This window comes from Strongylocentrotus purpuratus, unplaced genomic scaffold (genome assembly GCF_000002235.5).
Source record: "Strongylocentrotus purpuratus isolate Spur 01 unplaced genomic scaffold, Spur_5.0 spur5_contig_851, whole genome shotgun sequence".
Classification (NCBI taxonomy): Eukaryota; Metazoa; Echinodermata; class Echinoidea; order Camarodonta; family Strongylocentrotidae; genus Strongylocentrotus; species Strongylocentrotus purpuratus.
In genome coordinates, this window is record NW_022145559.1 from 461,034 (window position 1) to 533,122 (window position 72,089).

Genomic DNA, 72,089 nt, shown 5'->3' on the forward strand with positions numbered 1-72,089 from the left:
GCAGCTCTTTTCAATCGCTCATTTACCCATCGACACTGCACCTCTGATGAACTGATTCCCACCTGCGGTGTATAATACTGGACAAGCGAACATCACACCCTTTTGCTGACATCACGTCTGCTAAAGCTATAAGTCATCTGCGTTGGATGTACTTCCATTACCTTAAAACAAGTCGCTTATCCCGACATGTAAATGCCTTCAAGGATAGTATTAGGTAGCTCAGAAAAGCGGCATAGGAAATGCCCTATTCGGTACTCGTCGATCTGGTCACTATTCGACATCGAAGTAGAAGGCCCGGCGTGAGTGCCTTCAAAGACAGTATCATGTAGCTCAGACGAGCGGCGCTGGCGATGCCCTACTCGGTACTCGTTGATCTGGTCGCTACTAGTCGATATTGAAATAGAAGGCTCGGTGTCAGTGTCATGTTTATCAGCGAAGACATCGAACCTTTTCTTCGTCAGGACTGTATAAACATTTCCTGATCGCTTATCATAACTCCCGGGTTTAACTCTTGATAAAGTTATCACTATATCTTGAAGATTTTTTTCTTCTCCTTTACCAGTTCATCATTATCGAACTTAGCTTCAAGTTCGGTAGGCCTGTCAGCTAGTTCATGAACTGACGACAAAACTCGATTGAAAAGTTCATAAAGATTTGTATTTATTTATTTATTTATAAATAAAATAATAAATACTGGGGAAAAAGTAGAAGAAAAAAAAACAGGTGAAGAAAAAAATAAAACAGTAAAAGGGCGCGATTTTTGGAAAATCCTGGATCCGCCACTGGGTCAACCCCCCCCCCCCTTTGGCAAAAAGCTAGATATGCCCCTGTTGACCACTCACAAAGGGGAATTAAAAAAATACAGGATTTGATGTACGGAACACGTTTCAAATAATTTTTTTGAGTTAGTTTTAGAGTTTGACATCCAATTGGTGATGAAAGAAAATATATTTTTCATTATTAAGGCAATTCCTATATATATAGATTATGGTCGAATGAATTTTTTTAAATTCTCATATTCAATTTTGAAGGAATCTGTCTTTCCCCAAAAGAGATCGGATAAATGAGATGAGATTTTCAACGTAGAAAAGGATAATGAGGAGTGGTCTTTGGTTCATAAAAATAATTTTAAATGCACCATTGAAACGCAGTTGCGTTTTTTAAAATTTTAAATCATTCCACAGAGCTATTGCCACAAATGACTTTTTATATAAGATATAAAGGTCTGACACTGAATTATGCAGTCTGTGTGAACGATTACCAGACTCAATTGAACATTTTATGATTATATTTTGAAGTTGTAAAGCCACTTTGGTCTGTCCTTGAAAATTATCTATCTTCAAAATTTAAAAATGAAGTTATTTTCTCGGAATTTGAAAGACTGTTTGGTTGTCCCAATGACTATCAAAATTCAATATGAATACATTTGTTCCTACTGTGTAACCAGATGCTACATATATAGCTGCAAATTTAAGAAAGAGAAACCAAATTTCCGGGGCTTATATATCTTTGATGAAAATTAAGTCTAAATCTGATTATGTAATTGCAGGTAAGCATGACAAGTTAAGGCTCCAGTAAAAAAATTGTATTTGAGTTGTAGTGGTCTTCATGATGTTTTTTTCATTTCACATTCCTGTACATGATTGTAAATAGCCAGTTGGCTTTTATGTTATCCTTGAGTACCAAATAAAAATAAATAATAAACTAGAAAATTTAATTCGTCATGAGGACGAATTAGGTGGTCTGTCTTCACTTATGATAGATTTGAGAATGGGAGAAGTTATATAGACATGTAAACAATGATGATCATGATGACCATGATGATGATCATGATAGTAAAGGTGATGATGATGATAATGATCATGTTATATGATGATAAAAACGATAATGTTAATGATGATGATGAGCATGAGCATGATCCTGACATCTGATTGAAAAAATGAGGAAATATTTAGATAGCAAATAGTCTCAGCTACAACATACTAAAATGTGGGAGAAACTGTTGAATAACAACCGAGATACTGGTCAAAACAAATTGTCATGCAGATTCATGTTTTGAAAAAAGTGACCTCCCATAGACATAACACGCAAATATGACAAATTATGCATTATCGCCTTTAATCGAATATTTAACTATGATGACGTCATCCAAATGAAAAAATAAATGGCATACTTCTGATAGAGAATTATCTCAGCTACAACATATCAAAATCTGGGAGAAAATCGATCACCGATAAGTGAGATAATCTCAATTAAACAAAGACAAAAATGACGTCATCAACAAAATACATTTGCTTGAGTTTAGATGCCAATATGATGACTTTTTTCACTTTGTACGAGTCAGGGTGGTATGAAATCATTTCTCCAACTCATGCTTTCTCCAACCATGATATCAAAATTGGGGGTCGATGGACTATCTGAAGAGCTATTTTGATTTTTAAAATGGCATGTTTTAGATCAAATTTGCATTATATTGCCAATAGCAGCACGCGCGGATTTTGAACTTTGACGCACGCTCACGGCCTTATGAAATATGAAGAGTGACTGAAATTAATGTAAATTGTCAATTACGTTAAGAGGAATCCAAATCATATAAACATTTTGAATTTGACCTCTTCCGCGCGCTGTGAGCGCGCACACCGCGCGCGGGGACACGAACGGACGGAAACATTTGAAATGCTTCAAATGACCTGATTCGTACTCTCGTTTAACAATTAAGTGATTTTGAGCAATTTTAAATTTTGATTTGACCTTTAATGACACGACCTGTTGACCCTTAACCTGAAGTATATGTGATATGAATATGAATGAACTTTGAGTACGCATCATGAAGATATGTTGGATAATGTGATTTCACAAAATCGCGCCTGGATGACGTCACGATAATTTGATGACCTTGAAAATGTTTCTGTCACGTCTCACGTGTCAAAATTGAGAGAAATTGGGTGGATGGATAGTGAGAAATCGGTTGCACAAAAAAGTGGAGAAATAAATAAAAATAAATAATAAATAAATAAATAATAATAAATAAAGAAAGAAAATTCTGACGAAATCAATAGGTGGTCTGTTGACAACAGACCACCTAAAAATTAGATGGAACTTCACCTGCGCGCAGTCGAAAATGATGCCTCCGTCATAGAGCAATTTTACAAACCAAAACAGAAGAAATTTTTCAAATTCAAATTTCAATTGTAATCCATTAACAGGTTCTCAGAATATCGTGATTACAAGCAATTTTTCATATATACATATATGACCCTTTGATCTTTGACCTCATGACCCTAAAATCTACTCAGTTCATTGGCTCTGCAAGATGTCCTGAGTTAAATAGTAATCCATCTCTCAGTTCTAATGAGAATGCGTTCACAAGCTATTTTTACATACATAATGAGCCCATGACCTTTGACCTTTGACCTCATGACCCAAGAATCTACTTAGTTCATTGGCTGTGCAAGATACATACATGATCTAAGTTTGGCAGGAATCCATTAATCTGTTCTAATGATAATGCGTTCACAAGCTAGTTTTGCATACATAATGAGCCGCATGACCTTTGACCTTGACCTCATGACCCAAAAATCTAATCAGTTCATTGGCTCTGCAAGATACATACATGACCAAAGTTTGGCAGGAATCCATCAATCGGTTCTTCAGATAACGCGATCACGAGCTGTCTTTGCATGTCTAATAAGTCCTGTGACCTTTGACCTTTGACCTCGTGACCCCAAAATCTAATCGGTTCATCGGCTCTGCAAGATACATACATGACCAAAGTTTGGCAGGAATCCATCAATCGTTTCTTCAGATAATGCGATCACTGTCTTTGCATACATAATGAGTCCTGTGACCTTTCACCTTTGACCTCGTGACCCCAAAATCTAATCAGTTCATCGGCTCTGCAAGATACATACATGACCAAAGTTTGGCAGGAATCCATCAATCGGTTCTTCAGATAACGCGATCACGAGAACGGGACGTACGGACGTACGTACGGACGGACAACCCGAAAACATAATGCCTCCGGCTACTTCGTAACGGAGGCATAAAAACAAAAAAACATTGACCACTCACTCTCTTCCAAACCCAATCCGATGATTGCTATCATTAAATTTGCTTATCTAAAGTCCTAACGAAACTAAAGAAAAAAGGGTGGAGTAAAAATAATCAAAACATTAGTTCACCTGTGCTAAAATGCTTAAAGATAAACTTGAGTTCTGGTAAAAAAAAAAGAAAATGAATTCTCACAGAATCTAACGAAACTTACACTGAATGTTCAAGGTTACAAATAAATGTCATGTGCCAAACAATTTTGGAAGAAAATGTACACTGGCTGAGTAATGAGCATAGAAAGATAAGGAAATCAGGGTAGTACTATCCCCGACACCATGTGTGTTGTCCCATATACATCTTTCTGTGTAAGTGATCGTTAGTTTACCAAGACTCATTTATTCATCATCAATTTATGATGATTTTGAAGACTCCAGAACCTTGCATTACACACCATTACTTACATGCTATATGATCAACTTTTCTGATCCATTCCACACCTTTTCTTTCACAATGCAATCGCATTACCAGAACTCAAGTTTATCTTTAACCTACCAGCGGCTTAAAACCGTAACCATGAATGCGACGCATCCAGACTCTGCAGTGTCTGATACACCTGCGCATCTAAATAAGAATGAGAGAGTTCGGGAGGGCAAACGTGAAGCTATTGTTGATGTTCACGCAGCTAGGGAAAAAAAGTAATACCATGCATTTTTTGGCCCGCATGACTAATATGTCGGTCTCGCTTTCTTTGAATGTCTCACAATTGGGTACTGGCCTGAAATAATGGAATGGCGGACATCGGTCTCGGGGACCAGACCCCTCATGAGATAGACAATGTCGCTGGTTTGTGGTTTTCTTCGGCCGTCGAGAGAACGGGATGTCCCCGGATCCCCATTAGCATCGTTTAAATTTGCAATCACAATATACTCAATATATCATTTTATACCATTTTTTCTTGCAGGTGCTAGTTGGCGGGAGTGTCAGGATACCTGCTGCAGTCATTCGTCCTCTCGATAGCGCTGTAGATGTCAACAACCATGGCGATACCTTTTTCAGGTGCTGTATTACATTTGGACTTGATTAGATCCTATCATGTGCAGTTGATGTTATTGTCTACTTAAAACTTTCGTTGTATGGTTAAAAACCCCTTCTCAGTGTTATTTAGGGTACGAGTATGCTTGTTTACTCCCTTTGAAAGTACCCCCTGTCTCAGGACTGCCAACATTTCTGAACCCCTTTTCGCGTGCTTTTCCTGCCTTGGAGACCCCCCTCCAGAACACTGCTCAATGTCAGGCGCGTAGCCACGGGGGGGGGGGGGGAGGGGGGGGGGGGGAGGGGGGGGGGGGGCACGTGCCCCTCTAAAATTTCCAAGATCGGTTGAAAATCGGTTGAAAAAACCGATCTTGGAAATTTTAGAGGGGCACGTGCCCCTCTAAAATTTCCAAGATCGGTTGAACTTTTTTAGACCCTTTTTTTTTTTACCTCGATCGATTACATGTATGTGCCCCCCCCCAACGTCGAACTCTGGCTACGCGCCTGCTCAATGTACCCCCTTTATCTATGATATTCAAGATATTTTATAACCTCCTTTAAAAAACAATTCTCACCGAGTCCAAAGAGAGAGAATGAGAAAAAAGCCCCCTTTTAATATTTTATGACCCCCTTTTTAAATTTCCCAGGAATCCAAAGATAGTAGACCATTGGCCAAGCCTGACATTTCTTCAGTTCCGTGGTCTCCCCCTGGGAAGTACATTATTTTGTTCTAAATGATCAGTAGACACATATCTAAGAACAACGGTCAAATGTTCCCATCTCCACATTTGTACACTTTTTTCACAATTTTGATATAAAGTTGCAAAATGTAGCAGACAGCCATTCTGCAATGATGATGTCATAGCTGTTCCTTAATTGTCCAATCACAGCTGGGGTACTAGAGCCCATGCAGAGTGCAATGGACCAATCACAGTCCCTGTACACTGAGTCTGTGCATGCATGCATTGTCTGCTGCCATGGAGTGAGTGCAGTGCTAGACCGAAAGCTTCAGTCTCTGATATAGACGGTGGTTCCGCTGAGATTGCATCTGGCTCCACTGACCGCCTCTATATGGGGAATGTCAACAAATGTCAGTTTTATTAAAGAAATGACCCATATCAGACGGTTATTTCAGTCTAGCGCAGTGCTTGCTACTGCAGCTATATAATCGCGCATGTTTACACGCGATTCACCGACAAAACTAAGATTGAGAGGGCCATGAAGAAGCAAGAAAGATCAGGACATGAAGTTAATTCATTGCTGTCATTTCAAAAGCATTTTTATGATTAAACAGTGAAGTTTTCATCAGGTTTTAGTCACAAGAATGTTGGCCCAGTTTGTTTACATTACAGTCCCATGCATTTGTATTTGTGTTACTGATAAGGTCTCGGTTCTCCTGAGTGGGCTTATCTCTAGAAAATCTCTTGATTTTATCCCCAAACTAATTATTCCCTTCACAAGATATACAGGCACTATACATGTAGGTAGGCTATCTTCGGGACAATCATAAGAATATACAAATAACTTTGTACGGTCTCTATTTTGAAATATTAAGCAGACACCTTCACATCCTTCACACACATCCTTCATCCTTCACATCTGATGAACATTCGTCCTCTGGAGGCTGAGAACCTACTCTTCTCTCTCGCAGAAGCCATGATAACGAACTCACTGAATCTACCCTACACCTTCCCTTCGGGAAGCAGGAAGGGAAAGCCAGAATGGAATGCTCAGGTCAGTGAGGCCTATGGTATAGCTAAGGAAGCTAGGAAGGCATGGCTGCTACCTTGTTCCAACAATGATGATCAAGCCAAGGTAGATCACATCAATGCCAAGAAGTCTTTTAGGAGGACTTTACGCCAATCTAGAGCTCAACTGAGGAACAACCTTATCACAGAAATTGAAACAGCTTCATCTAACAACAAAAAGCTGTTTTATCATATTGTGAGAATGAACCGTGGTTCTGACTCTGTCCGTCCTGATGTATATAAACTCACCTATGAAGATCAAACTTATGATGGTGACGAAATGCTACTTGGGTGGCAACTCTACTTCACAGCCCTGTCGTCTCCCAGCACTGGGACTCCCTCTGACGACTACGTGAGCGAGCAAAATCTGGAAAGTACATGTAGCCCATGTCATGATGTGGTGTCTAGTAATGGTATGCATCTCACATCATTAGACATCAACAAGGCTATTAAACTTCTCAAGATGGGCAAGGCAGCTGGCATTGACAACATTTCTCCTGAACATCTGAAGTACCTTGGAGATACCTCTCGTCACCTCATACTTACACTGTTCAACACCTTCCTGCATCACGCATACTGCCCCAAATCATTCAAAGAAGGGCTCATACTTCCTCTTCACAAAGGGAAAGGGAAAGACCCACATGACCCACGGAACTACAGAGGTATAACCTTGACATCTGTGTTATGTAAACTGCTGGAGGTATCTCTCAAACCCCATATTGAGCGCCAGCTCTAACATCAGTAACATTCCAGATGAGCTACAATTCGGATTTCACAAAGAGTATTTCTGTGCACTCACATCTCTCTCACTTGAGCTTCTGATCGAACTTAACAATGTCCACAAACTACCAAGCTACTTAGCCCTTCTTGACGCAGAAAAAGCCTTCGACACGGTCTGGCATGGAGGCCTGTTCTACAAGCTAGGGGCATCCAAGTTAGACCCTTGCATTCAGAACATGCTGGAGTCTCTGTACAATGGCATGGAAAGCAAGGTCTTCTGGAAGGGCAAGGCCAGCAACCAAATTCCCATATCTCAAGGGGTCCGGCAAGGTGGGGTTCTGTCTCCGACATTGTACACAACGTTCGTTGACTGCAATTAGGTTGCTTCCAAACCTTCAAGATTTAGCTGGAAGCAATCGGTACCCTGATGAAAGGAACTGGACTTCGCAAACTCCTTGGAACAGATAGCAGGGAACTATACTTCCACTCTTATAATGCAGCCACGGCTCCGAAAGTTGTAGAATTGTAAGCAGTTGGAAGAGGGGGCCTGGGTACGTGATCTGTGCTCACAACTACTTTTTCTGGATGCCTACACCGATTGTGATCCGACTTCCCAAATATTCGGAATAGGAAAGAAAGCAGTCTTCCAGAAGCTTGTGAAATGCAACCTCACTTTGGAATCCTGTGCTAGTACTTTCCTTCTACCAAGTCAGCCAAAGTAACTAACTTAGAGGAACTTGGTATCAAAGCAATGTCTGTCATGTTTGGTGACCGCTGTAATGACTCAGTTGCATCATTACGATACAATTTTTCTGGAAGTAAAGCCCATGTTTAGGGATGGATGGAGAGTAAGAAGAAATGGACGTCACAGACTGGGGCTGGAAATTACAGGACAAGCATCTGGTTCCACTGATGTCAAATACGGAGGCTGCACCTATAGTAATCTCCTTGAGTTGATTCATTGCGACTTCTTTACTGCTTGTAGCATGCACACATCACTATACATGCAGAGGTTACGGACTACAAGTAACAGAGTGTGTGTGTGGACCTTCCCAACTTGATGTATGCCACAATCCATATAACGAGTCACTTGATATAAGCAGAAGATGATTTTTCCTTACTAAAGTATATTCCTCATCAAAATGAAGGAACTTGAAGATCTGCATGTGTATTCGCTATAAGATGACATGAACAACACGAGGTTTTAAAGGGAGTCACGCATCAGTTTCCATGTGCAGAAGGCCATAATTTGCTGACACCAGACTTGGTGGAAATACTATTAACGGCAAAACCGCACACAGCAAACCCGTAGCTAGGCCAGTCAAGAATTCCCCCTAATCTCTCGGAGAATACTCAAGAGTAGATAGGGTGAGGGGAAAGCAAAGCAATGGTCATACAACTGAAGGCTAACCCTGGTGATTGACAACACCTGTTATTGGGTAAACACCCGAACGGTGTCGAATTCCCCATAAGAGCTGACTACTGAGTGTCTTTAAACATTTTTAATTGTATGGTAGGTATTATGTCTAGATATCATTATTAGTTGTTAGTTTGTCTTTGTCACCCCCTCGGCCCTCGGCCCCCTCCCTCAGTGTTGACAATGACCTGTCAATAGTTGAATTTACCCTTTTTCCTTTTGGGGGAGGGGGGGGGGGGAAGGGGTGACGCCATTAGGGTGAGAGAGAAACATTATACATTAATTTCCTGTTCATAAAGTGCGCCCTCTATTGAGAAATCTTAGTGGTTTTGTGGCCCTTTGGACGCCATATTGGATTTTGTGGTTTCCTAAACCACTGCTTAACGTTCGAACTTATCATAATGGATTCTATGACCCCGAAAACAGTAGCATAGACACCTCACTTATGTCTCTCGGATGGATAATAAGTGACTTATGGCCATTTTTATGTTATGGCGGCCATTTTGGACGCCATATTGGATTTTGGGGTTTCGTAGACCATCACAAACCATTCTTACTTGTCTCAATGGATTCTCTGACCCCCGAAACCATGAGATAGACACCCAAATTATGTCTCTAGGATGAATAATAAGTGATTTGTGGCCATTTTAAGGTATAGGCGGCAATCTTGGACGCCATCTTGAAAAAACAGCTTTCTGAACCTTCGATTTTGGTCTACTTTTAGTATGTTATTCCTGAGGTCAAATACTACTAGAAACCTTTGAAAAACCTTTTGTTGCAATTTGGGGGGGGGGGGGGGGTTGGGGTATTTTTTTACCATATATTGACCTGACTAGTATATTTATGACAAAATAACATGTTTTACCAAATAAAGTATCTTTTTAATTTTGTTCTCTTCGGTTGCTGACAAAAACTTAAAATTTACAAGTCAATATTGTCGTTGCTCCCTCCTCCCGGATTAAAATGTTTCAGTACGCCTGGTTTAAGGTGAACCCGCTGTGATTTACATTTCGTTTTATTTTAGTTCTTTTTTAAAATCTGTACCTACCTCTTTTTAATTTGGAAAATGTTGTTATCACTAATGATACCGCTTTGATTATCTAAAAATGAAATAACTCGCTTTGTTTAAATTATTCATTTTTGTGACATTCATGAACCTTCAGGACATCAGAACAAGGAACTGACGACAGAACATTCAGAGAAGCTGAGCGTGCAATTCGTGATGCTTCACCAGAGTTTCTCGGCCGTTCTTTACTCAGAATTGTGGTTGTATCATGGATAAATGTACCTGAAGTTGGAGGCCCAAGGGTTTGCATATATTCATTTCTCATTTCTTCAAATCAATCATGATAGAAACCATGTTAAATGAAATAAATGTTATACCAAACCTAACGCTTTAAGAATTATGAATTTGAAGTAGCTCATTAACAGTTTCTATTTTCGGAGACGTCAGCTTAGATTTAGTTTCTCCAGATTACAGTCGTGGACTCGGAATATTGTGAGACGATTCAAGGGAGGGGAGGGGAGGGGGGGGGGGGGGGTAATGGCGGCCTGAAAATGAAATAAACTTCTTTTATGGGTTTTTCCCCCTTTATTTGTTGGTGTCCAGACAAGTACGTTTCAACTACTTATTGGAACAGATGGCGAGCTGACTTACGTTATCTTTAACTATGAGAGAATCGAATGGGTTGGCTATGAAGTAAGTAATAGTGGCAGCACAAATAAAACCAAATAACAAAAAAAAAAAAAATCAATCAAACAAACAGTCTAAGAACAGATAAAAAAATTACGCATTAAATTTACAATTTTAACTTTTTTCAGAACACGTTATATACCATCTTTTCTTTGATACAAAAAACAAATGTTAATTTACATGTAATCATTCGTATATTTGCTTTCTTCCCTCATTGAAGGAAATATTAAACATCAGTCTATTGGGAAGAAAGAGATATGTTTGAATTTATCATCAACAGTAAATTAAAAAACAGATATATGCCTCCTAAAGGAGAAAATATTACTGACTGTCGATTTGATTTCTATGAAGCATAGTTTTTTATAACTGATGTCAAGTTCAAAAGAACTATTACTTTTTATAGAGCAATTTGTACGGCATTTATTAGGAAATGGTCCTGAAAGAATGTTTTGATTTTCAATAAGTTGACTTACAATTAAAGCTATATGCTTTAAGATTGCATCTGACGTTTAAAATGTATAAAATCATTATAAAAAAGTTGTCATTGCTAATTTGTACGAAATTGTGAGTTAATAGAAGATTGTATTTGTTTCAAATCTTCCTAATAACATGATGTTATTTAATAGATAACAGAAGGAATCACATCAATACTTTGTTATCATCAATATCAACACCAATACAACATCGTCATTATTATCATCATCGTACACTTGAATTGAATTGAATCACCATCATCTAACATATCTTCATCATCTTAATTATCATCATCAACACCACAACCATTATCATCATCACATTCATCATCATCAACACTATCATCACAACCATTGTCATCATCATCATCATCAATATTATCGTCATCACCATCACCACGAAAATCATCATCATTATTATTTGTATATCTTTATCAAGGCTTCGTTGGATCTTAACGAGAATGGTCACCTGCTTATTGGCGATGCTTTTTCTGATGTCGATCTGATATTAACTAGTAACTATGGAGTACCAGGAAGTTGGATATTCGAAATCTCAAAAACTATTCGTGAGATAGGGAAAGGTACATTATTTAATGTAGTCATGTTTTTATTGTAAAGTACACATTGTCGAATAAAAAGAGTTTTATTCCAAAAGGAATTCGGGTAAAATCAACGGATTTCTTTTAATTGACCACTTACACTTGTCAGTTACTACTATTAATTGTTTGGTATCTATGGTAATGGTTTGCCATACATATTTGCGCTTATCTTTAAAATGAAATTATAGCAATGAATTCTATTGTTCATAATTTTTGTAATTTACATTTTTGTAGATTAAAGTGACTCGGTAACATTGTTGAAGGTTGACAAAAAAACTGCGTAATTTGAGTATGAAATGCTACTTATTATATTCCTTGTCGCAACTGGGTAAACTCAGGTGACTTTAATTTGTGTCTAATAAAGACTCTCTGATCATCTCACAGGAAGATTTACAAAATAAAAAAAGAATTCAAATTTGGAGAGAGAGGGGGCAGACAGATGAAGTGAGAAGTAAAGCGAAGCAGATAGCAGTAGCATAGAGTGAGATGAGATTGGTATATTCTCTAGACATGCTAGGCATAGGTTGGAGATGAAAAAGCGAACCGAAATCAATTCACGAAAATATTATTACAAAGATTTGTCTATTGGGTCATTTGTCACACTTCTGGAGAAAATAACGTTTAAGTTCATTTCTGAAACTATATAAAGTAGGTCTCTCTTTCAAATCTTTGGAATTCCATAATTTGGGTTCTGAAAAAAATTGTATTAGCAAGTAGGGTTCTTAGGTTTGACAGGTGATAGGAGCCCACTAACCTGGTGGGGAAGCTGTGTAATTCGCTATTTCCCTAAATATTGTTAAAAGAATATACGGTTACTCCGTTTAACCGAGTGAAAACATAACAAAATTCAAAAATTGTAAAAAACCCAGATCACTTGTCTTTAAAATTCTATTCGATTAATAGAGTGTACCTGTTTGTGCTCGAAAGTCTGAATGACTTATGATACATCAAGCTTTTTTCTGAATGAGTAATAAGATTCTCTCCAATTACGAGACTGCACAGTTGTCCCAGGCTAGATTTCAATAATTCAAATAAGAAAGAATAAGAGCAGAGTATAAATTCCATAATATTTTTGACGGGGAAAAAATTACTTAACTTTGTTTTCTATGTACCAATATTTCCGGAAATTATTTTACAGATGTTATCAATATGTAGGTTCCATGATAATTTCTCATCCAATATTGTTCCTAAGAATTTTGTTGTAGAAACCCTTTCAATAGTAGAGTTATCAAGAATAATATTTCCAGGTATATTATATTTTCTATACTACAAAGCATAATTTAGTGACGCCACATTGCCTTAAAAGGATGTCACACGAGCAGTCCACGTTCCCGTCGTGTAAATCTAAAAGTACATATTAGCAAGTCTCTTAACGAATAGTAAAAACTCCTGTATTAAGAGACAAATAAAACATGTGAACTAAGGGTTGAACAATATATCTGGTGCAATTTTCTCAAATTTAATTCCATTTTAACTAGAACTGTGCTTTTTTTTCATTTTATTGATGACATGAATAATTCTATCTCAATAATCGAAGTGAGTTATCTGTGGAGGGAATTTTTCTGACAAGATTTTTGGCAAGAAAGGTACAAATTATCTGCCTCCGTCGACTAGTGTTAACATAATTGTATGATAACAATGTATATATAATGTTATAATATTAATTGATTCCAGCGTAAACAAGCTTTTTAGTAATGTCCACAACAACGAAAGTATTATTATAGTAGGAACAAGGAATTTTAAAGCTACAAATTAATTGTCTGTTTTATAAAGTTTATTTCTCACTGTTTATTCGATAGACTTCATAAGGAAAAAGATGTTATCATCAACAACTGTGTTTCTTATTTCTTACCAACAGTTCAATGCGACCCGTCTAACCCTTGTCGCAATTTTGGAACGTGTGTGGGCGATGAATGCGATTGCGCCGATGGTTTCAGCGGAAACTTCTGTCATTTAGGTAAAAAACGAAAGTCTTTTTTTAAATTGTCAAAATTTGTCACAAATTGTGCGACCCAAGATGGGGGGGGGGGGGGGTGGGGGGTCACTCAAAGGACATATGGAGAGATAAGTTACTCTATTTACATTCTATTGGCAATCTCTACTTGGAAACAAAATTAAACAAGGGATGTATTTCACAAACGTTACATCCCGTCTCAATTGAAATGTGGGCTTGATTATTCACGAAAGTGGGGGTAGCCCGAAAACCCGACCCAACTTAAAGCACAGTGCAATAAATAAGCCCCACCCTCTCCATTCTTTAAGACTGAAAGGCCGATAAAAAAGTAGTACATGGTATTCACAAATAATTTGAAGTACTGGGTTGGACTGCTAATTAAGTAAATCGCTGAATCACTCTCTTTGTGTAAGTTCGGTGTAAAGGACGGGCACATTATGTTGAGCCATAGGGTTATATATTTTCAAATCCTTGGAAAATACAATTGTTGGGTTTTAAAGGACAGCTACATGTCCAATGTCTATCAAAACAGGAAAAAATGTTTCCTTAAAGGTAAAGGTGAGTTCTGGTTATCTGATTGCATTGTGAAAGAAAAGGTGTGGAATGGATCAGAAAAGGTTGATCATCTAGCATATAAGTATTGGTGTGCACTGCAAGGTTCTGGAGTCATCAAAATCATAATAAATTTGGCCGAGTCTTGGTAAAGCAACAAGCACTGTACACAGAAATAGGTTCACAAATGGTTTCGAGGCTAGCTTACCTTGATTTCCTTATCTTTCTATGCTCATTACTCAGCCACTGTACATGTTCTTCCAAAATTGTTTGGCACATGACATTTATTTGTAATCTTGAACATTCAGTGTAAGTTTCGTTTGATTCTGTGAGAATTCATTTTCTTTTTTTTACCGGAACTTAAGTTTATCTTTAAATTGACTCGGTAACATTACCTCAGATTCTGAAACAAACTCCTGGATTTAGCTCATGCTGCAATCATAATTAAAAACCTTTATGTCAGTCAGGAATCCCATGACTTTTACAAGCCGATCGCCTGTCTGATTATCAAGATATTTATGATTGGAAATGGAAATTTCATTTTTCGGTTTCCTAACGGTTTATATAACACAATAGTCTAATTGGGAAATGAGTATGGTGAAACCGGTCACTCAAAGATTTTTTACTTTTTTGATGCATTTTATGATCATTTGAAGCGCAATCTTTTAGGTCTTCAATATTACACCATATCACAGGCACTGATGGTGCAAACATCCCAGAACGAAAAACTAGTTGCAAATGGTCCAGTTGATTAACCGGGTAAGCCTACTGGTATCCCTGGAAATTGAAATGGGCCAACTGATCCAGTTGAAATAGACCAATTGACCGATGCCAGTTGAGTCGGTTATACAGTTGGATTTCACTGGTCTATCTGGTCCAGTTGAAGCATTTGGTAAAAATTCCAAACAGTGTTCATGGACCTCGATGGAAGACCTTAATTAGTAATTTAGGGTATAAGTATAGCACTTGTACTAATACATTTTGACAATGGCAATAACACTTCAACGCTGGTTCGTCTGTATTAACCAATCTAAAGGCATTGGTAATAAGTAGACTTAGATTTTCAATGCTTCAAAATTTGTCCATATACTTGTATTGCATTGAATTTATTTTATTCCTTGTGAATGTTTCCCTCATTCATGTTTAATTAAATGTAATGTATACAAAGTAGTGAAATGTCCTAATAATTGGCAATTCATATTTTGTAGCATTGTCGAAATGAATTGCATATAACTAAATCTAGTAATTAAGAAATATGCTGTAAATTCAGATAAATTGTTAAATAAATATAGATTTAAGCACCCTATATTCAATATGCAAATTAACTGGTGTCAACTCGTGCAACTGGAAAGATGCCAACAGTCAATCATCAACTGGTGCAATTGGAAATATGCCCACAGACCAGTTATCAACTAGTGCAACTTGAAATTTGAATAGAGTCACGGGATTATCACCACGAAACTTAAATGGTAACTGTGAAACCATTTTAAAGAGTGTTTTAAACATCCAAGAATTATTAATATTTCACACCCAAATCACGGATTTCCACCTAAGATTAATAATCAGTTTGAGTCACGAGATCATCATCACGGAAGTTATGGTAACTTTGACTACCATTTAAAAGGTACACCTAAGAATTACTAATTTTCCACACCTAGAAATTACGGATGCCCAGCTTAGATTAATAATACGTTTGAATCACGAGATCATCATCGCGGAACCTATGACAACTTTGACTACCATTTAAAAAGGTGTTTTAAGACAACTAAGAATTACTAATTTTTCACACCTAAATATCACCGATTCACTGTTTAGATAAGTAATTAGTTTGAGCTACGTGATCATCACCAGGAAAGTTATGATAACTTTGAAACCATTTAAAAAGGTGTTTTAAGACACCTAATAATTACTCATTTTTCACATCTAAAAGTCAGGTATGCCCAGCTTAGATTAAAAATCCGTTTGAACCACGGAATCATCACCAAGAAAGTTATGGTAACTTTGAAACCATTTAAAGAGGTGTGTAAGACACCTCAGAATTACTAATTTAATATAACCAGAGATTCACGGACAGAACAATAAGACGATTAGCTGGTGTAAGTAACGTGATTATTACCATCAACCTTGGATAACCTGTGAAACCAATCGATAAAGGTGCTTACAAGACTAAATAATTACTTATTTATCACAACCATCGGTTAACGGACAAAAAAAAAATCGTTGCTTGGTCAAGTGGTTATTTGGTCATCAACACTTGATTTACAGAGGTAACTCCAGTTGAGTGATAAATTGGCGGTTTTTAGGTGAGATGAAAACGTAAAATGAAGTACACATTTTAAACTTCGATAACGTTTAAATTTAGTTCAAAAGGCACTATCCTTTAATATCTCTTAAAATTCACTCCCAGAAGAGGTTATTTTTTTAGTATTCTGTTTATTTAGGTACCATGCATCTCAGATTTAACATTATTAAGCGATGCCTTTAAAACTAGTATTTAGCTCTGGTATGAGCATCGTATATCGAGATTGTTTAAACCAGTAAAATAAAAACAACTTCACGCAAACTTGCTGAAAATCATCTGAAACATGTTAGTCTGTCTAAAGAATTTATGAAATAAATCATGTTCAATTAAAATCACAACTCTCATTTGGACATTGTGTACGTGATAGGCACATGACAGGCGCGTACGCAGGGGGGGGGGGGGGGAGGGGTCCCCCTCAATGTTTTCTTATGTGTGTGTTTTGGAGGAACCCCCCCCCCCCGCGTTTTTAAAAAATTTATTTATAAAAAAAAAAAAAAAAAAAAAGTTATGGTAATGGGTGACCTAAAAAAAAAAATGTCAATCGGTGAATTTTTCAAATTTCGGGACCCCCTTCAAAAAAAGTGCTCTTATCCCTCCCCCCCCCGCTTATTCAGCGGGTGGCTTAGGCGTTGCGAAATTTTCGGCACGATTTGAAATTGTTAACCCCCCCACCCCCCCCCCCCCCCCCCCCCCCCCCCCCCCCCCCCCCCCCCCACCCCCCTTGGAAAAAATCCTGCGTACGCGCCTGGCACATGGTATCGGGCCTACTTACCTCGAGATGCTTATGCTTATTACTCAGCCCCTATACAATTTATACCAAAAACATTTGGCACATGTCATTTATTTGTTATCTTTACATCCAGTCGGTTTACTTTGCTATTCTACCTGCAGTGTTAAGCATCTCTCCTGGAAACACAAAGTCATTTAATCAAATGTCTTGTGGCCTGAAATGTTGGACCATATGGCTGTGTGAGAATGGTATAAATAGAGGGTAAGGTATTACCATGGAATTACACAAGATAGGCCAAACCTTCTCATGCCATCTTTTAGTCATTTTTATCTCCACTTAGTATTTTTGTTACGGCTTGAGAATTAACCCAAGAATTGCGATACAGTGGTTATTTCTGTGAAGAGAGACAAACGTTACGCTTTTTTGAAAAACAGCTATGTGCATAATTTTGCCTTTTTAATTCATTTTCTTTTAGCATCATATTAATTGCAATTGGTTATATTTTCTGAGTAACATGTTTTTCTGTCATCAGAAACAAAAAATCAAACATACATGTAGATACAAACTTTACAAAAAAATGTGCCCCCATTGCGCTTATAAACTTTTTCCGGAATTTCATGTAGTGTCCGTAACGGTGTCATTCCTGCTATATAAATATGTTTTCAAAGTTTTTATATAGTTTGCTACGTGTAACTACCCCCAGGGACTAGATGTGGTATAATAATATTCAGCTTAGCATAACATTTTTTTGGTGTAATTTAATAAATAGCATTAATAGTGTCCGTAACGTATGTAGTGTCCGTAACATAACTTACACAAGTGTATGATGGTGTAAAAATACAGCTTGATAACTAAATACTACTAATTTGTAATTTAAATTTGATTTGATACAGTTGCTCTTCTCAATGAATTAAAAAAAAAAATCTTTTCCCCTGGAAGGTTTTCTCCTGGATAGGATATTTCACAAATAAATAAGTTTCCATGAATTTAATTTAAATGATTTAAACAAAAATGACTTACGAGTAATTTAATGTCAATATTTTATTTCAACAATATTAGTTAGATGTAATAAAGTATAAAATTAAATGCATCCTTGTGTTTTAGTTTCATTATCGAGGGTAGAAAAGAGTAGGAGCCAGTGTTACGGACCCTACAGAAGGAATAATACCAAGGCCTGCAAGCCAATCTGTACCTCTTTTTTGGGGTAACAGTGTTCTAAAATAATTTTAACAACGTAAAAACTGTCTATGACATCAAATATTCATGATGCATGAGAAAATACATTGTTTTAATCATTTAATTGCCTACCTACAAAATGTATAAGTCACTACATTGTAGCTTATGCCTACACACAAATAAACACTTGCGCACGAACCAGTACGCGTATGACTAGTGTCTCGTGAGGACTATGGGAAAATACCTTCTTTTGAGGACACCCCCTTTGAGGGGATTTAAATATAACTTATGAAATATCTCATCTTCTATTAGTCTAAGATTTTGCTCACAATTTCTTTCGATAAATTAAGCATATTTGATGGAGAGAGAAAGAGGCAAAAAATAGACTAGGGTCAGTTTTGACTTGTTTACGACATTTGTATATACATCTGAAGATCTTATTAACACTGGTGTAATTGCTACCACCAACAACGATCACCGAAAATCTGAGGATTATTGATTAAAAGTATCATACACGATTATTGATTATACTATAATTTTAAGTAAAGATCAATTATCACTTTTTGGTTAATGCTTTGTTCCTGTTTTTCGGCGTACGTTGTCTAAGTTTTAACAAGTAAACCACTTAGTCGAAATACTCTTCATAAAGTACAGACTGTGGTCTTTTTATGATCTCAAATTTTCCAACGCCATTTTAATGACTTCCTACAAATGGGTTCTAAAAATACTGAAAATATCCTTCAGCACATACGATACGAGGACAACACATGCAGTGCAATCTTCTCCAGATGCACATTGCATCCCGCACCACAAGGACACCATGGGAACTTTCTTTTCCAAACAAATTGTTTTTCGGTCTCACTGAGCAAATCTTGTAAGGTCTAATGAGAGTAACTTCTCAAAATAATGAAGTACATTGTCTTTTCGTATTTCCAAATATCTAGGGTTTCCATGCTTATGTCTAATAAGGGGCTTACCTTGAATATGCTACATGATATACTGTCATGTACATGTACTATCCTTTTTTCCCTTCTCTCCTTCCTTTTTTTTTTTTTTATTTATTGCTCTTCTTTTCCTTATTTCTTATTGTTATCTTTTTCTTTATTCTTCTTTTTCTTTTCTTAAGTTGTTATCCTGTTTATTCTCCTCTTCCTTCTTTCCTCATGCTTTCCTTCGTTATATCATGCTTCCGTCATCTTCCCTAATTGTCTAAATAGTTATGCTTCTTTCATGTTCTTATGACTAAATTAGGCTTCTTTCAATATTTAAAAGTGAACAGAGAAGATGGAGAAGGAGAAAAGAAATACCCCAATGGGGGGGGGGGGGGGGGGGGCACCCCTGGAATTACATAGAATAAATTATTATTTTTTTTGTCAGATTTTTCTGCTTCTATTGAAAGGGTGGACTTCCCTTTGAGTCATATCCAAGAGACTTGGTAATGAGGATTTGAAAAGATACTCTCTGTTGGCCTCAAGATATGCAGCAACAAAAGTTATTTAGACAACTTATGTTATGAAACGAGCCTTCCTAGCAGTTTGATTTGTTTTTATATGTATACAGATGGGATTAAAGTTTGGAATTTGTCTTATTTACCAATGTCTGGACGAATTCCTGTTCATCATGACTTTTTAAAAAGTTTCAGGTTTTTACAAAATGGCATTTATCAGATTTGACCTAGTGTTACCTCTGATGTTTATACTGCGTCTAATTAATGGACTGAAGTGAGTGTGAATTGTTTTATTTTTCACAAATGATTTGATTTGATTTGATTTGATTTGATTTTATTTATTCATCATCAATAACATCAGTGATTAAACATTTGAATACATCGTGAATGGTACATGTTCATAAATGAATATTATAGATCATATTAAAGAAAAACCTAACAAAGTATTGATATGCTAGACATATGTCTTTTCTCATAGAATATAGAAGGTGATGAAAAGGAGCCAAATAATAGCACATGTGCTAGTCGAGTCTGGCCCCTGTTCTTAGCACACACTTGGCAAAAATAAATATATCATTATCAAAAAATAAAACCTGACAGTAGAAGTATACATGTTGAGTAATACCGTAGCACAATTTCTACACTCCAAATATAATTATGAAGAGGATATACCAGGTTAAAAATTCATAGATACATGTATCTACAGATTATTTATACAAAAAATTGCATTTTTTTGACAAAAAAAAACAACAAAAATGTAATATGGAGATTATTTACAATATATGCATGTGTACTTGCATAATTCAATCACTTATTCATCAAGTAATCGTTGAGATGTTTACGAAAAGTGTTTCTAGACCCTTTGTTTTTGATTTCATCGGGAAGTTCATTCCATAATCGGGTTCCTACACAAGTTACTGAAAATTTGCCTTGTGTTGTTTTATACAGTGGTATACGTAGATGGCCCTTTTCTCTTTTTCTTGTATTGTATCTATGCTCAATTTTATCACAATAATCCGTCAAACAGTGAGGTAAATTATTATGTACTAGGTCATACATAAATGTACATAGAGACAACTCATAGAACTTGTTAATATCTAAGATTTTCAATTCGTAAAACAATGGTGCTGAACGACTCATAAAATGGCTAAATGTGATTGTCCGTATGGCCATCTTCTGTGTATACAGTATGCAATTTAAGTGAGACTTGTAAGTGCTCCCCCACACTTCAATTCCGTATGATATATGAGGTTGAATAAAGGTTTTATACAACAACACTAGGATATTTCTAGGCACAAAATGCCGTAAGCGGAAGAGGATTCCTACTTTTTGTCTGATGCATTTATTAACCATTTGTATGTGGGGTTTCCAAGTCAAGTGTTTATCAATCTTTATCCCAACAAAGAGCGAAGAATCAACTTCTATTATTTCAGCTTCTGATATAGCCAGTTGCCCTTGAACATTAATCTGCCGTCTCTGGTTTCTTATTAGCATATAACTCGTCTTTTGTAAATTAATTGTCAGTTTATTAGCATTACACCAGTCTGAAACAATTTGAAGATTTGTGTTCACTTCAGTCATATCAATTTCTTTTTGCCCTTCAGGAAATGTATGGAATAAGTTTGAGTCATCCGCAAAGAGTCGAAAGTTAAAGTAACGTGTAGCAAATGGCATATCATTAATATAAAGTAGGAAAAGCGTTGGGCCTAGGACAGAGCCTTGCGGTACACCACATGTTAAAGGCAGCATGGGAGATGTTACATTTCCGTACTGTACAAATTGAAATCTTCTATAAAAATAGTCCTTAAACCACTGTAATGCTATTCCTCGTATTCCATAGTGTGAAAGTTTGCTGTATAAAATATCATGATTAATTGTATCAAATGCTTTCTTAAAGTCTACAAATATCGCAAGTGTGATTCTTCCCTCATCCATTGAATTCCTCAAAGTGTTAACTAAATTTATCATTGACAATTTTGTACTGTATTTTTTACGGAAGCCATACTGGTGCTCATATAATACATGATTTTTTTCAAGAAAGTCAAGAAGCCTATTATTTACAATTTTTTCAAAAACCTTCCCAAGAACAGGTAATACTGAAATAGGTCTATAATTTCCTGCTTCATCTTTAGGTCCTTTCTTATAAACAGGTGTCACTTTTGCTATTTTAAAGGCATCTGGGAATTTACCAGAGGTGAAAGACAGATTGAAAATAAATGTAAGGGGAGAAGTTACATAGTGCACAGCATCTTTTATCAGCTTGATTGGCATATTATCATACCCACTAGCTTTCTTTACATTCAAGGCTATTAAATGGTTGTTAACCTCAGTCTCAGTAACTGGTTTCCAGAAGAAAGATTTGTCTACACCATCGTCTAAAACTTTCTCTGTATTACGATTTGTGTTTGGTATGGCATTCGCCAAATTTGGACCAACATTAACAAAGAAGTCATTAAATGCATTTGCAATATCTTGTTCATTACACAGGGTTTCATTAGTACCAGTATCATTCACACACAATTTATCCACCACTGTTGGCTTAAACGAATTGTTTCCACCACTTAAAATCTCGTTTACAGTCTTCCATGTTTTGCTAGTATCACCCTTATTTTCAAGGAATATCCTACTATAGTAATTTCTCTTTGAGTTTCTGATTATTGTAGTTAACATATTCCTGTACTTCTTGTTTGTTGTTAAATAGACAGGATTGTGGTTGGTGGCAAGAACCTGTGAATACATTGTATGTTTCTTTTTTATGGAATTCATTATAGCTTTTGTAATCCAAGGTTTCTTAGGTTCGTTCTTTCTCCTTTTACCGTGTTGAGCTACAACTGGTGCATGCTCATCACACACTTTTGTCATGATTTCACAAAAACGGGAGTATGCGAGATCAGCATCATCCGCTGCATAAACTGATTCCCATGTTATATTGGCAAGCTCAGCATGGAATTTTGTAACATCATAGTTCTTGTAAGAACGAGACATTAATTTTCCTCGGCAAGACTTTTTCTTAAATTGTATATTAGACTTAAAAATGGTAAAGATCGGAAAGTGGTCTGTAACGTCAGATTCAATTATTCCTGCATGAATACTGGGAACATTCATATTGGTATATATATGATCAATCAAAGAGAAGCCATGTTGCGTTACTCTAGTAGGAAAATTAATCAATTGATGCATGCCGATACATTGCATGGAGGTGAGAAAGTTATCAGCTGCCATTTCATCGCCTAGAAGATTGATATTGAAGTCTCCAGTTAGCACACATTGACTTTTGTCTAATTTCAGATCATGTACGATACTTAACAGACTATCCTGAAACTCATGAATATCTGTATTTGGCTTGCGATAGATGACACCAATAATGATCTTCTTTTCATTAATTACTACTTCCAACCAAAGTGATTCAGCATGTGCTACTTCAAAATTTCCCAAAAGCCTGTATTTAAGGGAAGAGTGAATGTATGCACCAACACCTCCACCTCTTAAAGTATGATTGCGGCATTTCACCTCTAAAGTATAGCCTTGTATGCCCAAGATGGATGTGTCTGGTACGCTCCACACTTCAGATAAACATATTATATCAAATTTTGATTTGATACTACATTCGTATAACAGTTTTAGGTTTTCTATATTTCTATTCAAAGATCTGATATTGACATGTGTAAGAGAAAATGCATTTTCAGTTTTGGTTTGCAGAACATCATCAAAATTAACAGGAGTTAATTTGTGTGAACTAAGACACAGATTGAGTTCATTGTCCTCCATTTTAAAGTCATTTTTCTATTAATGACTTAAAATTACTCAGATGAAAAGAAAATCAAGCAATGACAAATAGCTTGAAGCGAGCGTAATCCATATCATCAAGTCCAAGATCAAAATGGCCAAGAAATTCCCCAAAGAAGTGCAAAATATTTGTGTATTAAGGTAAGGTAAGGCTTTGTGTATAGTGTCCGTGACACCAGCCACCCCCTGTTGTGTTGCTGTTCATAAATTGATAACCAAAATAGTTTTCTCCAGGATATTGTAGGGTATTAACCCTAGGGTATGGATGAACGATTTGGGGTTGATGAAACTGCTCTATTGCATACTTCATTTTTGGATCCAAGTGCGAATGGTTTTGCACCCTGATTGTGGTCATACCGAATGTAAGTTTTGTTGGATTATGTGAGAATTTATTTGTTATCATTACCAGAACTCAACCTCATCTTTATAAAGAACCATATTAATAGCTTAATAACAAGAAAGAAAAATAGCAACAGTTAATCTAAATCGAACTCTAAGTGACAACAACAAAAGTTTCATAGTTTGGTCTTTACCTTCGTACTTTCTGGTGCCACATCATTTGATAGAGCAACTATTGTTTCTAATTCTTTTCAGATGAATGTAATAACCGTTGTCTCAATGGAGCGAGCTGTGAGGAAGGCAATTGCACATGCCCAGCAGGATTTGATGGCGATATGTGTCAAGATAAGCGTAAGTATCTTTAATATTTGTTTTTGTCCTGAACGAATTCCTGTTCATGATTTGATTACACAGGATATTTGAACAACCCGTTTGCATGAACACACACGCACTTTCAATTCGTTTCAATTGGTTCCAATTGGTTTTAATTGGTCTCAATAGGTTTTAACAGAATTCAATGGGACTTTAATAGGACTTCGGATGGTTTCAATTGGTCCAGATTGACCCCATTGGACAAATTGGCTCCATTGGCCTAGGCCCATTAAACTTTAATGGGTCCCCAATTGGTTTCGATTGGTCCAGATTGGCCCCATTGGCCCCCTTGGCCTAGGCCCCATTATACTTTAATGGGTCCCCAATTGGATTCAATTGGACCAATTGGCCTTAATCTGGACTTCAATTGGTCCAATTGAAACCAATTGAAATTCCATTAAAGTCTAATAGGGCCAATTGAAATCAATAGAAACCAATAGGACCAATGCTAAATTGAAACCGATTGGACCAATAGAAACCTTTAGGACCAATACGACCAATAGGACCAATAGAAACCAACAGAAACCAATAGAAACCAACAGATCTAGGCATCTCATGAATATTCATTATCACTTTACAAGTGTTACAGAAAAATAAATTTATCATGATTTGTTAAGCAAATTATGAAAATGCACATCAATTTTGTGATTTCTATTTTCCTTCGGCAATTATTACTCTATAGATTATTTTGTCTGATCATGTAACAATTACATTCACGTTTTAGCAATAGATATATTGATTATATGATTACTAACCAAGAAACAACATGCATATTTAGTATATATATGTGTACGAGCCTGTGTCACTGTAAATGTAACTCTTGAATTCACTTCAAGTGATCTATGTGATGAAGTTAATGCAAATGAATCCCAATTCAATACCAATTGGCAATTTGGAGTACATGGAAAGTGAAACAATGGGTACCCATTAAGACCAATTGCCAATTGGTCCCCATTGGAACCAACTGTCAATTGTTCCCCATTAAAAAAAAAACCCAGTTGGTTTCAATGGGGACCAATTGCCAATTTGTTTTAATGGGTACCCATTGTTTCACTTTCCATGTACTCCAAATTGCAAATTGGGATACAATGGGGACATTCAATGGGGCTTCAATTGGATTTTCGTCCCATTCATGCCCTAATGAATTACGGCAATATTTGCAATGCTTCTGACACCTGAGATAAAATGAAAAGGGTAATGTAATTGATATTTCTTTGCTCTTTTTATAAACAATCCCTTCAATATACCAGAGACATATGTTGAGTGTGGAACTGATTCAATGACCGTCAATATAGCTGAACAGCTAGTCCCAGGTGACGCATCTGCTGTTCATTTTCGAAACCGATCCCAATCCTGCTCCGGTGTAAACAGCTCGACTAGCACTGAGATCACTCTCACTACAGGCTACGATCAATGTGGCACCACCTTTGAGGTATGACTCCTTAAATGATAACTGGTATGAATCACTCGTGTTGCCATGGCTACCAATACCATGGGCGTGTGCGGGATGCGTGAATAGGGGTTTAAAAATAATGTTTTGGGTCCCAGTAGAGCGCATCCCCTAGCGGCGTGGGGTCCAGGGGCAGAGCCTCAATATGTTTAATTTGAAGTTTGTTGGGACATGCATGACATGCTGGCATAAATGCATTTCTGTTTCTTTTCATTCAATATATTCTTTTATTCTTTAAGTACCGATTGTCAAAGTCCCGGAATCTATCCTGCTCTGCATCCCATTCTGCAGTGCTGTTGACGTTTCTGTTTTTTTTTTCTCTTCGTAAACTTAGGAAATATCATAAGACGGTGATAATGTTTTTTGACATCTTATTCCGCTACGACGGCACTTGATATTAAAATCAATTAAGAAAGTGAATTTGCTGCACAAAGAAGTCAACAATGTATTTTGTCCATTTTCACATCACATGAAACATTGATATTATGGGCAGATACGAATGTAAAAGTGATTTATTATCAATGATATACGTTTTTATTTTGATATAATTTACATGATTTACTCGCATTATGCTAATTCTATAAAACGACAACTGGAAGCATATTTAAAATCCTTCGTTTTGAGTTAGAGGCATATTAATTTTAGGTCCTATGTAATAAATCTACATTTTGTATTCTTCATCATCTGGCATAGAACGCAATTCATAATTGGTTTTGAAATTTGGAGAAACTTGGGTTTCACTTCTGTCTCAAGCTATCTATTTTGTTATCCTAACATATACATCTACTTGTCATTTGATACGCATTATACAACGTTGTTTCACGTCTCCCGGATGGTCAGTAAAGCTATGGTCACATCCCCAAGAGTAGCCTGCTCGGCGGCCGGGCGGCGAGTTTATAGCCAACTTCGTCCGGCCACCGAGCGGCAGCCGCCCGGGCACTGCTTGTTTTTGTCGAGCAGGCCACAAATCGATCGGTCGCCGCTCTGAGTTATGACCATAATTCAACGAAACTGCCTATCATGTCTTGAAGGACAGAGCGCGACTCTCAATTTATTCACTTTATAAATCGTTGGTCTCTTAGGAGCATTCGTCTTTCCTTTCCTTGGGGGGGGGGGGGGGGGGGCGTGAGAGGGGCTTCTGTCCCAAAGCCTCCGGACACCAATAATTACAACAAAATTTAACACCAGTATTTTGGTATGGGTGATTAGATGATTAGATCATGATGGTATACTTCATTATTTTAATGAAAAGTAATTCTTTCTATAACTCAGCATTGGGGATATAACCGGTGATATAGCCCGAACAGTAACTCCATGTGTCACTGATTCATGTTCATATTCAGTAATGCCATTACAGGACAGAGAGAGATACAACATTAACCTCAGCGTCATCTTAAAATCGCAAAAAGAAAGTGTTATACATTACAATGTATACATCAGTCTTTGACAAAAATCAAACTGGATACTGGGTTTCATTTGTTGTTTTCGTAACATTCATTAATTTGATATTACTTGCTGTCATTACAGGAAGATAACACAACTATAACCTTCATCAACGTAATAACTTACGCCAAGCCTGGTTCGGAAGACAGTACCATAATCACCCGTGAATATCACATGCAGGTTCGGGTTGAATGTTGCCTCAAGAAAGAGGAAGTCATAAGTGGGTCCTTCAAACCACAGCTTGGTGAGGTAGCATTTAGTGACAAGGGCTCTGGTGACTTCAATCTGAGACTGGAAAGGTTCCAGACAGATTCTTTTAATAAAACACAATCCGAAACCACTTCCGTTGTCTGGAAAGGAGATGACCTTTACTTTGGTGTGGGCCTTGAGTCGGTACCAGGTATTGGTATGTTTATTGATCGCTGCTGGGCGACAACCACTGAAGACTCGGCTGCCAACCTACTTTACTCTCTAATTTCTTCAGGGTTAGTAGAACTTTTCATGAGCCTCAAGAAATATATATCATATAGTGATGGGATAGTGGTTCATTCACTTGACTCTTAATCCAAAGGTTAGAGGTTCCAATACAAGTCCGGCGCTTAGGTCTTTTGGCAAGACATTAATCCACATTTGCCATTCTCCACCCAGGTGTTATTCGGTAACTGGTTTACTGCTTGGTTAATAATAATTTGAAGGCCCTCAGGAAAATTGGCATTGATGCTGATGAGGCTGCTCGGCTTACTTCGTTCCGTCTGGTGTTCAAGTCGGGTCGGGCTGTCGGGTTCTACAATCTTTCTTAAAAAGTAACCTCAAAATTACGAAAAGTCGTGTGCTTCATGTTGTCGGATTAAACGATATTTTGTGAAGATATCCCCCAATGGTCAGGTAATTTGAATGCAAATAATCAGAAGCTTTCAAAGATGCTCTTTGAGATACGGATACAGAATACAAAATAGTACAATGAATATTAGTGGCAACAATATTCAGTCCTGACTGATTGCCAAACAAATAAAAATAAGAGCAACACATTTTTAAAAAGATATCATCAAAAACGAGGTTTTGATCGCTAGCCTTTTTTAATGAATGCATATATCTCGTATTAAAAGCGTTAGGCCGATACATGAGTTTTCTCAGATTTGTTGTAGGTTTATCGGAAAGTGTATGGTAAACTGGAGCCAACACTTTGGCGTTAAAGGCGAGCTGTACAGGTTCAGCCAGAATGGATTAGACCACACAGCGAGTTCATCGACAGGTGGCTATCTCATTAACTCAGCTCTCAATTAACATAAGAAAAAGAGGATCATGGGGGACCAACAGGCACCGATTGGGGAAGTTTTCTATATAGAGGGAGCAAGTAGCTACCAGTAGTACAGTGTGGCTTTATAAGAGGGAAGTTTTTCACAAATGTTATACCTGACCCTTGGGGAATCACGACTGGATTTTTCACGAGACTTTTAAGTAAACCGAAGACGCAAAGAACCGATGGAACGAAATAAGCCATGTTATCGTTATGAGTACTGTAATCAAAACCATTATTATTGTTATTATTATCATTATTATTATTACTAATATTCTTCTTCTTTCATAACGAAATTGCATGACTCCCTAGCCGTTCTCTCACGGATCTGACTCCTAACTAGAGTACATTGTTTCAATTGGTTCAACAGTTGCCCAGATGAGGACACAGTTAATATGAAACATCTACCTGGATTGAATCGAGAAGGCTTTTCTTTTAAGGCATTTGCCTTCGTTGGAGATTACACTGAGGTAAAATATTTAGATGGCATGAACTTATACACCTAATTTTATTAGAATTGTGTTTTCCCATTACATGAGTATATCGCAAGAAAGATAAATTGTAGAATCTCGGCCCACAGTTAAGTCATCTCTGCCCTGTCTCTTTGGGTTCAGTAATTACCTACGTGTAAATGAATGGTAACATCGTGCAAGCCAGGTCTTGAACACTTTCACTGAGCTCTATGGTACAAGATACAGGAACTTGAATCGTATTACATTTCACGTCATTTTATTAAAGACTTTTTTTAAGCCCTTTAAATTTTTTTTAATAACAGCAGAAAATGAGAGTAACACATTTTGAGCAATATCCGGTTAGAAATAGGAAAGTTATAGCAACATGATGTTGCCTTTAGTGAAACACGAATTGTAAGGTACCTTGCCGCGAGCTCTTCTCCATTTTGCTCTATACATAGACATAAACTTTCATTTTCTTATTTATTGATGACGGAATAGATATGTTTCATAATGGGGTTTGATAAAAAAGCATATTTGTAATAATCATATTCAGGGCGAATGTATGGTTTGAAATTTCTGAAGATGAATTTAGATTCTTGACGTTTATAACATGAACCTCACAAGATACATCAAAGAGAAGCCAATTTTTTGTTGAATGCTTCTTCGTAAATTCATAACTTTCTTATCTTTAATCGTTTTTTTAGTTAAAACTTTCACTGACCCATTTCTCTCGATTTTTCTGCTTCTATTAAAACCAACCTAAAGGGATAGTTGAGTTCTGTTGCAGAGGGCGTTACACAAAATATTTTTTTGTGAGATAATGAAAAACTTGAGTGTCAAATTTGAAAGAACATATATACAATTTAAATGACAAGATCATCTTTGTTTGATCAAAATCGGTTAAAAAACGGCTGAAATATCCATTTCTAATATTTGTGGACCACCACAAATATCAGATAATTTGAACCAGCTGTTGAAAAAACGAAATAGCACATTATACGTTTTATTCCAGCCAATGCCGATGTTGGCTTTTTTGGCTTTTTCGTATTTGTTATAATACGCACAGCGAGCCGGCCCATGTATTGTTATTATTGGTATGATCGTATTGGCTAGATTTCACACATGTTGGATCTAAAAATACCTTCATAGCAATTTTAGGTCCTGAAAGGGCACTAGAAATGTCAAAAATAAGAATAAGAGCAATAACCATGCCCTTTGAAGGCATTTGCGGTCTGAAACAAGAACTCAACTATCCCTTTAAAGGGATCCGGTAACTTTGTCTCAGACTCTGAAAAAAAATCCTGGAATCAGCTCATGCTGCAATCATAATTATAAACTTTAGGTCAATCAGGAACCCCATGACTTGTACAAGCCGATCGCATATTTGATTATCAAGATATTTATGATTGGAGTTACACATTTTGAAAACCGTTTGCTAAACGGTTTTCTTAAGACTACAGTCTATTGGGGAAAACGAGTATGGTAAAACCGGTCACTCAAATATTTTTACTTTTTTTGAGGCACTTCTTGATAATTTTGAAGCGTAATTTTAGGAAAACTTTAACAGCACATTTGTTTGGATGTTTAGACAGTATCAAAAAATCTATTGTAATGCATGCATCATCATATTTTATTTTTCTCAGGTGTACATTCATTGTTCAGTGAAGGTATGTGGTGCCGCGAAGGCTCAAAAGTTTCGAGACGCAGGATGCCCCTCAGAATCTCCACCTCCCGGCCGCAAACGTCGATCTTCGTCCGTTATGTCCACTCACACCATCAGTAATGGTCCGATCCACATCGGTCGCTCAACCAGCGATATGGCTACTAATGGTATGTACTATTTTGGAACAACAACCATTTAAAAAATCTGAAATTGTAACATTTTCCTCATAGATAGCTTAGCACACTCAGTTATGATAATTCTTTACAGGACACAATAAGGATTGCAATAACTTAAAATATGCCATTAGCAGATGCTCTTTTCTATTTTCTACTTAAAGGTGGAGGGGACGGGGAGGAGGGGGACGGGAAGGAGGGTCGTTCCCTGTTTCCATGGATACGCTTGTGAATATATCTAATCCACATCCGATTGTTCTACCATATTTTATATTTTCCAATATCCACAGATTTGGCTTCCTACAACCCTCTTGCGATGCTCCTCCTTGGAATGATAGCAACATTGGTTGCTATGGCAATCCTGATGGGTGTGGTCAAGCTTGTTCGTATCTCATCCGATAACACTTACTATCAGCGAGTTCCTATTGCTGAATCCTGCGAAGGAAATGAGTAGTGAGAAAAAACATCAGCTCCAAAAAGGGCCATGGTTTGGAAAATATTCTCCATCTTTATCGATCATTGATTTGAAATCGAAACAGGACTTCCCACAAAGTCGTTTTATTCGAACATACAAAGGGGGACACTTCATATCGTTAACATCTTTCATATAAACTGTTAATAAATTATACTACAATAACACGAATTTGTCAAGAATATGGCGTCCCCAAGGCTCTGTGGTCGGCCCTCATTGCTTTAACATTTACATTCAGCCAGTGGTAGATATCTTACATAAATACTATTTCTTAAACCATATTTACGCCGACTACATCCAGATACACTGCGCATGTAATCCGAAGGTTCCCCAAACCATCAACAATACACTGCGCAAACTACAACAGTGTATGTCTGATGTTCAGTCATAGATGTTGGCTAATACACTGAACCTTAATCAGGACAAGACAGAATTCATGATTGCGGCATCTCAAAAGTACCATCAACAGTTACATCATGTCCATCTTAAGATTAACGATCATATCATCATTTCACCTTCACAATCTCTTCGCATATTAGGTGTTAGCTTTGACAAGCATATGAATATGTTTTAAATGTAGGTGTTAGCTTTGACAAGCATATGATTATGTCAAATCATGTTTTAAATGTAGGTGTTAGCTTTGATTATGAATATGTCAAATTATGTTTTAAATGTAGGTGTTAGCTTTGATTATGAATATGTCAAATTATGTTTTAAATGTAGGTGTTAGCTTTGACAAGCATATGAATATGTCAAATCATGTTTTAAATGTAGGTGTTAGCTTTGATTATGAATATGTCAAATTATGTTTTAAATGTAGGTGTTAGCTTTGACAAGCATATGAATTTGTCAAATTATGTTTTAAATGTAGGTGTTAACTTTGACAAGCATATGAATTTGTCAAATTATGTTTTAAATGTAGGTGTTAGCTTTGACACGCATATGAATATGTCAAATTATGTTTTAAATGTAGGTGTTAGCTTTGACACGCATATGAATATGTCAAATTATGTTTTAAATGTAGGTGTAAGCTTTGACAGGCATATGAATATGTTAATCATGTTTTAAATGTAGGTATTAGCTTTGACAAGCATATGAATATGTCAAACTATGTTTTAAATGTATCAAAATATGTTAATTTCTATTTACGTTACCTCAGTAGAACAAGGAAGTTCGTATATACAAAGATTCTTCAATGTAGTTTCAAGATCTCTTGTTAAGTCTCGCGTAGATTAGTGTAATTCATTTCTATATGGTATATCGCTTATGATCTTAACCCCCTTCAGCTCCCCCAACATAAAGCACCACGGCTCATTCATTGGAAACAAAAGAGAGTAAACGTCTCGCCTCCCATCACTAATCTTCACTCGCTGCGCGTTCTTGATCGTATCATACAGAAGACCCTCTCATTTACAAGTGTTTCAATAAGGCCTAAAATAAAAACTGGTTGTATTGCCCTTTGCGAACGACCCAAAGATCTGAAAATCTTCGGTCGGCATTTAAAAAAAGTTTTTTTTTGTAAACCGTTTTTTAGATTTTTTAAATATTATTAATGAATAAAAAAACAAGTATTTTGTCTGTTGGGATAAATGGGATATAAATGCATCAAATCAAATCGTTCTCAAATTCTCACTCGTCTTCTGCCCTAGTAATTCAAAATCCTACTAGCGTAAACATCTCGATCAACATAACATTGCAAACCATGGATTATTATGAGGTGAAAAAGATGATTACAGCATTAAAAACAGAGAAATATCAGCCAAAAGAGGGCGGGGAAAAAAAGGAAAAAAAGACATTAAAAACTGAAAAATATCGGCCCAAAGAGGGCGACAACAAAAAAAATTCCGACCGACCGACCCATGTTTTGGCACGCAAAGGGCAATACAACAAGTTTTTTTTTTTAGGCCTAATAGGGACAGTTAGATTTGCACATCGACATATTGGACTGCTGTACGTGTCACGTCCTTTTAAGGCACTGTAATTTCCTTTTAATGCACTAGCTGTGATGTCCTTTTAAGGCACTGTGATTTCCTTTTAATGCACTAGCTGTGATGTCCTTTTAAGGCACTGTGATTTCCTTTTAATGCACTAGCTGTGATGTCCTTTTAAGGCACTGTGATTTCCTTTTAATGCACTAGCTGTGATGTCCTTTTAAGGCACTGTGATTTCGGCATTAGCTGTGATGTCCTTTTAAGGAACTGTGATTTCCTTTTAAGGCACTAGCTGTGATGTCCTTTTAAGGCACTGTGATTTCCTTTTAATGCACTAGCTGTGATGTCCTTTTAAGGAACTGTGATTTCCTTTTAAGGCACTAGCTGTGATGTCCTTTTAAGGCACTGTGATTTCCTTTTAATGCACTAGCTGTGATGTCCTTTTAAGGCACTGTGATTTCGGCATTAGCTGTGATGTCCTTTTAAGGAACTGTGATTTCCTTTTAAGGCACTAGCTGTGATGTCCTTTTAAGGCACTGTGATTTCGGCACTAGCTGTGATGTCCTTTTAAGGAACTGTGATTTCCTTTTAAGGCACTAGCTGTGATGTCCTTTTAAGGCACTGTGATTTCCTTTTAATGCACTAGCTGTGATGTCCTTTTAAGGCACTGTGATTTCGGCATTAGCTGTGATGTCCTTTTAAGGAACTGTGATTTCCTTTTAAGGCACTAGCTGTGATGTCCTTTTAAGGCACTGTGATTTCGGCACTAGCTGTGATGTCCTTTTAAGGAACTGTGATTTCCTTTTAAGGCACTAGCTGTGATGTCCTTTTAAGGCACTGTGATTTCGGCACTAGCTGTAATGTCCTTTTAAGGAACTGTGATTTCCTTTTAAGGCACTAGCTGTGATGTCCTTTTAAGGCACTGTGATTTCGGCACTAGCTGTGATGTCCTTTTAAGGAACTGTGATTTCCTTTTAAGGCACTAGCTGTGATGTCCTTTTAAGGCACTGTGATTTCGGCACTAGCTGTGATGTCCTTTTAAGGAACTGTGATGTCCTTTTAAGGCACTGTCACGTCCTTTTAAGGCACTTCCACGTCTTTTTAAGGCTGTGATGTCTTTTAAGGCAATGCCAGTGCCTTTAAAGGATGTCACACGTAGCGGTCCACTAAGTCGACGTGCAAATCTTGCAGTCTCTAATCAGGCTAAAGCATACCCAGGTGATCCATTCCGTTCGCACACGTGCAAGTGTAATACACGATCAGTCAGTACTAAAACATTTAACGTCCCTCTACCAGTAAACAGTTTTCGTTATTGCTCCCAAAACCCCGGAACTCCTCCCCCCGTCTGCTTAAGAATTGCCATACTCTCACACTTAATGTTGGATAGTTTCTGCGCTCTATAAATGTATTATTATTATTATTTCTTTTTAGTAGTGTTTTTCTAATTTGTTCTTCTCGGTTTATAATTAATGTAAGCTTCGTATGATGTTTATTTTTGTCTGTTAGTATTTTTTTCTGTTTTTGTGCCTTGTATCTAATGAAAAGGCGCTTTACAAATGTAATATTATTATTATTATTATTATGTAATATTATTATTATTATGTAATATTATTATTATTATGTAATATTATTATTATGTAATATTATTATTATTATGTAATATTTATGAACATTTAGTTCTCTACCGACGGCAGTTATTTGAAAATCTTAACCATAAATAGTATCCAATTTCAGCTTTTGTTTTTGAGTGTATTACTACGATTATTACTATTACTACTATTACTAATCTTTATTGAAAGGGGCAGCTTTTATAAAAGAGAGTGATATAACCCAGAACAAAATAAATAAGATCATATGAGTAAAGAATCTTGTATTTATTGGTCAGTTTTGTTTTGTATCGAACTCATGATTTTAAAAAAAACCTTTGTTTCAACTAAATATTGACTTCGAACCTTGTTAAAGGGATAGCCGAGTTTTGTTTTCAAACCGCAAATGCCTTCAAAGTGCATGCTTATTGCTCTTATTCTTATCTATGACATTTCTAGTGCCTTTTTTCGGGACCTAAATTGTTATGAAGGTACTTTTAGACCCCATAATGTGTAAAATGCAGCCAATGCGATCATACCAATTCAGCTCCATTTTCAAAAAAATAATGATGACCGTCAATTAAACAATACATGGGCCGGCTGTGCGTAATATAACCAACACGACAAAGCCAACAACAACAAATCCAACATCGGCATTGTCTGAAATACAACATAAAAGGCGCTATTTCGTTTTTTCAAATTCTCGAATATTTGTGGTGGTACACAAATAGTAGACGTCGTAATACATATGGATATTTCAGCCGTCTTTGAACCGATTTTGATCAAACAAAGATGATTTCGTCGTTTGAATTGTATGTTCTTTCAAATTTGAAACTCAGTTTTTCCATTATCTCACAAAAACATATTTTGGTATAGCGCCTTCTGCAACAGAACTCAACTATCTATTTAACAAAGAGCCCACCTATACATCATAGCGAATACAAGGAGGGTAATAACATATTGTAACGTGTTTATTAAACCGAGGGATATTCTAGCTAACCAAAATCAATCATCAAACATGCTGCATCAAAAACAATCTAAACTCTCCAACAAAACTCAAGTAACTCAGGACAGTAGATAAGACAACCTCAATCGAAGAAGGACGGAACAAATTTCACTTTATTATTCAAAATTATAACATGTCTCTAAGTACAAATCAGGCATCATAACAAAATAAACCAATCAGGGGAAAGTCATGTGATGAGAGAAACCAATGAGTTGAACAGGCTAGATAGATCAAAGGTGAGAGGCAAAGAGAACGAATGAGAGAAGAGAAAGTGCATGTTGCTAGGGCAGGAAATTTTATTCACAACATGCTTGTGGTTTAAACATACATTTAAAAAGAAATTTGTTCGTATTGACTGATCTTCTATCTTACCTGATGTGATGGTACTTCTTGATGCCAGCGAGAGGGAAGAAGAACGGTGCAAGAAAGCTCTGCCAGTCGTAGCTTGGTACGATAACTGTACCATCCTCCAGTCCCACAAGTCGAGGAATGTTGTGTCCGTTGACAGAGCTCTCCTCTACAACGTCACTGATGTCCTGCAGGCTGCTGACGAAGGTCCTCTTGTATCGGTGTTTCACGAGGCCAAATGCACGATCGGGTGAAAACTTTGTGTGTCCGGATACCATGAAATGAACACCAATCTCGTCGTGCAAACCATACAGAGTTCTCCAGGCGAGATACCACATGAGCAATTTGTTCTTGTTCTGTCCTCCACAGTTATCACAGTGCAACTGCAGCACTCGCTCACCCCTCCCAAACTGATCGAAGTAGTCGTGAAGATAACTTATTACAGAGTTGGAACCTTTGCTTGAAGTCATCCCTTCATCGATGAGGTAGTTAACTTGCTTGTTTGTACCATCACATGTCACTCCAAACAAACCGCATTTCCTTGGGCATAGGAAATACATGGGGCCAGGCTGATCAGGATCGGTGGGAAAATGCATCTGTTGAGCATAGTCAAAGGAGTAGTGCATTTCCTCCCCATCTCTCCCTTCCTTGACGGCAGCTTGGGAGTCAAGAACCATGTCCCGGTATAGGTTCCTCTCAACAGCAACATGGGCAAGGTGTTCTGTCTGGGTCTGGATACGGCCGAGCTTGTCTTCCTCAGTTAGGTTGGCGCTCTGGTACACTGCAGAGTTGTTCTTCTGGCACTGCCAGCACAGGTCAATTTTGGGGCGAGATGTGATCACAAAGGGGCAGTATCTCCTCCAAACATTAAGAAATGTTGTCTGCTTTGCACTTCTATGAGGAGGAAGTCCTGTAATAAAGGGAGAAAGAGTAGAAAATAAAATTGAGCAAACTCGAAACATCAACTTCTTAATACATGTTATGAAATTTATTACTGAGAACAACTTTTTCATATCAACTGCACATTGCTTACCACTTTAGACAGATGAGTAACAGATTTCCCTTGTCTTAATAAATTATTGAAGTGTCCTGCTATCTAGAAGCCCAAATTTTTTATCAACTTTTGTTGCTGTTATATCATAAAAGGAAATACAGGCCTACTTTTCTTTACAATTAAACAATTCAATACTTTTTGCTACATGCTGATTGTTATATTGTTATTATCATAAACAGGAAATATAGGCCTACTTTTCTTTACAATTATACAATACAATACCTTTTGCCACACGCTGATCATTCTTGGAGGCAAGTTCCGTCTCATAGCTTCTCCAGACAGACGCCTTCGTCTGATTGGTCGGGAGAAGTCTTATACGGGGATCGGAGCTCTTGACGCCACTGATGCGCCCTGGAATGACGAGGCCTTGGGTGTCTGCGAAGTTTGTGATAAACGTCACAACTCTGTTGATGTCATCGCTGCAAAGAGCTGCTTTGTTCGCCTTGATGCCACCTGATGCCTTAGATGGAGGGACGACCCCTTTCTGTAGGTAGCTTTTGGTGATATTCCGAAGCTGGGTGTTACCAACACTGTGAGATAAGAGAGGAAAATAAAGAAATTATAAGATTTCATGGTTCAATGAATCAACAACCGCATTTCATTATCCAGATAACTAATTTTTTAAGATCAAAATAGACAGTTCATTTCATATAAAACAAAACAGAACCACAATTAATGGCAAATCAAATTGATGCTAAATCAAAAGGTTTCTATTATTGTAAAATACAGGAAATCAAGTTTGCGGGAATAACTGGGGCAGTAATTAAACCATGTTAAATTTCATAATATCTTTTCTCATGCTCTGCCCATTTTATGATTCCTCCAATAAGAAATTAAATGATAATCTACTTCTAGCCAATAGCATTTTAGGTGTAAAAAATCATGTCCAAATGTGCACGGCTTGGATACGAACTGGCAAGTCCTTGCAAAGTTTTTTATTAAAAGTAATATTGAATTCAACATTGATTTGTGAAATTTTTGGTTAGTAATCATTTGAGTAAAGGTGTTGCATATTTAAGCAAAGCATGTTAACAAAAGGCTTCTATTCAACAGAATGCACTTACCTGTGTAGAAACATGAAGGTCTCCCTGCACACACGCTTCCCCTCTACCATGTAGCTGACTCTTGCCCTCTGTCTATCCTTTTGTCCGGCTCTCTTAGAGCATTGGGTTGTCTCACCGCACTGGATTGTCGCGCTCACTCGCCCCATGATAAACACGAAGAAGTTCTTCACCGTTTGCTTCCGAAGACCAATCGTCAGTCCCAACTCTTTCTAACACTTCTCCAGCCAAATTAGGGACAACAAGCTGAAAATCATCATCTTCACCTTCATCCAGTTCCATATCCTCCTCTCCCTCTTCTCCAATGTCCATTTCGTCGTCAGTCTCATCGTATAACATGTCCTCGTCATTATCAGGAATTCTCTCGTCGCTGTCTTGCCCGAAGTGTTCAGTAAGCAAAGCTGTAAGGTTGGCCTGATCCCCCGCAGCTAGCCCCCGCATCATCGCTTCGTTGACCACCCGAGCTACCCGGGCATCTGCGTTGGTGCACCCCGGTACCATCCCACGGCTCTGCTCACGTACAAAACCTGGCATTGTAACGACGTTGTAGACTTTTTCGCAACTTGTCACTCTCAAATGTATAAAATATAATAATGTTCTTACTCTTGATCAACAAATTCTGGATATGTGATGTACAATCAAGCTACTCGAAGTCGTTAACGGAGAATATAAGACGGACGCAAATCTGGAACTCGGATGTGAAGGCGGATACAAACAAAATGGCGCGCCGCACTGATTGCTATAACGGACCAATCACAGCCCGCGTAGCACGACCCGTTAGCAACGACCGACCATTTCCGGACTACGATAATTTCGCTCGGGAAAAGTGATCAAATTTTGGAAGAGACCGAAGGCTGTGCGAAAAAAACTGGTCTAGAAAAACCGTTTAAAACACATCTTCTACTATGTTTTAGACTTCCAAATTTTGATACTAGGTACAGAAAAGACCACTCTTTCAGAAAATGCAAAAAAACAAAAATCTATTTTTTTCACCTAAATTGACATTTTAGCTGATTACGGAGAATCGCTGGTTGCGACTTTTTGTTGGTTTTGTGGTGCCGGGTCACATATGCACAAAAATTCCACTCTGCCTAAACCACAATCCTCCTTCATACGTGCATTGTATACGTTATTTTCATGGAGAAATACATGCAGCTTACTGATTAATGCTTAAAGTGTTCCAATCATAAACAAGTATTGTGCTCTGCATGCTAAGGGTTTTACGTTGCTTTATTTCATTCAAACTATGACCTTCAAATATTACTTCTGGAAAGTAAAGATACACCCTGAAAAGTGACGTGTAAGTAGACTACTTGACTCACGCATATGCGCTTGCATAATTTGTCTAATTTGGGTTTCTTGCGAGTGGTTTTATTCTATTCTTTCTTTTCTTCTTACTCCTTAATCTTTTGACCCATGGAATACCATATAAACATGATGGTCTGAATCCACAAAGGAGGTTTGTCGACTACAAACCTTTGTTTGAAACGTGTCGAAACGCGTTATATGACGCACATAAACCTAGGTTTGTCGAAAAACCTCCTATGTGAATTCGGGTCGATGAGGTTGACTTTATATATTCTTGCTGTACACAAATCATTATTTTAGGTAATTTGTATGGATTAACCATGTATTCATCTATACATGTAGGGCCTACTTTCTAAACACTTTATTCAGATTCAGAAACATCTATTATCTGACAAAACGAATACATCAAACTTGGTGACTTTTATATGAACATAACCTATGTTGAAGCCTTGATAGTAGAAAATGACTTGTGAAACCAGCATAGTAAGGTATTAAAACCAGCGTCCTGTCTATCATGCAGATAGCAAGCATATTAATACAGTGTTTAACACGTTTGTATCGTACAGAGACGGAATATTACAAGCATCTGTTTGGGAAGTATACAGATACATACAGGAGTATCTAGATTAATATTTATACTTTGAAGTGAACAGGTATACAGTGCGTTCCAGAAAAAAACGAAACCGCGAATTATCGATGTTTTATCATAACTTAATCGCAATTATAATTAATAAATGACACATACGTGTGAAGCTTAGATCCTCCTCTTTCTTTCGATGCAACTCATACGATCAGCCATGCATCAAGTCTTCCGTCTTCTTTGTGCATGGCTGATTGTCAACAAAACGGAGTTAAGTCTTTCGCCAACTCTGTTTGTTGCTACGGCAGGCAGTCAGTGAAAATGAACTCGTTCAATCAAATTATGAAAATGCAAGCATTAATTTAAACAAACAGAACTTTATGAGTCCTAAATGATTTTTCCTGATTGAGGTGTCATATGAAAAAGCAGAAATTGAACTTTCTAGAATACTATTTTCTCTTTGAAATTCAGATACCGCCCGCCAAAGGACTTTTTGGTTTCCTCTCTTCAAATTGTGTGTAATCGCTTATGTGTGAAATATGCATCATATGAGTTGCACCAAACGAAAGAGGAGGATCTAAGCTTTACAAATATGTGTCATTTATTATTTATAACTGTGATTAAGTTTTGATAAAACATCGATAATTCTCGGTTTCGTTTTTTCTGAGACGCACTGTATATAATGCACATAGACGATAGTCACAATAAAATCCTTGTTAAACAGGTTGATACTCCAGAGCCCTGTCTTACAAAGAGTTGCGATTGATCTATATCATCAATCACAAGTCCTCTAGTCAATCGCAAGTTTACAATCTCCTATCTATTATGTACATAGTTGCAATTTCAATTATCAATCGCAAATAAATTGCGATTAATATCAACTCTTTGTGAGACAGGGCCATATAGCTCCGTTTAGTCTCAATTGACAACGCCTCATATCGTCAGAGTCAGCAGCCTAACATGTTAGCCTATGGAATTTTATCCCCCCAAAAAATCGTTAACAATTCATTTTTTGTTTAAACGAAAAGCACATCCACCCCGACGTACGTTATCACTAGGCTAGCTCTTTCATTGGAACCCTCATGTCCCATTGACTTTTGAAAGTTCACCCACCGTTATTTGATCAAAATAGGTTGCAAGCTCGCCATTGACTATAAAACACATGTGAAACAAGTCGAACTTTGGACTCAGTTTGCCTAGCGATTGTAAGGTTTTAGGTCAAGCACACGAAGGGTAAGAAGCATGAATTATAATAGATCAGTTCTGATCGGTTCATTATGTCAGGCGCGGATCCAGGATTTCTTAGGGGGGGGGGGCCCAAATTTGAAATTATGCGAGCCAAATATTGGTACGTAACGATGACCAACAGTGACGTAATGCGGAGGGGGGGGGGGGGGGGTCGGTGCAGAGAGGGGCGAGTTTTCCCCCACCCTCCTCCACGAAACGCAGAAGCTTTGACGTTTCATTAAATTATTAGAGAAAGAAGACGATTCGTTGTACCGGTCTCGACTCAAAATCTTCGTCTGAATTTAGTTTTTCCGCTCCCGCGCAAAGCGCGAAAAATTTTACGATTTATTAAATTATTAGAGAAAGAAGACGATTCGTTGTAGAGTTCTCGACTCTTAATCCTTGTCGTAATTCAGCCCCCCCCCCCGTCCTGCGCGAAGCGCGGAAGCTTTTACGTTGTATTAAATTATTAGCGAAAGAAGACGATTCATGGTAGAGTTCTCGACTCTTAATCCTTGTCTAAATTCAGCCCCCCTCCCCCTCCTGCGCGAAGCGCCGAAGCTTTGACGCTTCATTAAACTATTAAAGAAAGAGGACGATTCGTTGTACCGTTCTCGACTCTTAATCCGCGTCTGAATTTAGTTTTTCCCCATCCCGCGCAAAGCGCGGAAAATTTTACGTTTTATTAAATTATTAGAGAAAGAAGACGATTCGTTGTAGAGTTCTCGACTCTTAATCCTCGTCTGAATTCAGGTTCCCCCTCACGAGCGAAGCGCGGAAGCTTTTACGTTTCATTAAATCATTAGAGAAAGAAGACGACTCGTTGTACCGTTCTCGACTCTTAATCCTCGTCTAAATTCAGTCCCCCCCCCCTCCCTCCCCCTCCTGCGCGAGGCGCGGAAGCTTTGAAGTTTTATTAAAACTATTAAAAAAATAATACGATTCGTTGTAGAGTTCTCGACTCTTAATCCTCATCTGAATTCAGGTCCCCCCCCCAAGCTTTTAAGTTTTATAAGATTATGAGAGAAAGAAGACGATTCGTTGTAGAGTTCTCGACTCTTAATCCTCATCTGAATTCAGGTCCCCCCCCCAAGCTTTTAAGTTTTATAAGATTATGAGAGAAAGAAGACGATTCGTTGTAGAGTTCTCGACTCTTAATCCTCGTCTGAATTCAGGTTCCCCCCCCCCTCCCGCGCGAAGCGCGGAAGCTTTTACGTTTCATTAAATCATTAGAGAAAGAAGACGATTCGTTGTACCGTTCTCGACTCTTAATCCTCGTCTGAATTCAGGTTCCCCCCCCTCCTCCTCCCGCGCGAAGCGCGGAAGCTTTTAAGTTTCATAAGATTATGAGAGAAAGAAGACGATTCGTTGTACCGTTCTCGACTCAAAATCTTCATCTGAATTTAGTTTTTCCCCTCCCGCGCGAAGCGCGGAAGCTTTGACGTTTCATTAAACTATTAAGGAAAGAATACGATTCGTTGTAGGGTTCTCGACTCTTAATCCTCGTCAGAATTCAGGTTTCCCCCCCTCCCGCGCGAAGCGCGGAAGCTTTTTTTATTTAATCATTAGAGAAAGAAGGCGATTCGTTGTACCGTTCTCGACTCTTAATCCTCGTCTGAATTCAGGTCCCCCCCAAGCTTTTAAGTTTTATAAGATTATGAGAGAAAGAAGACGATTCGTTGTAGAGTTCTCGACTCTTAATCCTCGTCTGAATTCAGGTCCCCCCCCCCTCCTCCTCCCGCGCGAAGCGCGGAAGCTTTTAAGTTTCATAAGATTATGAGAGAAAGAAGACGATTCGTTGTACCGTTCTCGACTCAAAATCTTCATCTGAATTTAGTTTTTCCCCTCCCGCGCGAAGCGCGGAAGCTTTGACGTTTCATTAAACTATTAAGGAAAGAATACGATTCGTTGTAGGGTTCTCGACTCTTAATCCTCGTCAGAATTCAGGTTTCCCCCCCTCCCGCGCGAAGCGCGGAAGCTTTTCATTTAATCATTAGAGAAAGAAGACGATTCGTTGTACCGTTCTCGACTCTTAATCCTCGTCTGAATTCAGGTCCCCCCCCCCTCCCGCGCGAAGGGTGGAAGCTTTTAAGTTTTATAAGATTATGAGAGAAAGAAGACGATTGGCTGTACAGTTCTCGAATCTTAATCCTCGTCTGAATTCAGGTTCCCCCCCCCCCCCGCGCGGAAGCTTTTAATTTTCATTAAATCAATAGAGAAAAAAGAAGATTCGTTGTACCGTTCTCGAAAATAATCCTCGTCGGAATTTAGTTCCCCCTCCAACCTCGCGCAAAACGAGGAAGCTTTTACGTTTCATAAAAGATTATTATTACCGTTCTCGCCTCTGAATCCTCGTCTGAATTCAGGTTCCCCCCTCCTGCGCAAAAGCTTTGACGTTTCATAAGATTATAAGAGAAAGAAGACGATTCACTGTACCGTTCTCGATTCTTAATCCTTGTCTGAATTCAGTCCCCCCCCCCCTCCCCTCCTGCGCGAAGCTTTGACGTTTCATTAAATTATTAGAGAGAGAAGACGATACGTTGTACCGTTCTCTATACTCTTAATCCTTGTCTGAATTTCAAAGATTTTCTTTGTCTGCTCCTTTTACTTTCTACGTCCTCTTCCGATTTGGGGGACCCCCCCCCCCCCTGGCTGGCTACGCGCCTGCGGTCAGATAAACACATTTTGATAACTTGTCCGGCTCCGGAAGCTCAGGGGTTTTAGGCGTTTAATTAAGGTCAGATGATCTTTTTTTTTTAATACCTATTATTTTGTGACACTGGCAGGTCACTATTTGGCGTGGGGTCCAGAGGGCGGATCCCCCCAAAAGCGGGGTTTTAGGCATTAAATTACCGTCAGATGAGCATCTAAGGGCCTGCCGTAGCGCCCTAGGTGGAATCCAGGGGGCAGAGCCCCGGAAGCTTAAGGGTTTTAGGCATTTAATCACGGTCAGATGAGCATATTTTGATGACTCATTTTTTAACACTGGCAGTTAACTATTCGTTCTTTCTTGCGCTCATTCTATTTTTTTTCTCTTTAATATACTTTTTCAAATAAAGTGGGGGGGGGGGGGGGGGGGGGAGGGAGCTCGAGGCTCCCGATCCCTGCCGTACCTCGGGCCCTGACATGTAGGAATCTCAAGAATCATATTTCGTGCCTGGCTGTAAATTTAGGAATTTGTCATTTTCCAACAAACACATATACAAACGTATAATTTACTAAAAAGTGAGGACAAATCTCGGAAATTATGTCATTTCAGCATTATTTGTAATCCACCGTTGTGGAATTATAAATAAACCACGTTTGAATTTGATTTCCCCAAAGCCCCCCCCCCCCATTAGTACGCCAGTATCTCCTCTTTTCCTTTTTTCTTTCCCTTTCCTTCCTTCTCTCTTATTTTTTTGATTGGAGGGGGGGGGGGGGGGGGGGTCAACAGCCTGGGAGGAAAGGCCCTTTCGGTTCCCCCGATCTCCTTCTTCCCCCTTTTCTTTTATTCTTCTTCTTCTTCTTCTTTCTTTCCCTTTCTCTCCTCTTTCTCTTTCCCTTCTTTTCCTTTCTTCTCTCTCTCTCTTTTTTTTTTTTTTTTTTTTTGCGGGGGGGGGGGGGGGGGCCAAGGCCCGCTCGGCCCCCCCCCTGGATCCGCGCCTGCATTATGTCCATTTCATCCAACTCCCTACCGGAATTTTTCCATCGAAGATAAGTAAACATTTTGCAGAGGTAAGGTAAAACATGAATATACATGATCGCCATGGACTATTCGATTATTTACAGCGGGGTGCAATTGTGCACCACATCAAACTCCCCTACTTTAAGTCAAGTATTTCATTGTAGTTTGGTAGGTTTATTTTAATAGCTGTTTAATCATCAGATATCAATGATAGTATAAAGATATGGATTTTTTTTTTTGTAAATTTATATTTAGCAAAGCAATCTCACATACAAATTCACTACCAAGTGTCGTCTAATCCGCCGATTGTCGTCTGCTATATACGTCCAGCGAGCGAAAATGAGACAACCGGAGCAATATGCGAGATGAATCATATCTCTTAAGCAATAGGATCCCATTTTAGCTATAATGTTAGAGCATATGACGTTTCACATTACTAGTGACAATACATATTTATACCAGTTTAAAGTAGTTTATATATATACAGTGTGAGTCAAAAAAAAGTTTACACCAAGAAAATTGCTAATTATTAAAAAAAAAAATCATCGATGAACATTTAATTGTTATATGTCTTATGGAAGAGTGTTTTATCCCAAATCATTTGGTACCCTTTTTGTGTGGTATGTGTTCACGCTTGGATGAACAGGAGGCATTGTTTGCGAGAGTGCAAACATCGACTTGCGCCAAAGTTGCCTATGTCATGTGTGAATAAAACAATTGGGATTTGGGTATTAATTCGGTCTTTGCAGATCCAAATAACATCCCTAACAAAATTTATCATGCCACACATATCAAATATCGAATATCAAATATCAACGAACATTTGTGCGCGCGTGTGTGGGTGGGTGTGACTTTGCCCTTTGCAAAAAATATATGCAATGCATTTCATTTGATACATTCAATCCATTCTCTCACTCCGCTAATCCCAACATAATACATACTGTAGGCATCACTTTGGCGCAAGTCGATGTTTACACTCTCACAAACAATGCCACCTGTTCGTCCAAACGTGAACACATACCACACAAAAATGGTACCAAATGATTTGGGATAAAACACTCTTTCATAAGATGTATAATAACTTACTGTTCATAGATGATTTTAAACATAATTAGCAATTTTCTAGGTGTAAACTTTTTTTTTGACTCACTCGGTATATATATATATATATAGGATTTATTGAAATAAAATAAATCACATCAAAAACTAAGAACAAACAGTTCGAAGACTGACAGCTAGCTGTCTTGGGTACAATATAACATTTTAATCAAGTATGTCTATACATAATAAACGGGCAGTAACGAACACATAAATAATTTACATTAGTTAAAATATCAAATAACAATCATTACTGAATATTGCAAAAAGGACAAAGTATAATAGAGGACTATCGAGCTGTGCAATAACTAAATCAGGCACAGACCTAGAGTCCAATAAAAAGAAAGAAGAAGCGTAACACTAGCATTAACTGTGAAAGAGAGGGAAATACAACGTCAGCTAAACAAAATTAAAGTGGCTCACGCATCCCATCCGGGAAACCTGCATAAACACGAGCTAGCCGTCCCCCATCAACTCCTTCATTCACTAGACATTCAACAACATCGAGATGGCCATTTCGTGAATTCAACTGATGTGTAATTTTTATAAGGTACCATGCATGTAATATTTCTATGTAAAATTGTGGCACATTTCAGCAGTTGATGCAGCCCTCCCAAACAAACAAATGTTGGCCCATATCTTTCCAAAATTCCTTTTGTATTATCTAAAAACATCCCAAGCCACTTTAGCCTTAAACTAAACATACGCCTTTTAACATCGACCATTCTTTTCCTCCTTCACAATAATCCTGAGTAACAATACATCGTTTTACCCTTTTAATTTAACCTTTCCAAAGAAATTTAAAAATTAAGTTTTTTTTTCAAAAAATATAGACGGTATTGTGTCAACAATCATAAAATCTATAACTTGACTAAGTGCAAGTGATTTAATAATAATCAATCTTCCAAGTAAAGTCAGGTTTCTTTTTTCCAGTTATCTAGCAGTTTTGGCAGTTATTCTAATTTATTTTGCCAATCGATCTTTAAAGCACACTGTAGATCAGGTGCGATATGATGTCCTAAGTATTTTACTGGCTCATCTGTCCAATGTAAAGCCCCCATCACACGAAACTAGTTCTCACTACGTTCTGTAAAATGTTGCAAAATGGGCTCAAACTGTGTGCGAACGGAGTTGGACATATTATCAACTGTTTACGATCTGTTTAAGAACTTCATAGAAGGGCTCGGACTGGCTAGTGCGGGAGAGTCTCTAGAACTTTGAGCCTGTTCAAAATTGCCCCCGCCCTGCAATACAGACGGAGTGACAACGTATTTAAAACGAGGAGGACATACTACAAACCAACTGATTGCCGTACTATGAACGGAATTGCCGTACTTCGATCCTACTAGGAACGTACGTGCTGTGGTCGAGCATCAATTAGCAGCAGCTAGGCCCCCGTCACACCAAACTAGTTCTCTCTACTTCCTATAAAATCGTAAAAACAGGTAATGGTCGGGGTAGAATGTGTACATAATATCTTTAATACGATCCTAGATCGTTCATAAACAGTCCTCAATACGTCCATTCCGCACCCCGTCCACAGTCAGTATACATCAAGTTTAGATCGGGTAAATTTGCCTTTTCCAAGCAGTCCAAGCCCGTCCGTTATCAATTTAAACCAGTTCTTAACTAATTCTTCCTCGTTTCCAATACGTCCAAACCATTTTAAGTAGTTCGTAACACGTTCATAATAGGACAGAAGTACGGCAATTTCGTTCTTAGTTCGTCCATCTCGTTTAAGTACGTTGCAAGGACGGGGACAATTTTGAACAGGCTCAAAGTTTTAGAGCACCCTTCCCGTCCAAGCCAGTCCGAGCCCGTCCATAAAGTTCTTTAACAGATCGTAAACAGTTGCTTCTACGTTCACTATATTCGCAACCAATGTGAGCACGTTTGGCAACATTTTACAGAACGTAGTTAGAGCTAGTTTGGTGTGATAGGCACTTCACTTGTATGTCTCGATTTGCACATCTTGAATCGTCGAACTTGAACGGGAATAAGGAATGGCAAGAACGTACCGGGGTTTTATAACCCTTGAGCCAGGACGTAATTCCACCCGCTCTAGGAGCGCGTTCGAATGCACCAAGGACGAGATGAGGACGGGCTGAACTGTCTCTAAACTTGTTAGAATGGGTTTGGTCGTATTGGGAACAAGGTAGAACTATAGTTAATAACGGTTATAAACTGACTACGGACTGACTTGAACTACCTGGAAATGGCAAATTTACGCGATCAGAACTTGATATGAACTGACTGTGGATGGGAAACAGACGAGATGGACGTATTGGGGACTGTTTATGAACGAACTAGGGTCGTATTATGGACATTATCTACAAATTTACTCCGACCACAACCCGTTTTACGATTTTCTGAGACGGTTCCAAAACGTATGAGAACTAGTTTGGTGTGTTATGGGGCTTTAGCCAAAACAATTAGACAACGACCATTGTTGACAGGATGTTCCTATCCGAATCAAGACAGTCTTTTCTCTATTTAACTGCGGTCCTGCAACTTCGCCAAAAACACTAATTCGTTCTCAAAAGAATTAATATCAGGTACATACAATAAAGTGTCATCTGCATATTGCAGCAGTTTCAGATCAATACCTCTATCATTAATATCCAGACCTTTAATTTCATTATTTTTTCTCACTTTATTTGCCATTAATTCTACGGCCATAACAAACAATAAGGCCGAGAGGGGACACCCTTGGCGTATTCCTCTCAGAACACTAAAAGCTTCAGATATCCAACCATTTACAATTACAGAACTTGCAATATATTTTGATAAAAGTTACATCAATTACATCAAAAGCTTTAGAAAAAATCTACCATCATAAGAGCACCGTTTTTACCGCTCCTTGCCATGTATACAGTAATATTTTTTAAAGTCTTTCATTGAAAGCCGACAGGCGGCCTTTTATGTAACCGTCTGGTTTTCATGAATAATTTTACGAATTATTTTTTGAAGACGGTTCGCAAGCACTGTCGCATTGATTTTGTAATCACAATTCAGCAATATGATCTGTCTCCAATTCTTCAACTCTCAGTGATCCCCTTTCTTGTTTATCAAAGTAATTATTTCTTTCCTTTGAGTATTCGACATTTTCTCATTACCATAACACTCGTTAAGAGCGACAACTAAAACATCACATATTTATCTCATTCCAGAACACCTGATAGAATTCCGCGGTTATTCCGTCAGAGCCTGACGTTTTGTTTTTCTTCATTGCGAATACAGCTTGTTTATATTCTGTGTGTGTTAATAAAACTTCATATGTTTTATTTGCATCGTCAGAAAGAGATGACATATTTTGAGAAAAAAAAATTGTCTGCAGTTTTAACATCAATATCTTCTTTACTATACAGTTTACTATACAAATCAACGGTTTCTTTCAATATTTCGTCTTGTTTTTCAATAATTCTTTTTCCATTTCCTGTCTTTATCTGATTTTTTTTTCTGCTAGCATTTCTCTTTTCTATGCTGAGAAAATTTATAGTACTACTTTCTCCCTCTTCCATCCATCTTGCCTTAGCTCTTATACCAGCTCCTTTAGATTCTACTTTATTTATATTTTCCAGCTCTTCTTTTATGACTCTATATTCGTTTTCAATATCATTATTTGCATTTTGGTTATCAATACATTTTTGTAACACATTAAGCTAAATTGCTAAAAAAAAACTTTTTTTTGATCTGCAACTTTATGTTTACAATATTTGTGTGTAAACTCACGTATCTTTATTTTTAAAAGTTCCCATTTCTTTGGGGGACTCATACTTTGAGAATTCATTGAGCTAATAACATAACACATATTGTTATGATAACAGTCAGCAAACAGAACACGGCTGGTAAGCTTCCGATAACCTGAACCCTTTCGAACATATTTTGTTTTGATTTTTAAAGACATTGCGTTGTGATCATCTTTTATTGCTAAAGGGGGTGGTTCATAAAGCTGTTCGTAAGTTATGCACGACTTTACGCCCGACTGGTGATATGTTCATGTGCTACATGTAAATGATTGAGAATCTGATTAGCACCCAAAAACATGTTCCAGTCGTGCGTAAAGTCGTGCGTAACTTACGAACAGCTTTATGACTGGTCTGATATCTGTGATTACAACTCTCCCTAAAAAACTTTTATCGACCAGCCAATAATTTAATCTTGAAGCGAGTTTGAGATATGTATTTCTCCAAATAAACTGAATAGTATTTACATTAATTTTCCTCCAGATATCGCATAATTCGTATTTCTTTAACAATCTTTATATTACTAAAGTGTAGCGGTTTCTTGTAATATGAACGGTTTGTTCTTTGAACATGTGTAGTGTCTTTCTTGACATTCAGTACACAGTTCCAGTCTCCTGCCATTACGAAATTAGATTTTTCATATTTTACACACGAATATCATACGCATGGTGGCTCAGTGGTTAGAGCGCACGCCTCATGAACGGGAGGTCGTGGGTTCGAACCCCGGCCGAGTCATACCAAAGACTTATAACAATGGGACCTTCTGTCTTCTAGCTAGGCGCTCAGCATATTAGATTGGAGAAGGGGAGTAATAACATATCATGTTATGCAGGGCCCGCTGGAAGAACAATTTCATAACTGAAGTTGCTACCCTGGGTAAATAAAACGTTATTATATTATATTATTATTACTGAAAAAACGTTCTCTTTGCTTTTTCTTAGTTGATGCATATACATTTACCATTGTCAATAAAAAAGTTCACATTTTAACTTTCAATAACAACTTTCTTCCACCATCACTCTGCTCTATATTAGTAACATCTATATCTAGGTGTTCATCAAACAGTATAGCAACTCCTTTGGAGTGATTTGTGCCATGTAAAAAATAACACGGCCCACGCCAATCCCTTTTAACAATATCTTCAATGTCGGATGTCCAATAAGTTTCTTGTACAAAAAATATGTGTCCCTTTTGATGTCTAAACCATCTGAAAACTTGACTTTGTTTTTCCTTATTTCTAAGTCCACGAACATTTAAACGTAAGAAATGACAATTCGACATTTACATGAAAAAGAAGATTGTATAAAGAAATCAAATTGAAATAAATATGTTAGTCATATCTACCATTTTTCTTCAGTGTTTTATTATAATATTGTGCACCAAGGATGATTCTAAGGGCATGGTTTTTGAACCTGTTCGATGATTTTAACTTGTTGCTTTGCCAGACCTCATGAGACCTGACCACACAGGTACAGCATATTCGATAATTGGTCTTAAACGAAACTGGTATGAACAACATTAAGGTCCTGAACTGAAAGACTGTGATGCTTCAAGGTGCGAAGAACATACAAACGACTATTTGCACGTTTGACCATATACTAAACATGCGTATTCAATTTCAAATCCGACTGGATAAAAACTCCAAGTAGTTTCAACGTATCACTGCGTTTCAGCGATACGTCCTGGAGGGACGGTAAAAACAGTCGGGCCTGCCTGATTCCTACAAAAACAGACGTCCATTGTTGAACACTTTTGCAAATTCAAACGCATGTTATTGGTGGCTGACCATTCCTGTAGTTGATTGGTAGAGATGATTGGTAGTACGAAGTCGATCGAGGAAAAGCAGTGGATATAGAAATAAAGCTTTGCGTGTGTGTGTGTTTGTCTGTCTGGCAGTCTTTGTTCAAAACACTATTTTATTCCTCACCCAGTAACTTGGCGCAAGTGAGATCTGGCAGTCTTGTAAAGATTGTCTGATGTTCAGTGAAGCATGCAGAAATTCAAATGGAAATGGTACCTAAATGTACTGGTAGGATAACTCTGTCAAGACATATATCATAGAACCCACGATTAAATGTTCAAACAAAATACAACTTTTAAAACGTGGGACATTTTTTCTGACTCACTCTGTATAACAAATGGAAGGATATAACGGGTATGTATTATGACGAGTTGATTTGCTGGTCCCAGCTCTTTATATTTTTGTTTTGCTGGTCCCAATGACCTTGTTATAACGAGGTTCCACTGTATTCCCGTCTTTAATCCTGCTCTCTTTCTCCATCTCTCTCTTTCACCTACCTCTTTATCAAATATTCTTTATTTTTAGTTCCCGATGTCACTCTTCTTGTTTTTCTTCTTACTTTCTTATTTCCTATGTTACTATTTCATACAAATTTTCCTCGTCTCCTTTGCCTTTCTCTTCATATAGGCCTAATATTTCCCTCTCCCTCCTCTCCCACCCACCCTTCCTTGCTCTCCCTTCTCTTTCTCTCCCTCTCTCTCTCTTTGATGTCACTGAGCTGAGCACACATTCAACTACCCTTCCCTGGCACAGGCATGAAATACACGTACATGAACTTTAATACAAGTTGAGTGACGCAATAGATAGAAAGAAGTCGTAATTTCTGTATTGCGTTATTACCAGTCTGCGCTAATGAAGTCTGTAACTGAATATACACAAGTAACTCTACGTAATGTTGGCTCTGCTTATTTATTCATTCATATTTTGGTATGATATCATTCTGTCATGTCGAGTCATTTCAAGGAAAAATGCTGACGCAGTCCTTGAAGATGAAGTTGAGTTCTGGTCATGCGATTCCATTGTGAAAGAAACGATGTGGAATAGACCAGAAAAGGTTGATCATCTAGCATATAAGAATTTGTGTGTATTGCAAGGTTCTGGAATCATCAAAATGATAAGAAATTTGGCCAAGTCTTGGCCTAACACGTGGCGTAAAAATCCTACCCGGATTTTTACGATGTTACATGACATATTTAGAATATGAAGGCATTTGAAGAGCCATGCCTTTCAGGGAACATGTCTTATCTGATGTTCTTCCACACTTGCATAATAAGAATGATAACGCTCACAAATTATATTTCACCTCTTCCCAGAACTCAACCTTCTCTCTAAGTACGTCAGCCAAATGACAGCGCATATGCAAAGGACGTTACACACAATACGGCAATTTGCTTGCGCTATTTCTTCAGCTCATCATTCATAGGAAAGCAATTTGCTCATAGAGTAGTAATTCAACACAATGTTTGCTCTAACGAGCACACCAGTCGCATTTCTCCGTCAAAAACGCAATCAAAATGACGCTCGCCCGTGCATTCTGATGTGGTATCTGTACAACGCAAGAATAATTTCACAAACACACAGCAAACATCTAAACGAGATCTTTCTATCTCTTTATTAGTCACCTGATAATACAGCTAGCGTACATGAACGTTTCATTGTTATGTATTTACACATCTTTAGAAAAAGATACAAAAATCGATCCTGTTATTTTGGGGAAGGATAAGGCTACATTCTATATAAAAAACCCGCAGTCACGTTTGAAAATGATATACATGTATGTGTACTGTAAAAAGGTCATCCGGATGGACAAACGGTATTGAAAACACATCACTATAATGGTAATAGTTCAGAGCAGGAATCGGTGCAATATCGTATTTACTTGGTTTAGGGTCTATTTAAGGATCATTGTATACTGATATAATCTAATGTCACCAATACAGTTTCGTTCTTTTTCTCTCTTTAGAGGTAAGTATAAAGTACATAGGCATACATTGGAGACTATTGGTTTTTACATTTAGGTTTTAGACTAAACATTATCAACAACAAAAATCAACATAAGCGTCACTCATACAAGTTTAAATGGAGAACCGACAGTCCTTTTAGTGGTATCGAATCTTCCAACATTGTCTACAAAATATTACAAATTTTACCAATTTATTCATTTTACTGTTTATTTTATTACATTAATAAGAAGTAAAGAAGATGAACTCGTAAAATGCTTTCCCATAGGGCAGTCATTCTCATTCTTTATCACACTTAATGCTTGCGATTTCCTGTTCGTTATCAGATCAATATACAAACAGCCAAACACTTGTGAGTTAACGTATGGTAACAAACTTTGTAGAAGAAGTTTACCTGGTAGATAGAGTATAAAGAGCAATGTTAAAATTGAATGATGAGACGATTAGAAACCGAAGAAAGGATCGGCTTGGTGGAAGAGACATTCCTCAGGGGAGTTAGGAGGTAAGAAATCACTGCCAGGTCCCTCAAATCCATTTGCTCCAGCTTTCATACAGACAACCAACGTAGAGGGCACACTACCAATACATCTGTAAAGAAAAAAGATTGATAATAATGGTAGCTGGTGTTATTTCCTATTCAATCTCCATTTAACACCCGCATGGGATGGACATAATTGTTTTAGATATAAGCCCTTAAATGGATCGACCTCTGTAGGCCTATAAAGAGCATTGTAATTTGAGAGTACAATCGGCTTTGAGAGTTCAGCGGTGTCTTCTGGGTAATTAAGATGTTCTTGGAAAAAACTCATCAAAAAGAAGAAGTGAACCTTTTGATAAATATTGGAGATAATTAATGATGTCATTTAATGAAAGTTCAACAATCACTTGATCATTATGTCACAACAAACTGTTCTGATATATGTCTCTGTCAAGTGACATCTGAATCTTTTCGATGTTGTAAAGTAAAATATTAATACAATGCAATTTGTTAAATCTAAACAATAAATGAAGAGAAGAGATACAAATGAGAATATAAAACCTACCTGCAATAGTCGTCTCGCCCATCATTATCCTCATCCTTCATGTACCATGTATTGGAATAACCTGGATCAAACCATTCTACGGAGGGGTTGGGGGAAGTATAGGCTAGTAAATCATCTTCTTCAGATCCAGCGAGAAGACATGAAAGGAATGGCTTTCCATCGGTGCGCACGACCCTATACAAGAAGATTAAGAGAAAAATAACTTTCGGCACACTTCACTAAATTATTTGTTTAATAACCTAAGTACACAAGACCCTACATGAATTTGATTGACAGAAATTGTTGCCCACTTCTACGCATACCTGTGTATCAATGAGGAAGATATTACAGAGGAGTAATGTGTAGATCTGTGTCATTTTTGTGTCTATTTTAAAAAACATGTAATGCAATCGGCTATTATAATTGAAAGGAGAGAGACAAAATTAATGATGATCACTTATGATGAATTACCTGCAGAAATCGTTGGGGGCGCCCTGGCCCTGTACATCGACCCATTCACGGAACATCTGCACCATTCCCCGGTCTGTGATGGCGTAGGAGCGGCGGAGAAGCTCACCCGTTGTACCATTCGTTACATTCTGCTGTACGGGAACTACTGCCGATAGTGTAGATGGGACCGGTGTTGTAGCCTTCACGGTAGTTGTCTGAGGGGTAGTGGTTTCCTCGTTTGGCTGCCCGCTGGTCGTAGTCGTTGAAACACCTAGAAGAGAATGATAAAACAGGCGAGTTTTCGATTAGTTCTGAAAGACTTCATTGACCAATGAAGCCCAATGCACACTAGACAGTTTGAATAGCGCACACAAAGGCATATTTAAAACGTCTGTAAATCGGCATCTTTTGGAATCTTTAAAATTGGGAAAATTAGGAAACTAGTTGACTTGCCCACAACTGCAAAATTAACCCATGCATTTGTATCCTCCCACCTTGATCACTGTACTTTTTTGTCCGGCCTTCCGCATTCGTAACTACTTCCACTTCAAAGAATTCACAATATTGCTGCAAGGCTTGTTACTCTCTAGAGAACATTTGAGCACATAACCCCAATATTGCGTTCTCTTCATTGCCTTCCCATACACCATCGTATAACATTTAAAGTTCTTCTTCTTACATACAAAATTATCCAAGGCCAAGCCCTTAAATATCTTTCAGATTTGATTTCCTTACGTTCTTCTAGTTCTTTAAGACCTCTTCGATCATCATCAACCTTGCAGTTAACCCTTGGACCTCGTACCGTTACAAAGTATGGCAATCAAGCTTTCTCAGTAAATGCCCCTATACTTTGGAATAAACTACCAGCACATTTTCATAATATTCATTCTCTTGACCAATTTAAGTCCTTGCTGAAAACGCACCTTTTTGATTCATGAATGATATTCTGCAGTTGTGAGTCGGTCAAATGAGGTTCACACCGTCTTATTTCCTGTTTGTTCGATCTTATGTGTGATCCTCTGTTTGACCTTATGTATGTTTGATCCCACTCTTATTTTTATTATTATATATGCATGATTTATTTATTTATTTATTGAATAAAAAACAGATGTATAAGTTGTGTGTTTATTATAAGTTTTGGTAAATAATTTTTTAGTCAGACTATGGTGCGCTTCAATAGATACACCCGTATTAAGCGCCTAATTAATATTGTATATTATTATTATTATTATTATTTCGATTGGGTCATAATCTAGGCCTAATCGAGCCGGAGAAGGAAACGCGCATGCGCCATTTAAAGGAATGTTTAGAGTTCTAGATTCAGATCGTTTTGCATTCACTCTATGTAAGATGTCACTTTCACATGTCACTCATACAAACTTGTGCGCCGGGAAGTGACGCCTCGTGTGCAAAATCAGACCTACATCCGCGACTAAACTACGGTAGTCCAGCCTCTGTACTGTTTCCGTGTAGCGCACCTAATCAGCTGATAAAAAACACCCTCAACGTTAAAAGTAGACCTAGCAATTCCTCTCATTCTGGACCCCGATCACGTGGACGGAAATTTGGGGAATTGCGCGATCAGTGGGGATGGAGAGACCGCGCTGTGTGTGGGATCAGTGGAGAGACCGCGCTGTGTGTGGGATCAGTGGAGAGACCGCGCTGTGTGTGGGATCAGTGGAGAGACCGCGCTGTGTTGGATCAGTGGAGAGACCGCGCTGTGTGTGGAATCGATGCGTGTGATAGAAGAATAAAAACAAAGAATGGACTGAATCTGGACTACGAATAAACTAGTCTTTTAGCCGCAGTATGAGTTTGATATCATGCAAACACAGATGCAAATTAACAGTGCATGGAAACATATTACTGAATCATTCATAGGCTTGATTGATGCCTTCATTTTGTAGTTTACATTATTATTTATATATAATGTAACACTAACATTTATTATGTACGATTAACATTTTGGTACTGTTGTTCTAGCTCTCTATTGGGTAAAAGTACTATGCTTCACATAATGGCTGCTAGGACAACTGCACCAAAGAGCCTAGAAAAATGTATTAGTCGCTTTAAAAATTAACCTTAAAAATAAAGGTGAGTTCTGGTCATCTGATTGCACTGTGAAAGAAAATGTGTGGAATGGTTCAGAAAAAGTTGATCATGTAGCATATAAGTATTGGTGTGAACTGCGAAGTTCTGGAGTCATCAAAATCATAATAAATTTGGCCCAGTCTTGGTAAAGTAACAAGCACTCACAGAAAGATGTATATGGGAATACAAAAATGGTGTCGGGGCTACTAACCTTGATTTCCTAATCTTTCTATGCTCATTATTCAGCCAGTATACATTTTCTACCAAAATTGTTTGGTAAATGACATTTATTCGTAATCTTGAACATTCAGTGTAAGTTTCGTTTGATTCTGTGAGAATTCATTTTCTTTCTTTTTTACCAGAACTCACAATTATCTTTAGGTAACATGCTAACTAACCTTGCGGTGGAATGCACGTTCCTTCTGCCATTGAAGGGAAGTTGCTGCACTGGGCCTTCTCTGGCCAGACATGTTGGATACCAAGGATAAAGACTGAACATTCTGTCATGGCTGCCCGACAAAGCTCCGAACACGGTAAGACCGGGGCATCTCCACATGATGGGAAGTGAAGGGAACAGACGAAGAGTGGTAAATTGACTGGTGAACAACCCATAGCTAGGAGTGGTAAGAACTCAAAGGATGCTAACTCAGCTTCAGTGGGTGTCATGTGACCCATAGAGTTAGGATAGAGTGATGCAGAGTAGGGTAGCACCATGTCACATTGGGCTGATTCAAGGGCTTCACACGATCCTGGAGAATAAACAAAAACATCGTACTTTTCATTTAATACAGGACAAACAATGTATGTTTTGGAGGCCTACATGCATGTACAAATACATGCGCTAAAACCGGCCTCTAACGACGGGTGTCCTTTGCAGACAGGTAGATACGCATTATGCATCGTTTCTAAGGGTCTGCTTAATTAAAAGTAAACGTACTGAAAAATGTTTATATGTTGACTGTAAACGAAATTTCGGGTGAAATAATCTGAATAACAGACAAAATGAAATTATCTGATTTAAGAGTGACACAATAGTGCTACATACAATCTGGGTACTGGGTTCCGTCTATACCCCCCCCCCCCCCACTCCGAGAACGGACGGACCCCATGCGTGTTACCAAAATGTCCTTTTCGTAACAAAAGAAAAAGATCGACCCGTATTGACTTTACACACCGGACTTTTGCTGAAGGGGGGGGGGGGGGGGGTGCTGAAAAAGGCTTGTATAACAAAAGAAAAAGGTCAACCCGTATTGACTTTACACATCGGACTTTTGCTGAACAGGGGGTGTCGCTTGGAACATGCATATGCGTACCCTAAATAACACTGAGTGGGGGGGGGGGGGGGGCATCTATATGACTTACTTGGTAGGGAGATATCCATGGTTTGTTCTTCGTTGCCTAGTCTACATGAATAGACACCCATGTTTTCTACTGATAGCGATGGAATGGTAAGAGCAGCCGTCTGGGAACCGATGTGTTCACTATATGCGACGCCCTCAACGGCAGGCATGTCTGAAATAGATAAAGATATGATTAACAAACTTCAGGGGGAAATGACTGGTAGTAGGATGCTATTATATTGGTCGGCTAGAGTAACAACCACGTGCACACACACGTACATACTCATCATCTCATTAAATGATGGAACATGAAGACTACTCAAATCAATTATCCGAATACAATGAAGAAGAACTACTGGTAATATAAAAACGATTCACGCAATGTAATGTCAAACTTGTCCCATTTTCTGGGATATTGACGTTTTGATCCCATGCCAGATGAGTGATTTATTATAACTACATGTACATTATTCACGGGATTCCAGTGCTAATAACTAAAGAAAAATATGATATGAACTTGAAAAATAACACACCCATACCCACACATTATAGTGTTCAGAAATGGTCTAGAATGCAAATAGGATTTTAAGCAAATGTTTTCATTTGTTTATCCTTATTAAGAGGGGAGCCCTTTCAACACCAGTTGGTCTCCAATGGGGTCCTGCGAGTAAACGGATGGTACAATGGCAATGTTGTTACCATCAACCAAAAACATTTCTGCGATGACATTATTACAACATATTTTAATAATTTCATCGCAGTAATGTTTTTGGTTAATGGTAACAACGAACATCAGGGGGAAATCAGGGGGGGGGGGGATAGTGATAAACTGACGGGTTTCACACCCCTATTGATTGCATGAATAATAAGAGAAAGACGGTATTACCACGTGTTTTCATGGATACAGATTCGCCTCCAGGATTCATCCACTCTGGCCGGTTATCCGGAGATGATGAAGAGCAGTATGCAGTAAGCGAAGAGTTGATTTGTTTCTCTATGTGTCCTTGACCTGGCCGGAGAGTTAGTTCCTCTGGAGGAATCACAAAACAAAGACAAACAATACAAAAAAATGGACTGCAATATACAAAGGAAAAACTATACGATTACCGTTATCATTACTCAAGTTTATAAAAACAAACAATAGTAATAGAAAATATGATTAAATCCACCACTCTCATACAATTTTCAGGCTCTGAGCCCCTCTCAGCCAAGAACAGAAATAATAATCCTGATATGGTTACATTCGGTAAAACAGACGAATCCTTATTATCGCAATATTATTTTTTATTTTAATCATTATCATTAACAAAGAATCCGGGTTTCTCCACAAAACGACTGCTGTAAATCATGACATTCCGGGAAATGTAATTAATAGATGATCTCTCTCTCTCTCTCCCTCTCTCTCTCTCTCTCTATCTCTCCCTCTCTCTCTCTCTCTCTCTCTATCTCCCCCTCTCTCTCTATAATCTCCCCATTTCTCCCTCTCTGTATCTCCCCCTATCTCTCTCTCTCTCTATCTCCCGTTCCCTCCCTCTCTCTCTCTGTATCTCCTCCTCCCCTCTCTCTCTCTCTATATCTCTCTCTCTATCTCTTCCCCTCTCTCTCTCTCTCTGTATCTCCTCCTCCCCTCTCTCTCTCTATCTCTCTCTCTCTCTCTCTCTATCTCTCTCTCTCCCCTCTCTATTTCCCCATTTCTCCCTCTCTGTATCTCCCCCCTCTCTCTCTATCTCCCCTTCCCTCTCTCTCTCTCTCTCTCTGTATCTCCTCCTCCCCCTCTCTCTATCTCTCTCTCTCCCCCTCTCTCTCTCCCCACTCTCTCTCTATCTCCCTCTCTCTCTCTTTATCTCCCCATCTCTCCCTCTCTGTAATCTCTAAAAAAATCGAGTGATCACAGACGTCACTCCTCTGGAGAGTGAAAATGTAGTGAAAATCGAGTGTACATTTACTCTTTTCTTCTTAGAGAGCATATCCCCCTCTCTCTGTTGATCCCCTCCTCCCTCTCTCTCTCTCTATCTCTCTATCTCCCCACTCTCTCTCTATCTCCTCCTCCCTCTCTCTCTCTGTATCTCCCCCTCTCTCTCTGTATTTCCTCCTCCCCCTCTCTCTCTATCTATGTATCTCCCCCTCTCTCTCTCTCTCTCTCTCTATCCCCTCTCTCTGTATTTCCTCCTCCCCCTCTCTCTCTCCCTCTCTCTATCTCCCCAATTCTGTATCTCCCCCTCTCTCTCTGCATTTCCTCCTCTCTCTCTCTCTCTATCTCCCCCTCCTCCCCTCTCTCTCTCTATCTCTCCCCTCTCTCTGTATTTCCCCATCTCTCTCTCACTCTCTTACCGTTGGAGAAGCAGTTCTTGCCGACTTCTGATCCTAAAGGAAACTGATCGCAATCCAATGTTTCAGGCCAAGTGTATCCAAACTTAGTCATCAGTGGTAAACAGCCTACACGAGAAGACTCACACAGCTCCCGACAGGGCGGCTTGATACCTAGGTCAAACACAAGATGAAAATCATTGCTTGGTCTGGCATACCTTCATTTACATCAACTACGTGAAACTACGTGAAACTACGTGGAACTATTTTAAAAGATCTTGAATAGCGCTGCATAGAAAACGGTTGTAAAGATTGAAGAATCGACGTCAGGCAATTTCAAAGTATTACGTAATCAGCACGTGATTTCTAGAGTACATACAATGAGTAAGTGACGTCACTCTTGAGTTAATTTCTCGAAAGCCTTTATGATTGTGTTTTAATGTCATCTTCTTGAATACCACAGAGTAATATCTTTTTTGGACAGCGATTTTATTCACATTTCTATTGTGACTGCAGAGGGATGGAATACAGGAGTTATAAAGAAAATAGAACAATTCATCTTCATCTTCAGAAATTTGGAATTCAATTATTAGCAGCAATGGCTTAGGGTTTCCTTTTGATAAAGTTTAATCTAAGGCAGTGGACCGATGTAGGAAATATTGTGGCTACAGCATGTACCTTAGGTTCACTCAAGCTTTGAGCACTGGATGCTACTAGTCGGCCTAGAAAGTGGTTTTATGTGAACTTGTTTAATGGTGACCTTGTATAATGGTGAACCTGTTTAGTAGTGACATTGTATATTAGTGATCTTAAAACAAACTGACCTTGTGGGCTTGATTGACCTGTACATGGAGGCATATAGACAGCACAGAGGAAAGGACCTAGATCCAACGAACACTCGACTTGGATGAGAGGAGCAAACTGCGATAATTCCAAATAGGCAACGTCCTGGTTTGCATGCTGTAGGAGATTCGGGAACTGGGTGAAGTCATATTTCATATCCATACATATAGGAGTAGAAACTGATTCACAGTGATCTAAACAAGGAGGACAACAAAAAACATTCAAAAGAATAATTATTGTAGATTAAACTTTTTTACTTTGAAAGATGCATGTATGTCCTTTGTAAGAGATCGTTTTTTAGCTGAGTGTTTATGATTTACCTTTACAGAGAAGGATGAGTTCTGGAAAGAGGTGAACAATTATTTGTTAGCGTTATCATTGTATTATGCAAGTGTGGAAGAACATCAGATAAAAAATGTTCCATGAAAAGCATGGCTCTTCAAATGCCTTAACCCTATCTAGCCCGGGGGAGGGGGGGGGGGGGGGCTTTAGAAGCCCCCCTCCCCCTCGACATTTTTCGCAATAATTTTTTAACGCAAGAAGATCTTGCACTGGAATTTTGTGACGTTTTTCTTTCGAGTCTTGCGCATCTTTTGAAAGAATTGTTTTGAAAATCGGACCTACCATTACAAAGTCACGTGTCCTTTTGTCTTTGCATGTCAGCCCGAAAATCGCTCATTTTTGTGATTAGTGTACAAAACATATGGAAATCTCATTTTTCAAATAAAGAGATAAAGCATTGGTTATTTGGTCTTGCTTATAGTTAAGGTGTTTATTTTGGGGTCAAATAGATGAATTATAGTTGGAAATGAAATAAAACAAAAAGAATAAATACATAAGTTAAAAAAACAAAGAAATACATAAGAAATTATCAAAACAATAGATAACATAAGGAATAACCTGGCTCTTCCAATTTGTTTGTCCTTTTAAGGTACTGGCAGTGACATCACATTGCCTTAAAAGGGCAGTCCGCTTTCGTGCAGAATCTAAAAGTCCCTAATAGCTGATAGAAAACTGGGTCAGCAACTGGTGCAGTCTTCAAAACGCCATGTTAGATCTAACAAAGTGAGAGCAATATGTTGCGTTGATTAACTGGATATAATTATGCGTTAAATGCTTTCACAGGCGTGATTAGTGGAGGTAATAAAGCTTTAAAAAATAACGCTTTGTGTGCAACGCAACATTGGTACTTACCAGCGCGCTGAACATATTCAGGTACTGTGGCATCCACGTATGCGCTAGCTCCCCAATCATTGACGGCACGGACCAACAAGGTATACTGGGACTGCGTCATGAGATCGATGGTAGCTTCGTCCTCTGTATCAACGACCACGGTGCCCTCATCATCTCCCGCGGAGTTGAAGAATGTGATCTCGAGACCGTTAAAGCTAACGTTAGGAATATCAGGTTGTTGGGAGAAGATCTGTGCCTGAGATACGGCAGGTCTGGAGATGTTCATTATAACTGGAACAGCAGGTGCACGGACATCTGAAATACAAACAATAAACTCATTTCATTCCTTAGTATTTCATATCTGGGCCCCGTCTTACATACAGTAACATTTGATTGAAGTGATCGTATAATGCATATCAATCGCAAACCTGTACTAAAAAGATAAGGGTTTGCGAGTTTGTACTTGCGAGTTTGTACTTCTCGTATGTTAGACATGCAAACACACGAAAATTGTGAAAAATGTGCCTTACTTCGAGAAATATCCACCGAAATGACCTTTAAAAATGGTTAGGGGTTTCGATGATTCAGCAGCACACCCCCGTCAAAATTGAACCATGTTAGTACTTACCCTCCACACATTCACCGTCTTTCTTGGATGGATAGTTCCTACATGTGAAGATATCTAATCGTCCAATAGACAGCTCTTTCATCGCATCTTTACAATCCTTGGAGATCCTTCTACAAGTCTCTTTACAAGGTTTGGTGACGTCACCGGTCTCAGAATCACATTTGGGCAGGTAAGCTGCGCAGATGAGAGGCAGAAGGTCGTCTGAGCATCCCGATAGGATAAGTCCAGTTAGTGACGTCATATCTTGAGCCATCTCCTCGGGTGTGGTATGACCGAAGATGTTGGGGAACTTTGTATGAGTGAATCCCATCTGACGACATTCGGGTACTGTGACGTCATAACAGAGTTCAGGTTCCTGCTGTTCCGTTACCTCTTGAGCCTCGTTCAATGCATCGAGTACCCCTACAAGCAAAGGTATCATTTGTACACGTTAAATAAAGGCGAAGAGTTTGAATGATTTTGTTTCGGCTGTGGTACCCTTTCTAAGGAACAAATTATCAGTGGCTGTGAGACAATACCCTATCTAAGTTGAAATATTATCAATTTTGAGAAATGATTGATACAACAATATGGCCTCCACACGCTATTCGGAATAGAAGTTATAGATATAGACGGTGACATACAAATCCACCTTTATCACATGTTGCCCATGTAAACAAAAAAATGATACCCTTCTTCAATCCCTAACATTCCCGATGACAAGTAACAATATGAGTGTAATGAATGAACGGCCTACCAACCTTTACGAGGAGAAAGCTATTAGTCTTCATGCAAATGAAACGCCTTTTATTACTTCTACAACCTCTAGACAAAAATCATATTTTTCGTCTGAGACATCTTATTCTGGACAAATATCAACAGCATTTAAAAGTTTGACAGTTTATGAACCGGTGAGAAAGAAAAAGTATATTCTACTTAAAAATAAAGAATGAAATGAAATTTGAACTAACTCATTTCAGGTTCGGCACACCTAGCTGGTCCTTCTGTTGCTATGGCAGGAAACCTTGAGCATTCAAACTGATCTGGCCATGGCATACCGACAGTTTGGAAGATGGGCATACATTGATCTCGAGCTTCCTCGCAGACATGTCTACACGGAGGGACTGGTACGGATACATCGCCTACCTCCAGGCATGGTGGAGCGAATAGCGTACACACAAAGTCTACTATGGGACCACAGCCTATTGCCACCAATGGGGCCAAACTCTGTCAGGAGAACAATGAAATAGTATATATTTAGACAAGGTAATAATAATAATAATAGGCATTTCTATAGCGCCATCTATCTAGATAATTCTATTCCGAGGCACACTTATTATTACCACGGCTTTAGCCTAGCAGTCGTTTACACAGCGCTCCAGCATTTCAAGGAATTAATTCCTGCCAGGTACCCATTTACATCACCTGGGTTGAGTGCGGCAAATGTAGATCAATGTCTTGTCAAAGGACATTAGAGCCGTGGTGAGACTCGTACCGCGGACCTTGCGATCGTCAGTCCGGCGACGTATCCACTCGACCACGACACCTCTAACAAAGATATAACAGTTTAGGTATAGGAGGATGATGGAACAAACCTAAAAACGTCGTACAAAGCCTAGGCAAAAACAAATTATCAGACATTTCAGATGCTCTCTGAGTCGAAATTAGATTCACTTCACTAATTATATTTACTGGTGCATAAAACTGCCCAGCAGCACAGGATTAAAAGAGTCATTTCGATAAAGAGCTTTTAAAGCCCCACTGCACTACTTATATATATATATGGCAAACAATGCATAATTGGTGCCTCTTGGTACCCCATGATCCCCTTTTTCTTATGTTAATTGAGAGCTGATTTGATGAGATAATCAACAGTCAGTGACCTTGCAGGGAGATCTAATCTCCCCTGGCCAAGCTAGTGGAGACAAACTTAAAAGAATACCCCCTTTTTTGGGGGGGGGGGGGGGGCACATTTTCCTTCCCCATTTACGTAAAATATTTTAAAAAGAATAACAGTAATCGACTGTTTAAACAGGATAACAATCTCTTGAGAATATTGAGCACAACAACTTTGTTATGAGCACATCTTGCAGAATTTACTTATTTATTATGAATTGCAATTTCCCTATTGTAATTTGTAACATCAAGAAAAATTGTGACCTTTTTTTCCTTTTTACACGGGCAAGTCAGTATGTAAAGAATACAGCAGCTTTTGAAGTAGTGCTGTTAAATTCTTGAATTGTTAAAATTTTCATCGCCAAAGAACCCTGCCTGTTATTGCACGAACAGGAGCACAAGCAGAACGGAAATCTAATTGTCGATGTATTGAATGTAGCACCTGTTATGGTGGAAGAGTGTAAATAGCACATCAGGGCCGGCAGCAGGGCGCATTTTGAAAACCTACGTGAGGCCATTCACATTCGGATTTTTCGGTACGTTGAGTTTACGGTGGAGGAAAGAACTGGGAGGGGTTTCACAACATTAGATTAACATCTTACTTGAGTTTAATTGGGCCAATGCATGGTCATATTTTTTAACGATTCGTGATCCCCAATTGTACATTTAGGTCAGAAAGTACTTTGTTAATCATCTGCGTTAAACATATAGAAGGAAACATATTCCGATGGACAAGAAAAGCAAGTGATTGGATCCCTCCTACACCATACCCTCTATCGGTGGCAGTGCTAAACTGCAATAGATTTTATGGAGACAATGATCAAATTTTGTATAGACAATTTTTGTAATATTATCAAGTCTAATGCACAAAGCATTGATACGTGCCTAGTTACAATTACAAATCATTCCATTCACCTGTTACGAATTATTTTTTATTTCAATAGTTAGAATGCGAACTGCATACATTGCGTGTTGTTAGGTAGGACAATTAAGCCATAATGCTTGTAATACCTTACAACAATTAGTGTAAGTAATTCACATTTTGATTATTGAAATACAATCATTCATAACAAGTGAATATAATAATTTGTAACATGGCACTTAAAGTTAACAAAAAGAATAAGCAAAATGTACATATCCAGAATTAGCTATGCCCATAATGTGAAGATATTTGTTGACCCCTAGTATTCGACGCATAATTCTGAACTGAGAATAACCAAGTTTCGTAGAAACGCAATAGTGTAAGTTTCTTCCAGTCTTGAACAGGTTAAAATTGTAGCCTATTTCATTTCCGAAATCGAAACTTAAAGGATCTTTTAAACAAAAATTTGATGAACATATTTGCATACTTTGAACATCTTTTAAAAGTTATGCAAATGAACATTATATTGGAGGCATATGCGATCCTAAAATATTCAATGATCGTTGTCGCGTTTGAAAACGAGTCTGAACAAGTGATGAAATTGTGAATAATAAACTTGTTATGTTGTATAGCTCCCTCGCAAGATCAATATTACTTTAGCCTTAAAAGTAAAACAATGTTTCTTGACTAAAATCAACGATTTTCTATTCCCGTTTAGAAATGATACATCAGAACTGCATATTCCGATATTTTCATGGTCGCAGCTACCATTATATGACTGTATAGGCGCTATTTGAAATTCATCAGGAGCGCCGATAAATTTCATATTTCAATTTCTCGAAATCCTTAGCCTTTTAGAGCGCATTTTTTTCTTCAAAGTTGCTTATTGAGATATTGTTGAGATATTACCAAATCTGTGTATAACATTTACCAAATATTTATATATCAAATGTGATTACATTACCAAAATGGTATATGAAACGAATATGACAATTTCCCCCGGTCCCCCCTCTCCCCTCACTGTCTGTACCCCCCCCCCCCCAACGCTAGTGATGCTACGCCAGTGAAAAGGGACATTCCAGCAGCGATAGAGGACTCACCTCGGAAGCAACTATAGCATCTTGTTGTGTCATCATACCAGCTAGGTTAGGGAAGATTGTTTCTGTGTATTGAACTCCATTCTGCAGACAGAGCGGCATAGTCAGGGGTTCACACGTACTCCGACCACCTAAAACACAAATAATTCAGTTATTAGAGTCGTTTGACGATGGAAAACATGCAATTATGAATAAGAAATACTTCATACTGAGAAGTTCATACCAAAACTCAAAAGAATAGGCACACCTAGTCATGCATGGATAATATCACCGTATTTGAAATAATTGAATTCTTTTAAATTACATTTCTGAATCATTCGATCTGATCTTGATTTGATTCGATTTGATTCAATTTTAGTCGATTCGATCCCAATGAATAAGATTCAATTCAATTCGAATATAGGTGATTCGATTCCTTTTAATTTGACTCAATATGATTAAATATTAATGGATCCGACTAGATTCAATTTGATTTGTAGTGGTCCGTTAACCCTTTCCCTCTCTGGTTAAACATTGACATTACGGAAAGTGTTTGAAAACTATTCATCATATGACAAATGGAGCCGTTCATTGATATTGTGGGGGAAAAAGATATTGAGCTGAATTATGAAGCTTCGTCCTTTTTTAATGAGAACAGCACATTGCGAAATGTAAAAAAAATGCTTACCTACGACTACTGAAGATGAGTTCTGCAGTGGAGGTTGTCCAGTAACAACTAGAAAGAAACAACAAAAGTTATGTACATTTATTGGAGGTGAACATTCAATGGCTCTCACGTGCATCATACAATTACACGAGTTTTAAACGAAAAACATGTTCAGTGACTGGCGTATCCAGAACCTGGCCTCAGGAGGGGCAAAACATTCAGGCATATTTATTTATTTTATTATTTTTTTGAATATTTTTATTTATTTAGTTATTTATTTATTTTTTATTTATGATCTTTATTTTATTTATTTTTTATTTTTTATTTATTTATTTATTTTTTTTTTTTGGGGGGGGGGGGGGTGGGTGAGAAAGTGCATATATTTCAAGCGTTTCCAAGATTTATTTAGTTAAATTGATTACGTATGGTGTAGCTGCAATATTTTTATTTATAATCGTAAGGACTATAGGGACTGCAAATATGTGTCAATTAGAGGAACGAATCTGCCCCTATCTTCTTCCTTCAAGTACGCAAGTGCATTCTAATACGACAAGCAGATATCCTGACAATGGCAGTTATCAGCGTGTCATTTTGCATTTTGGCATCAGTTGTTAATTTAAGGTCAATATCAAATTAAAAGTCTACTACTTTATCATCATTTTGATAAAAGACGAACAAAGGGTCATCGGAAACAAGATATATTATGTAGAGAGGGCATCAACACGGTCTTTGCCCTATAGCTTGTTTCGTTCCTTTTCAGTTTAATAAGTCTATATGTAAGTTATACGTCATAGCCTAGCATAGAAGGAGTAATAGAAAGAAATGTTAAAGCATGCATACTCCGCATATACAACCGTCGCCTTCTGTACTTTCCTTCAACATGTGCTCTTAGAGTTCGAACTATAATCTCGTCTTGTGTTTTCTTCCCCGTCAGTTTGAGGGCCTAATGAGCAATCACTCAGTGAATACACGTCGCTCATCGCAGTAGGTGGGGTTGCTAATCACATACAGGTGGGTCTAGTTAGCGCTCACTCTTAACCTTCACCTTCTGGTCCGCTGTAAGCCTCTAGGTCAATCATGTCTCGGACCACTACGGGATTTGAAGGGAGGGGAAGGGGGGGGGGGGGGGGGGGGGCTATAAGGCCATGTACTATAGCTGATCCCGACACAGGCACACCAGTAGGTAGCTGGGCTAGGCTTCTCTCAAGACACAATGATTTGTTGATAAAGTGTCAAATTAGGGTCTGTGCTTGCAGACTAGGGGTGGGGGAGGGGGCATGTACTTTTTAAAGTAAAAGGTATACAAAACCATGCATAGACATGTAAATGGTAGAAAAGACTAAAACTACCTATTGCTAAGTTCATGTATGGAGATGGGAGGGTTCATGTATTCCGAATAATCATGATCCCAAAGCAATTTCAATGGGTTTGTTCATAACCTATCAAAATGTGTGAACATATGGCATAATTGATAATTAATAACATACAAATCGGAACTTAATTTCGATGGGATGTGCAACAGGAACAGGATATGAAAATTGCCATTGAGTTGATAAATGGAAATCCTTTGCAATCGTTATTTTCTATACAATGGCCTAGCGTCGGTTCAGGACGTGTCGGTTATCTTTGAAAATGATAATTTGTTTGTCTTGTATTGTATTTCGTATACATTATTTGGACTCAATCTCGTTGAGAATTCAGTACAAAGCACTGTAGAAAACGGGTCTCTGAATTTCGGAGGCTACTTTCCAACCTTGCTTGCATGAAAATAACACTCTTTAATTTGTTTTGAATTGTTGAAGTTGTGATCAATCAAACACATGAATTATTGGCAACTCTGTGACGTATCTTGCAAGCTCCACTCTCAAGTCTCATTTTCCATATACGAACAACAACAAATCAGTAATGTTCCCTCAATTTTGTTTCTCGATCATACATGCACCCTAGTTTTAATTATTGCAAATATGTTTCTATAACCCCTGTATGGGTAGATAATACTGATATTATATGGAATTTTAAGGAAATAGCAAATTGGAGAGGACTCCGCAAGAAACGTCACGGTGTTGACAGTTTGTGTTTGATGAACTTATAAATTCACAACTTACTTATTTTTACTAAGAATGTGCTAAAACTTTCACCTACATGTTCCGCTTATTTTTCTGCTTCTATTACATCCAACTTCATGGCAGGGTGGATTTCCTATTTAAAGATGAAGTTGAGTTCTGGTTGCATAGTGAAAGAAACGGTGTGGAATCGACCAGAACAGATTGATCATCTAGCATATAAGAATTTATGTGTATTGCAAGATTCTGGAGTCATCAAAATGATAAGAAATTTGGGCAAGTCTTGGTAAAGTTACAAACACTGTACACAGAAAGATGTATATGGGACTACACAAACACATGGGGTAAAAATCCTATCCGGATTTTTACGATGTTTCATGTCATATTTAGAATATGAAGGCATTTAAAGAGCTATGCTTTTCAGGGAACATGTCTTATCTGATGTTCTTCCATACTTGCATAATAAGAATGATAACGCTCAAAAATTATTTTTCACCTCTTCCCAGAACTCAACCTTCTCTTTAAGTATTGCTTCATGTTGGGTGGGCCTGTCTTCAGTGTACAAGTGACGGGGAATCACCCTGGTCTCTAACCCACTCAGCTCTTATCCAAACATGTCACATGCTACGTGAGTGATGGATAGACCTCCCAACAACATCACGCACTAAACGGTTCGGTTCGGTAGCGCTCTGTTCTCCAGGCACAGACTCTTATTTGATAGTTAAACACAATTCCAAAAATTCTTGAGTAGAGCCTAGCTTTGTTAGTCTCTAGCTATGTCAGGATGGTCGGAAGCAGCTAACGTACAAAGTATATGGGATGCAGAAAACCTTGCTGTCGGCATAGTCTCTCAGTTCAGACACTCTCTTACACACTATGACCGTCAAGGGTCTGTGCCTCCAGACTAATCACCCACTAACATGAACAACCTTTACTATAGCCACTATTTCTGACACTACCTATCTATACAAGAAAACTTCTTATACTGTTTTCACACTGGCAATATTTTGCTTAACCCCGTACTAATAGGTGGGGTTAAGGGGGGGGGGGGTCTTAGCCCCACCTATAATACGGGGTTAAGCCTATTCCACTTTCTGTTCAGACTGGTTTTTACCAAAGTGGGCTAAAGTTGGCTAACCCCACCTATAGTACGGGGTTAACTAACCCTGCAAAATAGCAGGGCTAACTCCGCAATTGTGGTGCTAACTCCTGCTAACCCCGCAATTGCGGTGCTAAGCAAATGAATGAGAACAGAAACGAAAAATAGTCCGGTACTACGCAATGGAGCGTATCACAGCTGGCCAGATGCGAAGTATGTCCAATCATAACATTAACGATATCCGGGGTTAACGAAATGCAGTGAGAACAGCGGGGATTTTCTTATTCCGGAATAGGCGCTAGTACGGGACTAAAAACAGCGGGTGTGAAAAGCCAAAAAAAATAGTCCGGGGCTAAGCAAAACCAGTGTGAAAAGATAGTTAGTCAGTTGCCACTACCAAAGAACTCAAAGTTGAGGCAGCTCCCTGGCCGAGACAAACATCATGTAACTGCAAACCTGCGTACATTTACATGTATTTATATATTCCATTGTATCGTGTTTTCAGTGATACCTATAACCTGTATTGTTGTTCCAATGATCTCGGCTCAGATGTTCAATGGCGTAGCTTTGAGCCATTGAGCTTTTTCAAGGGGGCGGACACTGGAACAATTTCTCTTTTGGTGGGGGGGGGGGGATCCCTTATAAAAAGAACCAATTGTAACCATGTTTTTTTGTCCAAGATACCATCCACCATGATTGTAACAATGGTATCAAACAATAACATTCATTATTTGATGACCCTATGTTTATCATTGTTTGATACCATCGTTACCATGATTACCATGGTGGATGGTCATTTGGAAGAAAAAACCATGGTAACCATACTTTTGTTTAAATAAGGGATACCGATAGTCTGAGATCACTAATGCCACCGAT

General features: G+C 38.1%; 3 protein-coding genes and 1 long non-coding RNA gene across 4 annotated transcripts in view; 2 read left to right on the forward strand and 2 right to left on the reverse strand.

Moving 5' to 3' along the window:
* The first annotated feature begins 23,431 nt into the window (after positions 1-23,431).
* LOC100890021 lies at positions 23,432-27,648 on the forward strand. Its single transcript, XM_030994365.1, has 5 exons — positions 23,432-23,444; positions 24,274-24,369; positions 25,641-25,822; positions 27,368-27,582; positions 27,642-27,648. The coding sequence occupies exons 1-5, from the start codon at positions 23,432-23,434 to the stop codon at positions 27,646-27,648; spliced, it is 513 nt and encodes a 170-aa protein (XP_030850225.1).
* A 55-nt stretch (positions 27,649-27,703) lies between these two features.
* Positions 27,704-30,749, forward strand: LOC115928046. The gene is made up of 3 exons (XR_004065839.1): positions 27,704-27,768; positions 28,951-29,050; positions 30,679-30,749. It is a non-coding gene; the product is annotated as an uncharacterized LOC115928046 (long non-coding RNA).
* Positions 30,750-31,196: 447 nt separating this feature from the next.
* On the reverse strand, positions 31,197-38,511 carry LOC115928044. The gene is made up of 4 exons (XM_030994602.1): positions 38,333-38,511; positions 37,491-37,798; positions 36,239-37,124; positions 31,197-31,306 (listed from the first exon to the last, which is right to left on the reverse strand). Exons 1-4 carry the CDS (start codon positions 38,476-38,478, stop codon positions 31,294-31,296), a joined length of 1,353 nt encoding a protein of 450 aa, XP_030850462.1. The 5' UTR covers positions 38,479-38,511; the 3' UTR covers positions 31,197-31,293.
* A 14,834-nt stretch (positions 38,512-53,345) lies between these two features.
* LOC115917869 overlaps positions 53,346-72,089 on the reverse strand; it is a 22,587-nt gene continuing 3,843 nt past the window's right edge. Inside the window, exons 2-14 of the mRNA XM_030994631.1 lie at positions 68,073-68,120; positions 67,409-67,536; positions 64,522-64,777; positions 63,572-63,973; positions 62,965-63,258; positions 61,752-61,964; positions 60,952-61,101; positions 59,507-59,650; positions 58,643-58,792; positions 57,679-58,029; positions 55,211-55,460; positions 54,761-54,934; positions 53,346-54,305 (exon numbers count right to left, since the gene is read on the reverse strand). Coding sequence (XP_030850491.1) covers positions 54,161-54,305; positions 54,761-54,934; positions 55,211-55,460; positions 57,679-58,029; positions 58,643-58,792; positions 59,507-59,650; positions 60,952-61,101; positions 61,752-61,964; positions 62,965-63,258; positions 63,572-63,973; positions 64,522-64,777; positions 67,409-67,536; positions 68,073-68,120 — 2,705 coding nt within the window. The 3' untranslated portion in view covers positions 53,346-54,160. The remainder of the gene's footprint in view (positions 54,306-54,760; positions 54,935-55,210; positions 55,461-57,678; positions 58,030-58,642; positions 58,793-59,506; positions 59,651-60,951; positions 61,102-61,751; positions 61,965-62,964; positions 63,259-63,571; positions 63,974-64,521; positions 64,778-67,408; positions 67,537-68,072; positions 68,121-72,089) is intronic.

Coding starts and splice junctions, on each gene's coding strand:
- LOC100890021 (XM_030994365.1), top strand. Junction 24,370..25,640: donor CGATATGTGTCAAGATAAGC/GTAAGTATCTTT, acceptor TCAATATACCAG/AGACATATGTTGAGTGTGGA. Junction 25,823..27,367: donor AATGTGGCACCACCTTTGAG/GTATGACTCCTT, acceptor CTGTCATTACAG/GAAGATAACACAACTATAAC.
- LOC115928044 (XM_030994602.1), bottom strand. CDS start 38,478: ATGGGGCGAGTGAGCGCGACAATCCAGTGCGGTGAGACAACCCAATGC. Junction 37,799..38,332: donor ACCTTCATGTTTCTACACAG/GTAAGTGCATTC, acceptor CTTATCTCACAG/TGTTGGTAACACCCAGCTTC. Junction 37,125..37,490: donor TGATCAGCGTGTGGCAAAAG/GTATTGTATTGT, acceptor CCTTTATTACAG/GACTTCCTCCTCATAGAAGT.